We start from the raw sequence: 70,266 nt of genomic DNA on the forward strand, positions 1-70,266 counted from the left end.
TGCTAACACGGTGAAACCCCGTCCCTACTAAAAATACAAAAAATTACCCGGGCATGGTGGTGGGTGTCTGTAGTCCCAGCTACTCCGGAGGCTGAGGCAGGGGAATGGCATGAACCCAGGAGGCGGAGCTTGCAGTGAACCAAGATCGTCCCACCGCACTCCAGCCTGGGCGACAGACTCAGACTCTATCAAAAAAAAAAAAAAAAAATCCCAAGGCTTTGGTGTGTTGCTTTCCATTGTGTGCAGGCAAACAGACCCAGCTCAGGTTGGTGACACATCCTTCTCACAGAGATGTGAGAAATGCAGGATTCCCTCACACAGGGCAGGAGGAATGATGACTGATGGTCTAGGGACTCAAGGAGCCGGGAGAACAGGTCTTGACCTTGAATGTCAGTAAATTCATTGTCTGAGGATGGGAGGAAGGAAGTGAGGCTGGCTCACAAGTTCATGGGTGAGGGCAGGAAATAAAATGTGTTCAGACCCAACAAGTGAAATTTAACCAGAGGAAGCCGAGCTGGTTCTCGGGTATAACTATGAGAGTGATCTAGGCTTTGTATATGGCTGTAAAGGCTGGAATGACTGCTGAGAAAATTGGAACCAGGAACTGACCGAGGAGATATAAACGGATTTCCAGAGGTTGCTGAGGGTCTGTTTGAAGCTGGGCACATGGATTTGTGGAATATGATGAGGTTTTTTGTTTTGTTTTTTTTTTAGATAACCCAATCAATCTTTTATATTTTTTAATTTATAGTACCCCCTCTTTTTTTGCCTTTGTTAAATGCTCAGACATGCCGCAGTACCAAGCATTATCAATACCAGCTCACATTCCTTTCCTTATTAAAAAAAAAATAATAACTTTCTAACTTATTACAAACACCCCTTCCCCTTTCCTCTCCACTTTGTTTTACGTACTCACCTTATCTGAAAAAACACAAATGTTTAGCCAACCAAAATTAGTTTAAATTGTACAACCCAACCCCAGCCAATGGGGAAAGGGTACAGGAGCAAGACTTGCGTCAAAAATAGACTCTTGTGCCCCTTTGTTCAGGTATGCTCTCATGGCAACTGGCCAAAGAGACACGCCTCTGCACAAAAATAAAATTACTTTGCTAAAAATCCTTTGGTCAAGGGTTCAATTTCCTTAAAATTTTAAACGTTATTCCTAACAGATTCCAAGTGGTTCCAGGACGGAAGGACAAGTTGAACCTGTCCCTTCAACTTGGAATGCTCCTCCCACAGCCCACACTCTCACCCAACACCGACCTCTCTTCACCTATCACAGAGCCAAACTCAGGATCCCAGGTCCAAATCCCTAAGTCCAAATCCTGGTTCTGCCACTTACGCGCACATGACCTTGGACAATTCGTTTAACCTCCATGAATCTCTGTTTCCTCATGTAAAAAAATTGAAGCAATTTCTACCAGCTAGGGATGTTAGGAGATACAAATGACTTTAAAAGGTTGTTGCACTGGGCCGGGCGCGGTGGCTCACGCCTGTAATCCCAGCACTTTGGGAAGCTGAGATGGGCAGATCACGAGGTCAGGAGATCAAGACCATCCTGGCTAGCACGGTGAAACCCCGTCTCTACTAAAAATACAAAAAAAATTAGCCAGGCGCGGTGGTGGGCACCTGTAGTCTCAGCTACTCGGGAGGCTGAGGCAGGGGAATGGCGTGAACCCGGGAGGCGGAACTTGCAGTGAGCCGAGATCGCGCCACCGCACTCCAGCCTGGGCGACTGAGCAAGACGCCGTCTCAAAAAAAAAAAAAGGTTGTTGCACTTAAGACCACAGGCTCCAGAGCCTGATACCTGGGTCTGCCCAGCGATTCAGCAGCTTTGTGGCCTGGATAAGTCACTTAACCTCTCTGTGCCTCTGTTTCCTCTTCTGCAATAGGAGAACGGCAGCACCTGCCTCATAGTGTTGTTGAAAGGATAAAAGAGCTAAATGATGTAAAGTGTGAAGTTACATAAACGAATATATGTAAAGCTAATATATGCAAAGAGTAGGACCAGGCTCAGAGCCAAATTCTTCATAAATACTAGCAATTGTCATGACTATTTTCTCCATACGGGGCTCCTGTTCTTTTGGTGACACACCAAAAAATTCCACATGGTATGTGGACAGATATGTTTTATTTTCATTTTGTTACGGTCATCTACATTTAAATGTAATTAGCATATTCGTAGATAATTTTGTGGATGTTATTGTTTAAAAAAAATGAGTGAACTTATTTTAGATGAGTCATTTTAAAGAAAAATATTGAGTAAAGAAAAGTGTAGCCAGAGGCCAGGCACAGTAGCTCACGCCTGTAATCCCAGCACTTCGGGAGGCCGAGGCAGGTGGATCACTTGAGATCATGAGTTCAAGACCAGCCTGGCCAACATGCTGAAACCCTGTCTCTATTAAAAATACAAAAATTATGGTGGTGGGCGCCTGTCATCCCAGCTACTTGGGAGGCTGAGGCAGGAGAATCACTGGAACCCAGGAGGCAGAGGTTGCAATGAGCTGAGATCACGCCACTGCACTCCAGCCTGGGTGACAGAGTGAGACTCTGTCTCAAAAGAAAAAACAAAAAGTGTAGCCAGGTGTAGAGGCTTAGGCCTATAATCCCGGCACTTTGGGAAGCCAAAGCAGGAGGATCACTTGCGCCCAGGAGTTTGAGACCAGCCTGGGCAACATAGGAAGACCCCAACTCTACAAAAAAAATATTTTTAATTAGCCAGCCGTGGTGGTATGTGTCTGTAGTCCCAGCTATTCAGGAGGATGAGGCAGGAAGATCGCTTGAGCTGAGAGGTCAAGGCTGCAGTGAGCTGTGGTCACACCACCGCACTCCAGCCTGGGCTACAGAACGAGACACTGTCTCAAAAACAAAAGAGGAAAAAAAAAGTGTAAGTGATGTGTGCATATGGAAAGAATTACCAATGTGGTATGAGAAACACTGAGGTTTGAGAAATGTTTGCAATAAACAAAGTGGGACATCAGTTAAAGCTATGAAAAAGATCTTATTCAGTAACCACTGGCAGTAGGGGAAAGAGCTGAGCTCCATTCAGATTACTGCAGAGGTGGCTGGGTGTCTAGAAGGCAGAATGAGGGATGGGGAGAGAAGCGCACTGCAAGGAAAAATCATAAAAAGTTGGCTGGCTCATGCCTGCAATCCCAGCACTTTCAGAGGCCAAAGCAGGCAAATCACCTGAGGTTAGGTGTTCGAGACCAGACTTGCCAACATGGTGAAGCCCCGTCTCTACTAAAAACCCCAAAACTAGCTGGGCATGGTGGTGTGCACCTGTAATCCCAGCTACTCAGGAGGCTGAGGCAGGAGAATCTCTTGAACCTGAGAGGCAGAGGTTGCAGTAAATCGAGATCATGTCACTGTACTCCAGCCTGGGCAACAGAGCGAGACTCCATCTTAAAAAAAAAAAAAAAAATTGTACAGTGTCAGTAGGATTAGGCCAGCTGTGTCTGCTAGTTGGCAATTGTCATAGTTAGAATTCTATCCTCCCACAGAGACCGGGAAACGGAGGTCCTCTCCTTCTGATGATTCTATTTCAAAGGAAGGGCTTTCAGATCCTCTACAAACACCCCTAAGTTGTAGGGTATAGACACATATACACACACTTCTGAAAGAGGAAGGATTCACAATTGTAGGCCCTTTTTAGTAAATGCTCTGAAAAGGGAAATTAGGGGTATATTGCCAGATGTTGGCTCGGTCAGACAGTAAATTCTCCTGGCAAGGTAGAGCTTTCTCAGGTGGCATTTTAATGGGGGGGCTGGAGTCATCCTAAGAACATAACCTTATTCTGCTAGACGCCCTGCTAAAGTTTGATCATCTCTCTTTCTTTCCTTTTTTTTTTTTTTTTTTTTTTTTTGACAGAGTCTCCTTCCATTGCCCAGGCTGGAGCACAGTGGCTCAATAATAACTCACTGCGGTCTCACACTCCTGAGCACAGGCAATCCTCCCACCTCAGCCTCCCAAATAGCTAAGACTACAGGCGCATGCATGCCACCATGCCCAGCTAATTTTTTTATTTTTTTGTAGAAATGGGGTCTCGTTATGTTTCCCAGGCTGGTCTCAAACACCTGGCCTCAAGCAGTCCTCCCACCTCGGCCTCCCTAAGGGCTGGGATTTCAGGCATGAGCCACTACAACTGGCCTTGGTCATCTCTTAATGCAGAGGTTTGCATGGAGTTCTGCAGTTCTCAGAAACAGTGACCTGCTAAGTTCTCCTCTTCCCACAGCGGTCAGCTTCACCATCTCCTCCCCAGAGTCTTCCCTTATTCAGCCTGAATCTCAGCTGGAGTAGAGAGTCAGATCCTTTCAAAGCTCTGTTTTCCATTTTTCCTTTCAATCAAAGTGCTTTTTTTTGTTTTGTGTTTTCTTTTTTGTTTTTTGTTTTTTTCTTTGTTTTGAGACCGAGTTTCACTCTTATTGCCCAGGCTGGAGTGCAATGGCCTGATCTTGGCTCACTGCAACTTCCGCCTCCCGGGTTCAAGCGATTCTCCTGCCTCAGCCTCCCGAGTAGCTGGAATTACAGGCATGCACCACCATGCCCAGTTAATTTTGTATTTTTAGTAGAGACGGGGTTTTTCCATGTTGGTCAGTCTGGTCTCGAACTCTCGACCTCAGGTGATCTGCCCACCTTGGCCTCCCAAAGTGCTGGGATTACAGGTGTGAGTCACCGCACCTGGCTTCAATCAAAGTTCTTTTGGGATTTAAAGTAATCCCAAAACAAACTGACTTCAGGGGAAACAATGAGAATACACAGACCAAGGCCGGGCGCGGTGGCTCAAGCCTGTAATCCCAGCACTTTGGGAGGCCGAGGCGGGCGGATCACGAGGTCAGGAGATCGAGACCATCCTGGCTAACATGGTGAAACCCCGTCTCTACTAAAAATACAAAAAACTAGCCGGGCGTGGTGGCGGGCGCCTGTAGTCCCAGCTACTCGGAGGCTGAGGCAGGAGAATGGCCTGAACCTGGGAGGCGGAGCTTGCAGTGAGCCGAGATCGCGCCACTGCACTCCAGCCAGCCTGGGTGACACAGCGCGAGACTCCGTCTCAAAAAAAAAAAAAAAAGAGAATACACAGACCAGCATAGCACATAAGCTGAAGGATCAGCATGGATATCAGGCACAGCTGAATCTAGGTGTTTAAATGATGCCATTAGAAATCTCTCTTTCCGTGCACTGACTATGCTTTCATATGTGTTAGCCCCGTTTTTAGGCAACCTCTCTACTCATGATAGAAAGATGGCCCCCAGCAGCTACACACTGAGATCTCTTCAGCTCAGCAAACCCGGAAGCAAGAAAAAAATGCTTTTAGGCTGGGTGCGGTGTCTCACGCCTATAATCCCACCACTTTGGGAGGCCAAGGCAAGTGGGTCTTTGGAGGCCAGGAGTTCGAGACCAGCCTGGGCAACATAGTGAAAGACTGTCTCTACTAAAAATACAAAAAAAATTACCCAGGCATGGTGGCACATGCCTGTAATCCCAGCTAATCTGGAGGCTGAGGCATGAGAATCTCTTAAACCTGAGAGCTGGAGGTTGCAGTGAGCAGAGATCACGCCACTGCACTCCAACTTGAGCAACAGAGCAAGGCTCTGTCTCTAAATAAATAAATAAAATTTTAGAAATAGAAAAAAAAAATTGCTTTATTCCCCAGAGTTCCAGAAAAATCCCTAAGAGACTGCTTCTCCTTGGCTTGTTTTGGGCGCCATGCCCAGCTCTCCAGAAATCACTGTTGTCGGGGGATGAAGTGCTCTGATTGGTCAGTCCTGGGCCCCTCACCTCCCTGGAGCCATGAGGAGGTTGGTTTCCAAAAGAGAACTCCAGGTGCTGTTACTTGGATAAAAGAGACCGCTGGCTCGGCAGAAACCCTAGATGGTTATTAATTGCATTGCAAATATTTACTTTTTGTCTACAGTGGTCTCCTGACCTAGCTAATCACTCCATCAGAGGACTTCAGACCAACCATAAAAGAAGCACTTTAGCAAATGCTAATAAAGGAATAACTGTGTCACCTGATGACAACTATTATTAGAGACTCATGGGTGAACCTTAGCCCCTGGGTGGAACCTGAACCTCTCTGGGAGGGAAAAGCATGAGCTTCTGCATCAGACAGATCTGAGTTCAAGTCTGAACACTCCCATTTCACTCACTTGCTCTTTATTTATTCACTAAAAAGAAAACATGTAAGCTGGGTAGGTGGTTCATGCCTGTAATCCCAGCACTCTGGGAGGCTGAGACGGGAGGATCACTTGAGCCCAGAAGTTCGAGACCAGCCTGGGTAATATAGTGAGACTCTATCTCTACCAAAAAAAAAAAATTTTTAATTGGCTGGGAATGGTAGCGTGAACCTGTAGTCCCAGCTACTCAGGAGACTGAGGCAGGATTATTGCTTGAATCCAGAAGGTTAAAGCTGCAGTGACCTGTGACCGTGCCAGTGCACTCCAGCCTGGCTGATAGAGTGAGACCCCATCTCAAAAACAAAAACATGTATTGAGGACCTGTTATGTGCAAGGCACTGTTCTAGTCACTAGGGACACAGCCACAAGCCAGACAACATCCCTGCCCTCCTGGATCTGACATTCAAGTTGGAGAGGTGGGACTAAGGAAGGAGAGACAGATAACACAAGTGGACAAAGAAATAAATCATCTAAGATAGCAGTCAATGATGTAAAGAAAACAAAACAGTGTGGCTTGCTAGCAAAGAGCTGGGGAACTGAGTTGCAGCAGGCATTAAGAAAGGCCTTTTTTGACAGGCACGGTGGCTCATGCCTGTAATCCCAACACTCTGGGAGACCGAGGTGGGCGGATCACGAAGTCAGGAGATCGAGACCATCCTAGCTAACATAGTGAAACCCCATCTCTACTAAAAATACAAAAAATTAGCCGAGCGTGGTGGCAGGCACCTGTTGTCCCAGCTACTTGGGAGGCTGAGGCAGGAGAATTGCATGAACCCAGGAGGCGGAGCTGGCAGTGAGCTGAGATCGTGCCACTGCACTCCAGCCTGGGGGACAGAGCGAGACTCTGTCTCAAAAAACAAAACAAAACAAACAAAAAAAAAGGCCTTTTTGAAAGGGTGATATGCGTGAATTAAGCCAAAATAATAAGATACAGTCAGCTTTGAGATTACATGAGTAAGGTTCTAAGGAGAGGGAACGGCTCATGCAAAGGCCCTGTGTTGGTGCCTCCAAAAACTGGCAGAAAGCCCCTGTGAACGACTGTGTGACAGTAGGTGAGTTACTCAGCCCCTGTGCATCATGGGAAAATGGAGATGCCCATATCGACCCCTCGAGGTTGGTATGAGGATTCAATTAGGCAACCGTGTTACAGGGTTAATGCTGTGTCCAGCATGTAGTAGGTGTTCAACAAACACCAGCTATTAGTTTGAGCATGATAATTATTATTCAAGGAGGAAAGAATAGACCCAGGGAGTGAGAAGGGTGAGGAAAAAGGAGCTAGTGTAGCTTATCCTTCTAGAATCTAAAATTCAGGATATAGTCTGAGCGAGGTCCTGATAATGGGATTCTAAACATGCCTCCAGGACATCCTAGACACCAAATTATAATTAGCATTAACTTCATAGTGACTGCCATTCGTTGAATACCTACTACATGGCAAGGCACTACTCCAAGCGCCTCGAGTCCATGGCCCCGTCTGACTCTGGGGCAGGCACTATTATTAACGCCTCCATTTTACAGAGGAGAAAAGGTGTGGTTCAGAGTCCAGGGGAGAAGCCAGGAGGCCAGCAGAAAGCCCCGTCACCTCCTACCAGGTTGACCTTTGGCCATTCCTTAACTTTGACGTGAGTGATAGGAGCGGGCGATTCTGCTTCTCCCTCCATCTCCCCGTGGGGATTGTAGGGTGAGAGAATGAGAGCAAAGCCTCAGAGCCCCCTCCCCAGGGACACTGTCCCAGCCTGGTCCCCACCCACCATCACCACTGACCCGATACTGGAGAAGGATGCGGCTGGAGGTGACTTCCGAGCCAACTTGGTAAGTCATGTGGGGAAGTGGCCAGGGTAGGGCATGGTCATCGTAGGCGGGGTCCTGCAGGGCGGGGCCAGGGCTGCAGACATGACTGTATAGGTCTATAAAGACCCCACATGTGACGAGGAGACCTTCTCTGCACAGTCCTTGGACAGAATACAAGATGAGGAGTCCTCTGAACATCAGCTCCAGCCACACCCCTGCCTGGAGGAAGCTGCTTTTAACAGGTGCGTTGGAGACAGTGGCTTCACCATGGGCTGGGGACAAGGAGGAGAGAGTCTCCTTACAAGTCCAAGTCGCCCCCACTCAGAGCTTCGACCCTGTCAGTTTGAGGCCCATGCAGCTCAGGCACCCAACTCATGGGAATTCTTGAATGTCACTCTGCCACAAGAGATGACCCTATTGGCTTCTTTTAGGAAGAAGGGAAGTGAGGTGCAAAGAGGGGACCAGGTCACCTACCCAAGATGGCAGGGCTGGCAAGGGGCAGGATCAGAATTTGAGACCCCAGCCCAGCCCCCTTCCACCAGAATGCCCTGTCTCACCCCAGCAATCTGCAACCTAGTAATAGTAAATATAAATAATAGCAATCATAAAATAATAACATCAGCCATAATAGAAGGTCACTGTAACTGAATAGGTCTATACACCAGCCTGTTTGGGGCTTTTGTTTTTTTGTTTTGTTTTGTTTTGTTTTGTTTTGAGACAAGGTCTTGCTCTGTTGTCCAGGCCAGAGTGCAGGGGCCTGATAATGGCTCATTGCAGCTTCAACCTGCTGGGCTGAAGCCATTCTCCTGCCTCAGCGTCCTGCATAGCTGGTACCACAGGTATACGCCACCAAACCCAGCTAATTTTTTATTTTTAGTAGAGATGAGGTCTTACTATGTTGCCCAGGCTAGTCTCGAACTCCTGGGCTCAAGAGATCCTCCTGCCTCGGCCTCCCCAGGTGCCGGGATTACAGGCGTGAGCCACTGCACCCAGCCTGTCAGCCCGTTCTAAGTGCTTTTCTGTAGTAACATTTAAGTCTTATCACAACTCTTTGAGATCAGGGATGTATGATCCCTATTTCACAGAAGGGGAAACTGAGGTTCAGAGAGGTCATGTGCCCTCTCCAGGTCGCACACTTGGAAGTGGCAAACTGAAGATTTGAAGCCAGATGGGCTGGCTTCCCAGACCACACTTTCCAGAGACCACACACATCTGCCTCTCAGATAGTGAATGAATTGCTTCCTTATCCAGGTCTTAAAAGTTCAGTTCTGAGCCGGGCGCGGTGGCTCAGGCCTGTAATCCCAGCACTCTGCGAGGCCAAGGTGGGCGGATCATCTGAGGCTGGGAGTTGAAGACCAGCCTGACCAACATGGAGAAACCCCGTCCCTACTAAAATCACAAAATTAGCCGGGCGTGGTGGCGCGTGCCTGTAATCCCAGCTACTTGGTAGGCTGAGGCAAGAGAATTGCTTGAACCCGGGAGGCGGAAGTTGTGGTGAGCTGTGATCGTGCCATTGCACTCCAGCCCGGGCAACAAGAGCGAAACTCCACCTTAAAAAAAAAAAAAAAAAAAAAAGTTCAGTTCCGTGTAATTTTTAAACCCCAAAGTCCACCTAGTTCAAAGCATTGCTCTGTCCCCAGCTCAGGCCTGTGTCTGGAAGGTGGAAAGGAACGCGGTAGGCCTCTTCCCTATTTCATCAGAGCCGTTGTCTTAGGCGTCTCTCAGGGCAGTAGGCAGAGGGGAGGAAGGAAAGAAAAGGAGGCTGGAAAGTTTCTCTTAGGCGGCTGTAGTTTTATGATGCAAACAAGGCATGCTGTGCGTTGCTGGCTCTTCCTGGGGTGGGGGCGGGGAGGGTAGGGTACTTTGGGAATTGGCTGTGCCACTGGATAAAATAGCAACCAGCTTTTAGAAAGTGGTTTACAACATGTTTGCAAAGTGAGGTGGGGGAGCTTACAAAACATTGTTCAAACAAAAACAAAGCAACTGTGTCGCAAACTTCAACTCTGTAAACACAAAATGTTCTCTCGATAACAGCAGGTGCCTGGAGAGTGTACGAGGACAAGCGTAGGGGTGGAGGTCAAGGGAGATTTGGCTTTAGATGGGTCTACATTTTTTCCTAAGGAAAAGCTCTTGTGTGATTAAAAATTAATTTTAAAAATTATGAAAAACCCTCAAAGAAAATATACTCCCCAAAGTGGTTATCTGAGTATCAAGCTTAAGGATTTGTTTTGCTGCTTTTTACTTTACTTTCCAAATTATTCTATAATGAGGAGCAAAGGTTGTTTTCTGTGATGCCTTGTAAGAATTGCTGAATGTAATTCTACTTTTTGTTTAAAAGAAATAGAAACAGCCGGGTGTGGTGGCTCACGCCTGTAATCCCAGCACTTTGGGAGGCCAAGGCAGGTGGATCATGAGGTCAGGAGATCAAGACCATCCTGGCCGACATGGTGAAACCCTGTCTCTACTAAAATACAAAAAAATTAGCCGGGCGTGGTGGCGCGTGCCTGTAGTCCCAGCTACTCGGGAGGCTGAGGCAAGGGAATCGCTTGAACCCAGGACGGGGAGGTTGCAGTGAGCTGAGATTGCGCCACTGCATTCCAGCCTGGCAACACAGCAAGACTCCATCTCAAAAAAGAAAGACAGAAAGAAAGACAGACAGACAGACAGACAGACAGAAAGAAAGAAAGAACGAAAGAAAGAAAGAAAGAGAGAAAGAAAGAAACAATAAGAAACATAAAGCTTAAAAAAAAAAATAGTAAGTTTCCAAAACATGGCCGGGTGCAGTGGCTCACGCCTGTAATCCCAGCACTTTGGGAGGCCAAGGCGGGAGGATCACCTGAGGTCGGGAGTTTGAGACCAGCCTGACTAACATGGAGAAACCCTGTCTTTACTAAAAATACAAAATTGGCCGGGCATGGTGGCACATGCCTATAATCCCAGCTACTGGGGAGGCTGAGGCAGGAGAATCACTTGAACCTGGGAGGCAGAGGTTGCGGTAAGCCGAGATCATGCCATTGCACTCCAGCCTGGGCAACAAGAGTGAAACTCCATCTCAAAAAAAAAAAAAAAAAAAAAAAAAAGGTTCCAAAACATAGTGTTTATCTCTAGGTGTCTAAGTTTTATGGTATAAAAATGGATATATACATATATGAGTATATATGAGTAATACTATATATAGAGAGAGGGAGAGAGAAAAAGAGAGAGAGGGAGAAAGGTCTTGCTCTGTCACCCAGGCTGGAGTGCAGTGGCAGGATCATAGCTCACTGAAACCTCTAAGTCCTGGACTTGAGGAATCTTCCCACCTCAGCCTCCTAAGTAGCTGGGACTACAGGCGCGTGCCACCATGCCCAGCTAAGTTTTTATTTTTGTAGAGACGGGGCCTCACTCTGTTGCCCAGGCTAGTCTTGAACTTCTGGCTCAAGTAATCCTCCAGCCTTGGCCCCCCAAAGTGCTAGGATTACAAGTGTGACCCAACACACCAGCCTACTCTTATATTTAAAAAAAAAAAAAAAAAAAAAAAAAAAATCCCATCAGGAGTGAAAGGATTAGGGTGTGGTGCCCAAGAGACGCAGGGTTTTCCTGGGGGGTGACGAAAATGTTCTACAATTGATTGTGGTGATGGTTGCACAATTCTGTGAGTATGCTAAAAGCTCTTGAATTGTACACTTTGAATGAGTAAATAATTGGCTAAGAAAGTAGATTTTATGTGTTCTCGCCACAAAAAAAATAAGGACATGAGGTAATGCATATGTTAATTAGCTCAATTTAGTCATTCCACAATGTATACATATCTTAAAACACCACATTGTACACCATAAAAATACACAATTTGTATTTGTTAATTTTTAAAAGAAAAAATAGAGGCAAGGTTATAACTTAATCAGTGTCCAGAACAAACATTATGTCACCCTTTAAAAATGTACCATTCACATTGAATTATAACCCACTACTATTTCAAAAGAAGGTGGTGAGAACATGTTGGGTGGGGGTGTTGGGTAGGAGTAAATGGATTGGTATGTGCATTAGCTCATTTTGTGTTGCTATACAGGAATACCTGAGACTGGGTAATTTATTTTTTTTTTAAAAAAAGAAGATGTTGATTTAACTCACAGTTTTGCAAACTGTACAAGACAAGAAATGTGGTGCCAGCATCTGCTTCTAGTGAGGTCCCGGGAAGCTTACAATCATGGCGGACAATGAAGGGGGAGCAGGTGCATCACATGGCGAGAAAGGGAGAAAAGGATGCCAGGCCCTTTTAAACAACCCACTATTGAGTGAACTAACCAGGCTAGAACACTCACTACCATGGAGAGGACACCAAGCCATTCACGAGGGATCTGCCCCCATGACCCAAACACCTCCCGCTAGGCCACAGCGCCAACATTGGGGATCACGTTTCAGTATGAGATTTGGAAGGGACAAATATTCAAACTCTATCAGTATATGAATTACATATCAATAAAGCTGTAAATTACACACACACATACGTGCGTGCGCACACACACACACATACATATATAGGCTCTCAGTTAAAGCCATGTGTAGAAAAGCAGAGGAAGGAAGGCATGTTCTAGAGACAATGCCAGGTAGAGTATAGTTTTCACAATTTCCAGCAGAGGAGAGAGCAGTTAGGTTGCCCCAGAGAACAGGACCTCTTCACTGGGAATGAGAATGAGGATTTCTCACTGGAATGAGAATGAGAAACAGGTTTGGCCTGGGGAGGCCGATGCATTCAAGCTGAGAGTGCTAGTACCTAAGTTAGATTGACCTCAGCTGATATGATTTGGCTGTGCCTTCACCCAAATCTCATCTTGAATTGTAGCTCCCAAAATTCCTGCGTGTTGTGGGAGGGACCTGGTGGGAGATAATTGAATCACGGGCATGGTTTCCCCCATACTGCTCTTGTGGTAGTGAATAAGTCTCACCAGATCTGATGGTTTTATAAGGGGAAATCCCTTTTGCTTGGTTCTCATTCTCTTGCCTGCCCCCACATAAGACTTGCCTCTTGCCTTCTGCCATGATTGTGAGGCCTCCCTAGCCACGTGGAACGGTGAATCCATTAAACCTCTTTTTCTTTATAAATTACCCAGTCTCATGTATGTCTTTATCAGCAAGGTGAAAACAGATGAGTACAGCAGCCCTAAAAATTCATGATCTCATTGCATCTCAGGCACTCCTGTGAAATGGGACTCTCACCCTCCCTCCTTGATGAGTGGAGAAACTAAGGCTCAGAGCCCAGAAATAATAAGTGGTAGAGTCAGGGTTATGAACCCAGGTCTAGCAGCCTAAAAATCTACAGGTAGAGCTATGCTTCCACACCAGATAGAGCAAGGGTGGCTAAGATGTGAGGTCTTCTTCTTAGGATGCTTTGGGGACACTGCCGGAATCACCAGGTACCTGCTGCTGTGTCAGAGTTAGAACGCAATTCCAGAATGCGGACTGCATGGCCTGAGATCTTCCTTTCTGGTCATTTGTTCAACAAACACTCCCCAAGTGTTCCCTCTGTGTCCAGCCTGCATGGGATGGTGGAGGGGACACTACCGCGACCAAGACAGCCTCAGGCCTGTCCTCCCAGGGCTCACAGTCCAGGGGGAAAAACAGAGCCATGTCCAGTAAGCAGTGACCCAGAGTGGGTGGGGAGGGACCATGCAGGGGGAAGAGGGAGACCCAGAAGAGAGGGCTGAGATCAGAAGCTGGGGAGGCAGTGACCAGGCAAGACCTTGAAGCTGTCGAAATCAAAACAAAACCTCAGAAAGGTAGGGCATTGCTGACACAAACCGCATCTCTGTGTGCTTTGTTCCATGATAGTGTATGAATGCAGCATTTTATTCCATCAGAATAGAAAAGCAAAACCTTGAGCAGGTATTTATAAGTTATATTAAAGTTATAAGACTTTATTCCTGTCATTTTGTGGGAAGACCTTCCATCACCCCCATCAAAGTCATTCGAAGTCCCCGTCCAAACACTGTAGTATGTATTAGCAAGCACGCCTAAGGGTCAGGAAGACTAGAAGAGGGAATGCCTGTGCAGAAACTTTCCTTCCTTCCTTCCTTCTTTCCTTCCCTTCTTTCCTTCTTTCCTTCCTTCCTTCTCTTCTTTCCTTCTCTTCTTTCCTTCCTTCCCTTCTTTCCTTCTTTCCTTCCTTCCTTTCTTTCCTTCCTTCCTTTCCTTCCCTTCCTTCCCTTCTTTCCTTCTTTCCTTCCTTCATTCCCTTCTTTCCTCCCCTCCTTCCTTCCTTTCTTCTTCCTTTCCTTCCCTTCTTTCCCTTCCTTCACTTTCTTCCTTCTTTTAAAACTTTTCTTCTTTCTTTCTTCCTTTCTTTCTTTTCTTCTTCTTTCTTTCCTTCGTTCCTTCCTTCCTTCTTTCTTTCTTTCTTTCTTTCCTTGCTCTGTCACCCAGGCTGGAGCAATCTCGGCTCACTGCAACCTCTACCTCACAGGTTCAAGCAATTCTCCTACCTCAGCCTCCCCAGCAGCTGGAATTACAGAAGCCCACCACCACACCCAGCTAATTTTTGTATTTTGAGTAGAGATGGGGTTTTGCCATGTTGGCCAGGCTGGTCTCGAACTCCTGACCTCAAATGATCCACCTGCCTCAGCCTCCCAAAGTGCTGAGATTACAGGTGTGAGCTGCTGCACCCAGCCTATCTATGCAAAAAACTTTAATCACAGGAAGTTAAAGAGTCAAGAGGAATGATATTCTAGGTGGGGAGAATAGCATTGGCAAAGGCCTGAAGGCCAAAACAACTGCAAGGAGTTCAGTCTGGCTGATGCAGAGAATGAGGGGAGAGTGCTGAGAGAAGTAGGGAGCAGTAGTAGGAGAACCAAGAGAAGGAATCTTCACTGTGTCCTAAGGTTACTAGGGAGCCATGGAAGATTTATAAGCAGGGTGGGTAAAAAAGTCACACCAAGGCCGGGTATGGTGGTTCATGCCCAGCACTTTCAGAGTCTGAGGTGAGAGAATCACTTAAGGCCAGGAGAGAATCACTTAAGGCCGGAGAATCACAAAGGCCAGCCTGGGCAACATAGCAAGACCTCCATCTCTACAAAAAATGTTTAAAAATTGGCTGAGCATGGTGGTGTGCACCTACAGTCCCAGAGACTCGAGATGCTGAGGTGGGAGGATTGCTTGAACCCAGAAGTTCAAGGCTGCAATGAGCTATAATCACAGCACTGCACTCTAGCCTTGGCCACAGAGTGAGACCTTGTTTCAAAAAAAGAAAAAGAAAGAAAAAGAAAGAAAAAAGAAAGAGAGAGAGAGAGAGAGAGAGAGGGAGGGAGGGAGGGAGGAAGGAAGGGCAGTTACACCAGCTGTTGACCTGGAGATTAACTCAATGGAGATGGGCAATGAGTGACCCCCCCACAACTCCCAGCTCTCCACTATGACCTTGAATCTGAGACTCAAATTTGCTGTCCCTTAGTTTCCCTGCCTGTAAAACAGACCAGCACCAACTTCAGAGTTGTTCAGGGGGCTCAATGAGGTATCCTGGTCAGGATACCAAGTTGGTAGGGCTTGGCATGGTCCCTGGCACTCAGCCAGCATGCAGTGTCAGCTGATCACCTGAAGCTGCTTCTGAGATTGCACACACCCTTCCAGAGCCCAGCATGTTTGTATCTGGTGATGAGCTCCTGGGAGTGGTTATCTCTAGCCACCACATTTCATTCATTTAACCAGGAAGAGAGCTGACGTTTTAACATTCATCTTGTAAGTGGATACTTCTGATCCTTAAAGGTAGCCATCTATTATATTGCTTTTTCAAGAGATTTTTAAAATAAGTGATTACCGTACACCCAGGACTTGCTGTTGAGGCAAGAATGATAACAATGAAAATAATGATAATTATAATGTCAAGCATTTAGCCACAGTCACCTTGTTAGTATACTGTTCTCAACTCTTCACAAACATTAGAGCAGGGCTTCTCAATATTAACACTCCATTTTCTATCTAGAGTGCTCACTTGCACTTCTGCCATGGAATAACACAGCAAGAAGGCCCTTACAAGATGCCAGTACTATGCACTTGGACTTCCCAGCCTCCAGAACTGTGAGCCAAAATAAATCTTTTTTCTTTGTTAAAAAAGAAAAAAAAAAAAAGAGCAAAAAATACATATGTTAGCACTTAAGGACAGATGGTGCTTTGTTATTGAGGACTGACCTGCACATGGTAGCATCCTTGGCATCTACCCAAAAGATGCCAGTAGGACAGCCTCCCCCAACCCCAGTTGTAACAACCAAAAAGATTTCCAGACATTGCCATTGTCCCCTTGGTGGCAACACTGTCCCCAGTTGAGAATCTTTGTTCCTTAGATAAAAATCCTCACAAAGTCATAAAAAGGAGATATTATTCCCATTTTATAGATAAGGAAACTGAGGCCCAGAGAGGTTGAGTAACTTTCCAAAAGTCACCAGAGTTAGTAAGTTTCAAGACTTGCACCCAGACAGTCCAATTCTGGTAACTGCATTCTGGTGTAAATTTATGTGTACCTACATGCATGTGTGTGAGAGAGGCAAAGAAGAACCTAATTTATATTCTAATTTCTTTAATTCAAGTTTTTTTAATTTAGAGTAGGCTATACAATCTCATGGTTCAATCTCAAAGATATATAGAATACTTTGTCTTTTTATCCTATTCACATTACCCAGTTCCTCATGTCACTCCCCCCACCACACACACAAATTGTCACTGTTTTCTGTTTCTTTATCCATTTACAAACCAATGCAAATATATATATTTTTTTCTCCCTCATTTACACCAACAGTAACATATCATCTAGACTATTTGGCAGCTTGAACTCAGATTTTTGTGTGGGTTTTTGTTGTTGTTGTTATTACTGGTTTTCTTTGAGAAAGGATCTCACTCTGTTGCCCAGGATGGAGCACAGCTGCACAATCATAGCTCACTGCAGCCTCCAGTTCCTGGGCTTAAGTGATCCCCCTGGCTCTGCCTCCCAAGTGGCTGGGACTACAAGCATGCACCACCATGCCTGGCTAATATTTTTCAATTGTTTTGTAGAGATAGGATTTTGTTATGTAGCCCAGGCTGTCATTTGTATCTTAACTGCTTTCCTCAGTGATTTTTTCCCACTCAGTTCATAGAGTTCATGAATTCTTCCTCATTCTTTGGCATAGCTATATTATTCCATTGTGTGGAAATAATGGTTCATTATTTATTTAATCAGTCCTCTATTGTTGAAGAGTTGCGTATTTCCAATCTTTTGCATTGTAAATAAGGTGTGGTTAAAAAAAACACTATGCACTAGTCATTTTGTTCTGTGAAAGTCTATCTATAGAACACATTCCTTGACATTTAATTATGGGGTCAAAGGCTATAGGAACTTATAGTTTTGAAAGACTTTGCCAGATTGCCCTCTGTAGTGGTTGTACGAGCAAAGTGTGGGAGTTCCTATTGCCCTCAGCATCACCATAACAACAAGTCATCAAACTTTTGGATCTTTGCTGGAAGGGTTATTTTGGTTTGTTTTAATTTACATTTCTCTTATGATGAGTAGAATTGAGCATTTTTTCTATGTCAAGAGACAGTTAAATTTTCTTTTCTATGAATTGCCTATTCATATGCTATGTGTATTTTTCTGTTGGGTTGCTGATATTTTTCTTATTGATTTCCAGGAGCTTTTTATATATTAGTGAAATGAGCTCTTCATGACATCAGTTAGAAAGAGTTTCTCCTGGTTGTCATTGTTCTTTTGACTTTGCGAATGATGGGATTTTTTTTTAACCTTTCAGGTGTTTCTTTTCATTTTATATCTTTTTTTTTTTTTTTTTTAGTCTTTTATGGCTAGAGCTTGTATTCCTACCACACCATTCCACTGAGAGAAATAATAGGTTGGGTAACTGCTGGGATCCAGAACCAAACTGCAAGGGTTTGCCTCCAATTTCTAAGCAATATGGAAATTTAATGAGAGGAAGTGACAGAAACTAAGGCAAGAGTTGGGCAGTATAGTTTAGTGGCTGAGAGTTTTGATTGCCTGCTTGTGGATCACAGTACTGCTGTTTACCACCTATGACATCCTGGAAAAATGTTTTAAATGTTCTGAGCCTCTGTTTCTTCATCTGTAAATTTGGCATAACAGTCCTATCAGGGTTGAGGCAAGAAACAGATGGTCTACTCTAAGGGAGTAGAAAGGAGAGTTTAAGACAGGGACTATTTGCAGCAGAGGTGTAGGTGAGGCATAGGAAGAACAACATGGGATAATACAGCACCCAGGGGCTAACAACAGCAGGGAGCTGTCACCTCCCTCAGGCTAGAAGCCATAAGGAGCAAAGCAGATCCCAGAACCAGAAGACAGTAGTAGTATATGGAGAGGGACACTCAACAGGGGCTGTGGGCTGGAACAAAAGGACCCAGCCAACTGTAGGACTAACCCCTTCAAACTTACTCCCCTGCTGCCCTCTCCTCTTCTGCCAATGTGCCCGCTGACAGAAACCAACCAGCAGTAAAAGGTAAGGGGACCCCAACAACACAGCTCAGAGAAGTCAGCCTTTCAGACAGCAGAGTGGAGCAGAGAAGGGTAGAAAACCAATTTTTGCAACATCCAGTATAATATAAGTGTGTGCTTCATGGGATCAAGGAGAGGAATCAATGATTTGATACACATTCAGCACTTCGAACAGAGTCAGGCTTGTGGTGGGTGCTAGTGAATATTCTCTGTTATTTCTACTCTACTTTTATCATTATTGTCACCGTCATCAGCAACTCTTGATGCTCCACGCTCACTTTCAGTGGCCTGGGAACGGTCACTTGCAGGGACAGCATTTCGCCTTTGGTCTCACTTGCTCCCCTCATCTCCTCCTCCTTCCCTGCTCCTCCAAGGCACCCTGCTCACATCCTGCACCTGCTCTGTCTTCTCGGAGCTGCCCTTCTCGGCACAGCTGAACATCTTGACCGAAGGAGCCAGTGTCCACCTTCCTGTCACCAGAAGTCTTGAAGGTATTCTCACCACGTCTTGGTTCCGAGGGTATGACACCCAGCCAGCAGCCATGATATTCTCCCTGGAGGGCCTCCCAGGACCTGCTCACACTGGCCGGGAGATGCTGGGAACCCAAGGCAGCCTGGTCCTTAGAAACGTGACGGCCCAGGACTCGGGCAGCTACACCGTTGTGCTGGAAACCAGCAGGGGACACAGGAGTGCAACAAAGCAGATCCATGTCAAGAGTGAGTGGGGCCCCACAGTGGGAGGGATTGACTTCTCAGAAAGCAGACCCACAGGACCCCAGAAGAGCCCACAGGACACATTCTGTGCTGGTTATCCATTGCTCCCCATTAAACCACCCCAAAACTTAAAACGTCAATCACTTATCCAGCTGGACAGTTCTTGTGGTCAGCTGTTGAGGTGTCTGGGTGTTGGCTGATCGAGAATGACCTCCTTCATGTGCCTGGCCATGGACCAGCTGGTGGCTGGAGTGATGGGGGTGAGAGGGCCGCAGAGCCTCCCAACCTCCAGCAGGCTATCCTGGGTTTGTGCACTGAGCAATGGAAGAGGAATAAGAGGTGAAGTTCCAAAACTCCTTCAGGCCCAGGCTCAAAACTGACCGCCATTGCTTCCGCCACCTTCCATTGGCCAAAGCAAGTCACATGGCCAGCCCAGCTTCAACAGGAGGGAAAGAGGTCCCACCTCTTAAGGAGAGGAGTTGCAATGTGTTGTGGCTATTTTTTGTCATTGTGTTAGGTTGTTCTTGCATTGCTATAAAGACATACCTGAGACTGGGTTATTTATTTTTTAAAAAAAAAGAAGACGACGTTTGACTGGCTCATGGTTCCACAGGTGGAAGCGTGGTGCCAGCATCTGCTCAGCTTCTAGGGAGGCCTCAGGGAGCTTTTAATCATAGCGGAAGGCAAAGGAGGAGCAGGTGTCTCCCACGGTGAGAATAGGAGCAAGAGAGAGAGAGAGTCAGAGAGGAAGTGCCACATTTTACAACAATCAGATCTCATGAGAACTCACTACCATGAGGACAGCACCAAGCCATGAGGGATCCGCCCTATGGCCCAAACAGCTTTACCCAGGCCCCACCACCAACATTGGGGATTGCATTTCAACATGAGGTTTTGGCAGGGATAAATATCCAAATTATACCAGCCAAGCCTTGCAACAGACAATCATGAGATACACATTCATCGTCACTTGGGAAATGTAGAGAAGGTCTCTGGTAGCAGCCTTCAACCTCATCTATATTTTTATCACCTGGACTCAAACTTTCATATCTGAATTAGGAAAACAAAGTCCTGAGAGTAACCAGACCCATCCTCCTTTCCGAAGATAGTCCAGAGACTCTTAGTCAGCTTGGGCAAAATACTCTAGGCTTAATCAACAGAAACTTATTCCCTCAAGTTCTGAAGGATGGATTGCAAGATGAAGGTGTTGGCAGGTTTCATCTCCTCTGAGGCCTCTCTTTTTTGACTTGCAGAAGGGTGCCTTCTCATCCTGTCCTTGCATGGTCTTTCTTCTGTGTGTGCACATCCCTGGTGTCTCTCTGTGTGTCCAAACTTCCTCTTCCTATAAGGACACTGGTCAGGTTGGATTAGGGCCCACCCTAAGAACTTCATTTTAACCTAATCACCTCGTTAAAAAATAAAAAAAATAGTGAAGGGAGCCAGTTCACTGGGCATTCTTGACGTGCCAGACACTGAATGATTTCCCAGCAGCCCAAGAGGCGGCAGCTCTGAGCAGCAACCCATTGCACAGGTGGGGAAACTGAGGCTCAGAGAGGTGACGTCAATGGCCTGTGGTCATGTGATGAGCAAAGGACTGAGCAAAGGTCGTATGACGACTCATTGATCCTGGGGCCTCTCTACTTCCGTGCCGCCTCTCCAGCCCGGCAACATCTCCATGGTACAATGTAAAGGTGGGTATCGCGCTTAGAACCCCGCTTCTGCACAGAGGGGTTTTTACTCCCCTCCCAGAGAATTTATGGACCGCTGAGGTTCATCCATCTGTATTTCTGTGATTTGAAGGCTAATTTTTTTTTTTTTTTTTTTTGAGATGGCTTGCTCTGTCACCGAGGCTGGAGGAGTGAAGTGGTGTGATCTCAGCTCACTACAACCTCTGCTACCCGGGTTCAAGCGAGTCTCCTGCCTCAGCCTCCTGCGTAGCTGGGATTACAGGCACGCGCCAACACGCCCGGCTAATTTTTGTATTTTTAGTAGAGACAGGGTTTCACCATGTTGGCCAGGCTGGTCTCGAATTCCTGACCTCAGGTGATCCACCTGCCTCGGCCTCTCGAAGTGCTGGGATTGCAGGCATGAGCCACCGTGCCTGGCCTGAAGGCTAATTCTTCTAAAGGCCTAGCTCCACACCTTTGCCTATGCCATTTTCAGCCCGAAGCGCCCTTTCTAAAGAGAGAGGTTGCAGGAACTCATGCTCAGTGGTGCAGGCTCTGCAGCCAGAACTCTCTGGATCAAATCCCTCTGCCATCCATTATGCCCCTGAGTCCCTGCAAAAAAGTAACTTTCTGTTTCCCCATCTGTGCAATGAGGTCATAGCAGAACGTACCTCATAGGTTGACTGTGAGGAGTAAGTGAGTTAATCTGTGCTAAATGCCTACAACAACGCCTGACAAACAGCAAGTAAATGTTAGCCCTGGCCAGGTGCTATGGCTCACACCTGTAATCCCAGCAGTTTGGGAGGCTGAAGTGAGAGGATTGCTTGAGCTCAGAAGTTCGAGACCAGCCTGGGCAACATGATGAGACCGCCCCACCCCCCCCATCTCAGCAAAGAATTTAAAAAATAGCCAAGCCTGGTGAGGTGCGCCCATAGTCCCAGGCACACAGGAGGCTGATATGGAAAGATCCCTTGAGCCCGGGAGGTTGAGGCTGCAGTGAGCTGTAACCTTGCCACTGCACTCCAGCCTGGGGGACATAGCAAGACCCTGTCTCAAAAAGAAAAAAATAATAGCCCTGTTTGTTTCAAAGGACTTGATTTCTTTGAGCCTTCCTTTTCTCATCAAAATGGGAATAAGGCCAGGCACAGTGGCTTAGACCTTTAACCCCAGCACTTTGGGAGGACAAGGTGGGTAGATCACTTGAGCCCAGGAGTTCAAGACCAGACTGGGCAACAAGGTGAGACCCCATCTCTACAAAAAATAGCTGGGCGTAGTGGTGCACGTCTATAATCCCAACTACTCTGAAGAAACCTTTGAGCCCAGGAAGTGGAGGTTGCAGTAAGTTATGATTGCACCACTGCACTCCAGCCTGGGTGACAGAACAAGACCCTGTCTCAAAAAAAAGAAAGAAAGAAAGAAAGAAAGAAAGAAAAGAAAGAAAGAAAGAAAGAAAGAAAAGAAAGAAAGAAAGAAAGAAAGAAAGAAAGAAAGAAAGAAAGAAAGAAAGAAAGAAAGAAAGAAAGAAAGAGAGAGAAAGANAGAAAGAAAGAAAGAAAGAAAGAAAGAAAGAAAGAAAGAAAGAAAGAGAAAGAAAGAAAAAAGGAATAATCATAATTACATCATAGGATTGTTGTGAGGATTAAATGAATACATCCAGTGGCTTTCGTAAGAAATGCTTTTCACATCATGCCCAGTATATCCCACAACTAACCAAAAGGAAAGTGTAATGACAGTTATTACTATGAGCAATGCTCTCTGATGTTTTCTATAATATTTCTTTCCATGTTTTAAATGTTGATCACAGTCTACTAAATGATTTAGACACCTGGGCATGGGTCTTGCTTGCAGTATAACAAGCCATGGATTAACATGTGTGCTTGGCTCATGGTAAGAGCCCAATCCATGGCCAGGTGTGGTGGCTCATGCCTGTAATCCCAGCACCTTGGGAGGCTGAGGCGGGTGGATCACCTGAGGTCAGAAGTTCAAGACCAGCCTGGCCAACATGGCGAAACCCCATCCCTACTAAAAACACTAAAATTAGCTGGATGTGGTGGCGGATGCCTATAATCCAGCTATAGGGAGGCAGAGGCAGGAGAATTGCTTAAACCCGGGGGGCGGAGGTTGCAGTGAGCCGAGATCACGCCACTTCACTCCAGCCTGGATGAAAAAGCAAAACTCCGTTTCGAGAAAAAAAAACAAAAAACAAAAAAACCAGACCAATCCAGGTGGCTATTACACTGCCTCTTGTTCGTACACCTAGTGGGCTCTTTCTCCTCCTTCAAGGCTTAACTCAGATACCTCCTCCAGGAAGCCTTCTGTGAGCTCTCTGGTTGTGCTAAAGTTCTTGTCACTTAGAACATAGCATTGAAATCAGAAATCAGCTCTAAGTGGAAGTTCCCAGTACGGTCTGGGAATTCAAATCCCAGATGTGTCCCTACTTAACCACGAACCCTGGCCCTAATGACCCCCAAACCTCAGAGCCTTTCACCTGAAAAATGCGGACAAGAAGTGGGGACCTCTTGGGTCACCTCCTCACTGGGCTGTTTCCACTCCTGCAAACTTAAAGTCAAGTTCTCACATGATAGTCAGAGTGAGCCTGTTCAAACCTAAGCCAACTCACGTCCCTCCTCTGTGCAGTCCTCCCATGGGTCCCACCGCACTCAGAGTCAGAAGCAGAGTCCTCACCCTAGCCCAGGAAACCCCAGCATGATCTGCTCCCATTATCTCTCTGACTTCTTCTCCCAGCCCTCTCTCCCTTTCCCTCCTCTCTATGCCCACCTTGGCTCACACCCACCTCAGGGCCTTTTACTTGCTGTTCCCTCTGCCTGGAACATTTTTTTCTTAGGAATCCACATGGCTCCTTCCTCTGCTTCTTCAGGACTCTGCTCAAACATTACCTCCTCAAAGAGGCCCTCCTTGACCCACCTTACCTGAAATGGGCTTACCCAACACCGCAGCCCTGTGCACTTACAACCACTATATGTATTTGTCTGTTTGTTGACCCTCTCCTCACTCAATCGTAAGTTTAATGAGGGCAGCGACTGCATCTGTTTAATCAATGCTGAGCCCCCAAGTCCTAGAGTCTTAGAGTCCGAGATTTGGTTCACCCAGATCCAGAGGCGAGGATTAAAGGTCAGATAGTCTGTTTGGGAGGTGCAAGAAAATGGAGAGTGAGGAAGTTAGGCAGAGAAGCCAGGAAATAATAAAAGCTGTATTCCCAAGCTGGTTACTATGGGCAACTGGAGCACAGTCCCATTGGGGAACTCAGGGCCCTGGTGTGGAACAACTCTGCAGAGTCATCCCACATGACAGCGAGGGAGCTGGGGAATTTATACACCAACCTGTCCCGGCATTGTGGAGGGCTGCTCTCTGGTTTGCTCATTCCCCAGCACTTCCAGCCTGCTGCCTCCATGGGCAGAGTAGGCTTTGGCCAGCAGTGAAAGTCCTCAGGCAACGGGATGCAGGTGCTGGCCATTGGAAGTGGGAAGAGCAAGGGGTTGGACTGGGGGCACTGGGCACAGACCAGGCTCTTCAAACACATTCATTGGTGAATTAATGAATGAATGAACACACGAAAGAATGGACATCTCTATGGTGGGCAGAAGAAATGCCCAGCTTTTCTGAGTGGTGTCCACTCTTGTGGCCTTGTTCCCTGTTTGCACAGACAGCCTCCAACTAATGCCACTGAAGACATTCCCAGCCGCTATCCGGGGAGTCATCCAGAGTGAGCTCAACTATTCTGTGATCCTGCAGTGGGTGGTGACAATGGACCCTGAGCCCGTGCTGAGCTTGACCTTCAATGGGGTGCCCTGTGGGATGGGAGAGAAGCTGTTCATCCGACGGTTGTCCTGGGAAAAGCTGGGCACCTACATGTGCATAGCCACGAATAGCAAGAAACAGCTGGTCTCCGAGCCTGTGACCATGTCGCTGCCAGGTGAGTCCCCCATCCCATGCCACCCCACCCAAGAGCCTTGCACCCTCTCCAGCCTGTGGCAGCCTCTCTGATTCCATTGAGCCACCTTCTATGACCAGTCCCCGTGACACCCTTTATAGGCAAAATGTCATTCCAATGTTCCATCCACCTGGCGGACTGTGCATTATTAGGCCCTTCTTTCCTTTTTCTTCTTCCTTCTTCTTCTTCTTTTCTTCTTTTCTTCTTCTTCCTCTTCTCCTCCTCCTCCTCCTCCTCCTCCTCCTCCTCCTTCTTCTTCTTCTTCTTCTTCCTCCTCCTCCTTCTTCTTCCTCTTCCTCCTCCTCCTTCTTCTTCTTCTCTTCTTCTTCTTCTTCCTTCTTCTTTTTCCTTCTTCTTCTTCTTCCTTTCTTCTTCCTTTCTTCTTCTTCTCCTCCTTCCTTCTTCTTCTTTCTTCTTCTTCTTTCTTCTCCTTCTTCTTTCTCCTTCTTCTTTCTTCTTCTTCCTTCTTCTTCCTTCTTTCTTCTTCTTCTCTCTTCTTCTTCCTTCTTCTTCTTCCTTCTTCTTCTTTCTTTTTTTCTTCCTCTTCTTCTTCCTTTTCTTCTTCTTCTTCCTCTTCTTCTTCCTCTTCCTCTTTTCTTCTTCTTCTTCTTCTTTTATTCTTTCCTTTTCTTATTTCTTCTTTTTTCTTTTTTCTCCTCCTCCTCCTCCTCTTCCTTCTCCTCCTCTTCTTCTTCTTCGTCTTCTTCTTTATTCTTTCTTTCCTTTTCTTCTTTCTTCTTCTTCCTTCTTTCTTCTCCTCCTCCTCCTTTTCCTTTTCTTCTTCCTCTTCTTCCTCTTCTTCCTCTTCTTCCTCTTCTTCCTCTTCTTCCTCCTCTTCTTCTTCTTCTTCTTCTTCTTCTTCTTCTTCTTCTTCTTCTTCTTCTTCATTCAGTGGGCTGTGATCACACCACTGCACACCAGCCTGAGTGACAGAGGATGACTCTCTCAAAAAAAAAAAAATTCACCATTGTCATCATCTAAGGAGTGGTTCAAAGCAATGGCTTTGGAATTTGAATCCCTGGCTGTGTGACTCTGACCCAGTGCCTTGACTTCTCTGTGCCTCAGTTTCCTCATCTATAGCACTGGGAAGATAATAGTGCCTACCCCAGAGTGTGGTTGTGAGTATTCAATGAGATAAGCAGGTGAATAGCTTAAAACAATAATGTCTAGCACTATTGAACACTAATGAGTGCTCAATAACCATGAGCCAATATCACTGTTGCAATTAGCATTGTCATTATTAATTGTAGCTATTACCATATGCAGTCAGTATGTGGAGCCCTGGGTGGCAATCAAAATAACAGCAAGTTGTCAAGATCAGAGAAGTATTTTGGGACCCAGTCAAAACTCAGTTCAGTCCCTGTTCCCATGCCTTCCTGGCTGGGTAACTTAGGGCAAGCGACTTCCCCTCTCTGAGCCCCAGTTTCCTCATGTGTATAATGGGGGTAATCCTATATACCTCCGCAGGGTTGTTATAAGGAATGAAAACAAGGGGTGACTGAGTTTGGCAGAACAACTGTCAGGCAGCAGGTGCCTTGAATAGCAGCTGTTATGGTGAATATTGTTTTTAGTGTGTTATTCATGGAGGGACACATGGTGATATGGTTTGGCTGTGTCCCCACCCAAATCTCATCCTGAATTGTAGCTCTTATAATCCCCATGTGTCATGAGAGGGACCCAGTAGGAGGTAAGTGAATCATGGGGTCGAGTTTTTCCCATGCTGTTCTCATGATAGTCTATAAGTCTCACGAGTTCTGATTGTTTTACAAAGGGCAGTTCCCCTGCACACATTCTCTTGCCTGTTGCCATGTAAGATATGCCTTTGCTCCTCCTTCACCTTCTGCCATGATTGTGAGGCCTCCCCAGCCATGTGGAACTGGGAGTCCATTAAGCCTCCTTTTTAATAAAGTATCCAGTCTTGGGTATTTCTTCATAGCAGTATGAAAATGGACTACCATGGCTTGGAGTGAACTAGAGGTATGCAGAGGAACTGGCCAGGAGAGAAGAGAGGGAGGGTATTTGGGGTAGCAAAGAATGCATGAGTCAAGGTTCAGAGCTGGGACATGGAAATGGAAGGGGTGATGGGAATCTCAGCTTGGCTGGGTCCCAGAGACCCACCTCACCTCCCTGGCCAGGGTCCAGTGGGAGCTTCAGGACTGATGGACTGGGGGAAAAAATGTAAATCTTATAGCACCTAGTGACCCTGATATTCATTGAGAAGGACAACACTTCCAAGACCTCCTTTGCTCATTCATCAGCTGCCCAGGAAATGTTTATGAGCACTTGCTGTGTGGCCAGCCCATGTTGGGCAGTGCTGGGAATGCTCTGGTGACCAAGACAGCTGCAGCCCTGCCTTCACAAGACTCACAGTCCTGTGTCCACAGACAGTGATCACCAGAGTGGGCAGGGCTGGGATGGGGGAGCCCAGAGAGCTATGGGACTCAGCCTAGGAGTTAAGGAGGGCTTCCTGGAAGAAGGGATATTTGAGCTGGTACCACAATACATAAGAATTATGCAAGCTGACCAGGTACAGTGGTTCATTCCTGTAATCTCAGCACTTTGGGAGGGTGAGGCGAGTGGATCACTTGAGGCTAGGAGTTTGAGACCAGGCTGGACAACATGGTGAAACCCCGAATCTACTAAAAATACCAAAATTAGCTGGGAATGTTGGCACGTGCCTGTAATCCCAGCTACCAGGGGGGCTGAGACACAAGAATTACTGGAACCCAGGAGGTGGAGGTTGCAGTGAGCTAAGATTGTGCCACTGCACTCCAGCCTGGTGACAGAGGGAGACTCTGTCTCAGAAAAAAAAAGGAATTATGCAAGCCAAGAGAGAGAAATGGCATTCCAGAGAGAGAGAGTACAGCGTGGACAGGCCTGGAGGCAAGAGAGAAAGAAAGGGATGAGCTTGGAAAAGTGAGTGGAGTCCAGGGTTACATGTCTATAAAGGCAGGGCAATGAGAGAGATGAGGCTGGCCAGGTGGCAAGGCCTCAAAGGCTAAGGTGAGAAACTGACTTCTGCCCCAGGGTGCTGGGGAGACACAGCAGGGTTCTGAGCAGGGGAGGAACAGTGTCAGGTGCGAGCTTTAGAAAGATCCTCCTGGCTTCCATGTGGTAGGAAGGTGGATGGGCGCTGGACTGGGGCAGGACAGCAGGGAGGAGAGGGGACCAGAGACCTGGAGGATGGAAGAGAAGGTTGGATTGAAGACACACTTGGGAGGGGGAATGGCAGAAGGAGGGGTGCGCAGGGAGGGCGGGCAGATGGCTCCTCCAATCTCACCCCTCCTTGGTCCCCAGAACCCATTGCACAGCCCACAGAAGCAGAGCCCATGGAGCCGGACCCCACTCTGTCCCTGTCAGGAGGCTCTGCCATTGGGCTCCTTGTGGCTGGGATCCTGGGAGCCGGGACACTGATTGCAGGTGTGTGTTTCACCATCATCCAGAGCCTAAGGTACCTCCATCCCTCACCCCCGTCCACTGGGCAACATCCACTCAACCCTCATGAGACACAGAGCTGGCTCAACAAGGAAACAGAGATGAAACCAACACCCCCATCCGGGAGGGTGATAGGGACCCCTGAGGAGCGCATCTGACTCATTGGTTTCCAAAATGGGATCACAGCAACAAAGAGATGGAAGAGGACACTAGAGCTGGGCTGTCTGGCTTCAAGTCCCAGCTCCATAACTTACTAGCAGTGAGGCTGTGGGCAAGCCACTCCCCTTCTCTGTACCTCAGTTTGCCCATCTGCAAAATGGGGATGATAATAACAGCATTTGACCCTCTGGGTTGCTATGAGTGAATTTTTCTTTTGCTTTTTTTTTTGAGACGGAGTCTCACTCTGTCGCCCAGGCTGGAGTGCAGTGAAGCGATCTCAGATCACTGCAACCTCTGCTTGCCAGGTTCAAGCGATTCTCCTGCCTCAGCCTCCTGAGTAGCTGGGATTACAGGTGTGCACCACCACACCCGGCTGATTTTTGTATTTTTAGTAGAGACGGGGTTTTGCCATGTTGGTCAGGCTAGTCTCAAACTCCTGACCTCATGATCTGCCTGCCTCAGCCTCCCAAAGTTCTGGGATTACAGGCATGAGCCACCACACCCGTCCGGTGAGCGAATATTTCTAAGAAACTTAAAGCAGTGCCTGGAATGTAGTAAGTACTATGTTCGTCCTCGCTACACATATCTGCAGAGTGACCGCTCTGTGCCAGGCACTGAGGATACCAAGGGAAGAAACAGCAGAAAGTCCCTGCCCTCAAGAAACTTATATTCTGGTCGGGGATATCATCAAGAAACACAATGAATGAGTGAAATATAGATAGTGTATTGGATGGGCCAGGTGCAGTGGCTCACACCTGTAATCCCAGCACTTTGGGAGGCCAAGGTGGGCGGATCACTTGAGCCCAGGAGTTTGAGACCAGCCTGGGCAACATGACAAGACATCTTGTCATCTCTCTCAAAAATAAAAAAATTAGCCAGGCATGGTGGCATGCACTTATAGTCCCAGCTACTCAGGAGGCTATGATGGGAGGATCACCGGAGCCCAAGGAAGTCAAGACTGCAGTGAGCTAGGATCAAGCCACTGCACTCCACACTGGGCACAGAGTGAGACCCTGTCTCAAAAAAGTAATAATAATAAATTTTTTTAAAAAGATAGTATGTTGGATGAGTGCTAAGGAGAGGAGTGAGACTGGGAAGCAGGACAAAGATTGTGGAGTGGGGTGGCATTTAACGAGTCAGGGAAGGCCTCCCTGGGATGGTAGCATTTGAGCAAAGGAAGGGAGTGGGGAGCCATGTGAGGGTCTGGAAGAATGGCATATCCAGCAGAGGGAACAGCAAGTGCAAAGGCCCTGAGGCAGGATTGCCTGGCATGTTCAAGAAATAGTGAGGAGCCCAGGGTGGCCACAGTAGTGTGAAGAATGGGCAGAGAAGTAGGATGTGGGTCAGAGAGGGAGTGGGGAGGCAGGGGAAGGCAGCTAGACCCTTGTATAAGGCCTTTCTCCCTCTTTTTGTTTTTGTCATCAGTTGTTCATCTGTATGAAATCATAACTGAGCATTTTCAAGTAACTCTGTGGAATGACCATGTATAAAGAATCAGAAATCACATTAATAGGCATATGAAAAGCAGTCAATACCTCAATTACAGCTACAAGCTCCGCTTTCTAAGCTGAAGTATAGGGCATCTGGAAAACTTTACTTTTCTAGCCAAAATAAGAAGCTTTACCATTACTAGACCCATCTGTAAAACAATGAAAACACTTAGCAGGCTGCAGGTTGTTTACTGTAGGAATTGTAAATGCAAACCGTTCACAGTCTTGCTCAGCTAAGGGGATAGTGAAAAAACAGTCTTTTAAATCTATAACTATTAAAGGCCAATTTTAAGTCCTCTAAAGCCTCCAGTTTCTCTTTACTCAGCGGCCATTGTTCTATCCAAATTGGCTTATCTGTTAACCATTTTAAAGGTATAGGTTCTGGAAGCTTAACAATGACCACCATCAAAAATGATATTCTAATCTTTGATGGGAACTTTGTCTTTCCATTTGAAGTGGTTCTTTCAAAACTTGCAAGTTTTTTTCTAGCCCCATACTAGGGACATCCCCCATTTCATACATCATATGTTGATTTTGAGGGATATGTAATTGTTCTGGAATTAGAACTTGTGCTCCCCATTGTTGTAACAAATCTCTCCCCCATAAATTTATAGGTACAGAAGTTATAATTGGTTGAATAGTCCCAAGGTGTCCATTGGGCCCTTCACAATGCAAAATATAGCTACTTTGATATACTTCAGGGGCTTTACCAACTCCAACTATGTTAAATTGAGCAGGTTGAATTGGCCATGCGGACAGCCAGTGCCGTAGAGAAATGACTGAAATGTCTGCTCCTGTATCTGCCAAACCTTACAATTTCTTGCCCTGAATAGTTATTTCACAGGTAGGACGTTTATCAGTAATTTGATTTACCCAATAAGCTGCTTTGCCTTGTTTATTTGTGCTTCCAAATCCTCCTGTTGGTTTCATTTCACTTTTCCCCATTCCCACATATGGCACAATCAGGAGCTGTGCTCTGCGCTCTCCTGGCTCCGCTTTCCAGGGAACAGAAGTAGATATAACAATTTGAATTTCCCCATGGTAATCTAAATCAATGACTCCTGTATGTATTTGTATCCCTTTTAAACTTAAAATAGACCTTCCTAAAAGTAATCCTATCATTCCTGCTGGCAAGGGTCCACAGACTCCTGTTGGGACCTTTTGTGGGGGTTCCCCAGACAGAAGGCTCACAGCTTTTGTGCAGCATAAATCTACTGCGGCACTACCTGCTGTGGCAGGGGACAGACATTGTACAGGGGTGAGGGAATGGCCTGAGCTGGAAATGCCCCAGTTTGGAACGGGGCCCAGGACGGGCCCCTCATGGTGTTTCCTGAAATCGGGTTCCCATCTTTATCAAACTTAGTGTGACATTGATTAGCCCAATGCTTTTCTTTTTTACATTTTGGACATATTTCCGGATCAGCAGTTTTCTTTTTACCCCTATCTAGCGGCCTGACTTGCTGATTATTTCTACATTTTTTTTAGCATTAATAGCTTGTTTAAATTATTTGAGTAATTTAATTACTCAAAAAGGAAAAGGTTCAAATGTAGCTATAATATTTCCCTGTTGGTCTGGGGGATGTATTCTAACAGGGAACTGCCAAGCCTCTAAATCCCCTTCTCTTCTAGCTTGCTGGATTCCTGCCTAAATAGAACTGACAGCAGTTGCTTGAGACGTTGCTTGAACAGTCACTGGGGCAACTACTTTTTGCCAAGTGTCCTCTGGAAAAGAAAGATCCGGAGGGTCAGGCCACTGCTTAGGGGCAGTTTTGGGGCCAGTTTATGGCCAGATTTTGGGGGGCCTTTTACCAACAGAATCGCTTGAACCTGGGAGGCAGAGGTTGCAGTGAGCCGAAATAGTGCCACTGCACTCCAGCTTGGGCAACAGAGTCTGCTCCTGTATCTACCAAACCTTTCCATTTCTTTCCCTGAATAGTTATTTCACAAGTAAGACGTTTATCAGTAATTTGCTTTACGCAATAAGCTGCTTTGCCTTGTTTATTTGTGCTTCCAAATCCTCTAAAAAAAAAAGAAAAAAGGAAAAAAAAAACCCAGGAATATGATTATACTTCCCTCCAAAGACAGGAGTGAAGATTAAGTAAAATGGTGGGAGTCATGAGCTATTAACAGTGCCTGGAATGTGATGAGCCTTCAATAAACCTCAATGATGATGATTGTATTAGTTTGCTCCAGCTGCTGTAACAAAACGCCACAGACTGGGGGGGCTTAAACAACAAAAATTTATTTTCTCACAGTTCTGGAGGCCGGAAGTCCAAGATCAAGGTAGCAGCCAATCTTATGTCCCATAGCGACCCTCTCCATGGCTTGTAGAAGGCCACCTTCTCGCTGTGTCCTCACGTGACCTTTTCTCTATGCTCATCCCTGGTGTCTCTTCCTCTTCTTATAGGGACACCAGTCTTATTGGATCAGGATCCCACTCTTATGATCTCATTTAACCTTATTGTGTCTGAAGACTCTATCTCCAAATATAGTCATATTGGAGTGTTAGGAGTACATATTAATTTGGGGAGCAAATAATAATTCAGTTGATGATTCTCATTCTCTCTCTCTTTGTCTCTCTCTCTCTCTCTCCACTGCAGGACTGACAGGCAGAGAATAGGAATATGCAGCTGAAATGTGGGCAACTCTCCTGTCAGCTTAAGAGGTAATACCAGGAAGGGTGTGAAGGAAATCCTAGGTTTGGGAATAGAATGAGGTTCCTGGGCAGAGTCCATTTGTGGCTTTCTCCCTCCTGGTTCCCTGATCATTTGTCTGTGAGATGTTCCCCTCCTGTGGAGAGCTCCAGGAGCTGCTTTTCTCTCCTTTTGCCAACTGCCAGCACCCCATCTGCCCAGCTCATCAAATTCCTGGAAGCAACCTAAACAAGCACTCTATATTTCATAAACCTCTTGGGCTCCATGCAAAAGAAACTCACTGAAGTAGCTCAGGAAAAACTAAAATGAACAGTTTCATCTAAGGACCTATGAAATTTTTCAGCAATCCATAGGTGTGACAGTCAGCATTTGCTTTGTAACAAACTACCTCCCCAAAATTCAGTGGCTTGAAACAACAGTCATTTATTTAGCTTGCAATTTCATGGGTCATCCATTTGGGCTGGGCTCAGCTGGATAGTTCTTCTGGTCTCTGTAGGGCTCGCTCCTTCATCTGGGGTCAGTTGGCAGATTGCCCAGGGGCTGTGTGGACTAAGATAGCCTCATAGCTGGGACAACTGGCCTCTCCTTCATGTTGTCTCTCATCCTGTAGCAGGGTGACCCAAGCTTGTTCACATGGCAGAGAAAGGATTCCAAGAGTAAGAGTAGAAACTGCAATGCCCCTTAAGTCTCAAGCTCAAAAGGGACATGCCATCACTTCTGCCACAGAAAGGACTTCATTGGCCAAAGTCACATGACTGGCCAAATTCAAGGGATGGGGAAGTTGACTCCACCTCTTACTAGGAAGGGAAAAATCTGTGGCCATTTTTGCAATCTACCAAGAAATGTGGAAGTACACACAGTTCTCTCTGCCAGCCTCCCCGACCCACACACTTCACCGCCACCCCAAGTCCTTACAATTTCTTTCCTCCTGCACGTGGAATTCACAGTTCTCTGTCTCTCTCTGCAGATGGGCACTTTGTACTTCTCTATCCACGTGGGAAAAGACCCCATCCCACAGCTTCCAAGTCTACAACATCCAACATCCCTGTTCAAGGGAACAACCCAACTTAACCAGACTCCCTTTGCCCTGTTTCTGAAACACCTGAAGAAAGCATCTGATGGGTTGACTCGGTGCCATCCTTGGTCCCATCGCTGTGACACGTTGTGCAAGCAAAGCATCAGAGGCTCATCCCTGTCTGTGGGAGCTCAGTGCTCAGCAAACAGGGGGGAGGTTTCACCTTGGAAATTGGCCAGACCCCAAAATATGTCTTTTACACATGTTGCTTTTTTTTCTCTCTTTTTCAAATAGAACCAAAAACTAAATAAAAACACCACTACTTCTGAGTGGTTTCTCATGAAGCCTCTCTTCCTGAGAGTGGGAGAGGCATGTTTGCAAATAAGATCAACCTTTGAGCTTTGCGCTGTTCGAGTTTAATACCTCTCCATATGAGGATCCTGACAGATGGCAGGCACAGGGCACATAAATATGGCTGAAACTCCTCTGGGGGATATATCTCACATTTGAGGAACATTCGGTACTTCTGTGACCAACACAGAACCACCTAATGTGGCATCTGCTTAGCAATAATAGTGGCAGAACTCAGTCTAAGTCTTGTCTGTTGAGGGTTCTCCATGTGCCAGCCACTGACTATTTACCTTACATGATTAATGTGTCATAGCAGGCCAGGCACAGTGGCTCGCACCTGTAATTCTAGCACTTTGGGAGGCCGAGGTGGGTGGATTACCTGAGGTCAGGAGTTCAAGACCAGCCTGGCCAACATGGTGAAGCCTTGTCTGCTAAAAATACAAAAAACTTAGCCAGACGTGGTGGTGCGTGCCTGTAATCTCAGCTAGTTGGGAGACTGCGGCATGAGAATCGCTTGAACGCAGGAGGAAGAGGTTGCAGTGAACCAAGATTGTGCCACTGCGCTTCAACCTGGGCACCAGAGCGACACTTGGCCAAAAATTAAAAAAGTTTAAAAATTGTTTAAACAGCAGCCAGGTGTCCATAGTGATATTTGTCAGGCATTTCACCAAAGAGCTTTAATGCATTATTCTCAGACAGTCCTCCCACCTCAGCCTGCCAAAGTGCTGAGATTTCAGGTCTGAGTCACTATGTCATGCTATGCCATTTTTTGGATGAAGAATCATAAGCCCCAGGAGATACCAATAATAATTGCTGCCATTTGTTAGCAGCTAAATAAATAACTTTTTAAACCATGTAATTTATTTCCTTTTTTTTTTTTTTTTTTGAGACAGGGTCTCACTCTCTCACCCAGACTGGAGTGCAGTGGCACAACCTTGGCTCACCGCAACCTCCACCTCAAGTGATTCGGCCTCCCAAGTAGCTGGGATTCCAGGTGCGCACCACTACCATCCAGCTAATTTTTGTGTTTTTAGTACAGACGGGGTTTCACCATGTTGGCCAGGCTGGTCTTGAACTCCTGACCTCAAATGTGTGGGGGAAAGGAAGAGATCAGACTGTTACTGTGTCTATGCAGGAAAAGGAAGACATAAGAAACTCCATTTTGATCTGTACGAAGAAAAATTCTTCTGCCTTGAGATGCTGTTAATCCGTAACCCTAGCCCCAACCTTGTGCTCACAGAAACATGTGCTGTATTGACTCAAGGTTTAATGGATTTAGTGCTGTGCAGGATGTGCTTTGGTAAAAATGTGTTTGCAGGTGGTATGCTTGGTAAAAGTCGCCACCATTCTCCAGTCTCAAGTACCCAGACACAATGCATTGTGGAAGGCTGCAGGGACCTCTGCCCAAGAAAGCCTGGGTATTGTCCAAGGTTTTCCCCCACGGAGACAGCCTGAGATATGGCCTCGTGGGAAGAGAAAGACCTGACCGTCCCCCAGCCCGATACCCGTAAAGGGTTTGTGCTGAGGAGGATTAATGAAAGAGGAAGGCCTCTTTTTCAGTTGAGATTAGAGGAAGGCATCTGTCTCCTGCTCCTCCCTGGGAATGGAATATCTCGATGTAAAACCAGATAGTACATTCTATTTACTGAGATAGGAGAAAACCACTTTATGACTGGAGGTGAGACATGCTGGCAGCAATACTGCTCTTTACTGCACTGAGATGTTTGTGTAAAGTCACACATAAATCTGGCCTACGTGCACATCCAGGCACAGCACCTTTCCTTAAACTTATTTATGACACAGAGTCCTTTGCTCACATGCTTTCCTGCTGACCCCCTCCCCACCATTACCCTATAGTCCTGCCACATGCCCCTCGCCAAGATAGTAGGGAAAGTTATCAATAAATACTGAGGGAACTCAGAGACCAGTGCCGGTGCAGGTCCTCACTTGCTGAGCGCCGGTCCCCTGGGCCCACTTTTCTTCCTCTATACTTTGTCTCTGTGCCTTATTTCTTTTCTCAGTCTCTCATCTCCACCTTGGGAGAAACACCCACAGGGGTGGAGGGGCAGGCCCCCTTCAAAATGATCCACCCACCTCAGCTTCCCAAAGTGCTGGGATTACAGGCATGAGCCACCACGCCCAGCCACATATAACTTGTTTCTAAATAACTTATTTAACTAACACCACATGTTTTCACGAGCCCGTATTTTGTGGATGAGAAAAAAGAGGCAAGAGAAGCGATACCGGTTGCTTAGGATTCCCAGCTACCAATTGGTGGAAGCAGAATTTGAACCAAGGGAGTCTCTGGAGCCCTCGTTCCCCATCTCCTCTTCTTGCTCTCCATGTCTTTCTCTCTTTCTCCCCCTGCTCCCAGGCCTCCTACATCACACCCTTCTGGACAAAGCTTCACATCTGACATTTTCTTTTTTGGGGTGGACAGTCTCACCCTGTCACCCAGGCTGGAGTGCAGTGGTGCAATCATGGCTCACTGCAGCCTCAAACTCCGGGGCTTGAGCGATCCTCCAGCCTCAGCCTCCCAAGTAGCTGTAGCTGGGACTATGGGCATGTGCCACCACGCCTGGCTAATATTTTTAATTTTTTGTAGAGATACAGGGGGTGGGGGCATATCTGAAATTTTTAAACCTTCCCTGACTGCCGTGAGCATTTCTGGGTAGAAGCCACTCCACGCTCTTATTTTGCTGGCATGGTTGCGGGACAGCAATTTGGCAATATCCTCTAGACCACAAATGTGCATGCCCTTTGGCCCAGGAAATCAGCTTCTGGGAATAAATATGACAGACACTGTCACATACATGGGAAATGCCATGGACATGATGACCCAGGGAAGCACAGTTTGCAAGTACAAAAGGGCTGGAAAAACCCAAAAAAGCCCATCCCCTGAAGATAGTTTCAAAAATGATGGTACATTCATGTAATGGAATACTACACATCTGTGAATGAATGAATGAATGAATGAATGAGGTAGCTCAATATATCTGCCTATGGGAAAATAACAAGATATGTTGCTAAGTGAAAAACAGAAAGAGAACAATGCCACCATTTTATTTTTTAATGGGAGAGGGAAGAATAAGGAAATGGATTCATATTTGCTTAATTACACAAGTTTCTTGATGATCCTTTTGGATCCAGAAGTTTGAAAACCACAGCATCAAGAGGATGCCCATTGGGTGTTGTGGCCCACGCCTGTAATCCCAGCACTTCAGGAGGCTGAGGAGGGTGGATCACCTAAGCTCAGGAGTTCGAGAACAGCCTGGCCAACATGGTGAAACTCCGTCTCTACTAAAAAACACAAAAAAATTAGCTGGGTTTGGTGGTGCAGGTCTGTAATCCCAGCTACTTGGGAGGCTGAGGCGCAAGAATCACTTGACCTGGATGCGGAGGCTGCTGTGAGCTGAGATCACGCCACTGTACTCCAGCCTGGGAGACAGAGCAAGACTCTGTCTCAAAACAAACAAACTAACAAACACACAAAAAATAGGATGCCCATTGGAGATCTCCATTCACTATTTTTTCAGATGATATTTCAGCACTTGAGTGAAGAAAATGTCTGGTCCAAACACTCAAGGAATTTAGACTCTTGACAGAGAAACACAGAAGCAAGCAGATATGCCCCAAACCAAACTTGCTTTTTCTTCAAAGCCTGCTTCTTCAGAGCAGCCTCTGACCCTCCAGGGCCCTGAGAGGAGGCCCTGGAGATAGGAACTGGGGAGCCCAGAGAGGTAGGGGAACCCCAGATGGTGATGGCATCGTCCAGAGAAGGAACATAACAATGGCCACAGATTCCCAATTTGGAAATAACTCAGCAGAACAAGAGTCACAGAAAATTCAGAGATTTCCAAGAGACCAGCCTCCATGTTTCCATTTAGAAATTCACCTACATACATCCAGGGTGAGAGACCCCAAGCATCAGATGTGTCATACACAAGCATCAGATCTAAGTTAGAGAGGGCACCCGGAGAAAGAAAGCTTCAAGCCAGCCAAAAGCCAAAGGAGAGATTTTACAAAAAGATACAGGAATGTGGGACCGGGCACAGTGGCTCATGCCTGTAATCCCAGCACTTTGGGAGGCCAAGGTGGGAGGACCGCTTGAGGCCAGGAATTCAAGATGAGCCTGAGCAACATAGCAAGACCCTGTCTCTACAACAAATTTAAAAACTAGCTGGGCGTGATCGCATATGCCCATGGTCCCAACTACCCAGGAGGCTGAGGGAATTGAGCCCAGGAGGTGGAGGCTGCAATGAGCAATGATGGCGCCACTGCACTCCAGCCTCAGTGAAATAGTGAGACCCTGTCTAAAAAAAAACAAAAATAAAAAGGATATAAGGATGTCAGAGAACAGGGACAAGAGCTGTTAGTCAGCCTCATGGAGACCCTGGCCAGGACAGACACCTCTGGGGACCAGGAAGTCTCTTGGGTTCTCTCTCTTAGGGTTTGACTTTCTGAGTCTCTCTGTCACCTCTCATTTCAATCTCATCTCGCTCTATGCTGTGTCTCTATCTCTTTCAATCTCTCTCTGTCTCTGTCTCCCAGCCCTTATCTCTGAGTGTGTCTCTCTGTTTCTATTTCTCTCTCTCTCTCCCCCTCCCTTCCTCCCACCCTCCTCGCCTCTCCCTACTGCAGGTTGGTCTATAACCCTTATCTCCCCCAGACCTGCTAGAGTTCTGGTATTAATCTGTTTATGGTCTGTTTCCCTCCACCAGAACATGGTCTTCATTAAAGGCAGAGATTTTTGTCTGTCTTATTTTCTGCTGTATCCCCAGCGCCTGGGATACTGACTGGCTCAATAAATATACATTGAGTGAAGAATGAATGAATTACCATTCTCATGAACATTATTATTTGATGGCAACTGTAAAGCAACAATAACAATAATTGTCACTGCCACTGCTGCTATTGTTGGTATATCTGCTTTTTCTTTAGTACACACTATATCCCCGAAATTGAGCTAAGCAGTTCCTTGTTTAAGCTTTACAGACCATGCTGTATGCCCTTTTTTCTTTCTTTCTTTTTTTTTTTTGACAGAGTCTCGCTCTGTCACCCAGGCTGGAGTGCAGAGGCCTGATCTTGGCTCACTGCAACCTCCACCTCCCAGGTTCAAGTGATTTTCCTGTCTCAGACTCCCTAGTGGCTGGGATTATAGGCATGTGCCACCATGCCAGCTAATTTTTGTATTTTTAGTAAAGATGGGTTTGTGTCATGTTGGCCAGGCTGGCCTTGAACTCCTGACCTCAGCTGATCCTCCTGCCTCGGCCTCCCAAAGTGCTGGGATTACAGGGGTCAGCCACTGCGCCTGCGCCCCAGCCCCCAACCTTTTTTTTTTTTTTTTTTTTTTTTTTTTTTTTGAGACAAGTCTGGCTCTGTCACCCAAGCTGTAGTGCGGTGGCGCGAGGGTGGCTCACCGCAGCCTCTAACTCCTGGGCTCACACAGTCCTTCCGCCTCAGCCTCCCAAATTGCTGAGCCACCGCGCCCTACTATGCCCATTTTTCAGATAAAGAATCTGAGGGCCCTCGAGGAGAAACCACTTGCTCAACATGAGCCCAGGTCTTGTCTGACCCCAAAGCCCATGGGTTTAGGCTGGGTGGAAGGACAGACTGGCGGGCTCAGGATCTGTCCCATCACGAGTTGAAACCTCAGCTCTGCCACTCGGCAACCGCGAGTCGTTAGTAAGCTGCTGAATCTCTCCGCGTGCCTCCGTTTCCTCACCTGGGATGTGGGCGTCCTCACACGGGAAGCCGCCTCTTCTAGAGCGCGCTGACTGAGCGAGCGCGCGTCTGTAGCGGGACTGAGCGCACGGAGAGACCTGCGCAGGCGCAGGCGCGCCGGGACGTGGGGGGGCCCAGCCTGGGTGACGCCCCCGCGCCTGAGGGGACTCGCCGCCAACTCCCCTGGGCTCACTGGTCTGGAATTTGAAGAAGTGGGTATTCCCCTTCCCACCCCAGGCACTGACGGAGCGGCCCACCGGGGATTCCAGGACCTAAGCTCCGGGGGCTGGACTCGCAGCGGCCGCGGCAGAGCGAGCGGCGCCGGGAAGCGAGAAGGAGGCGTCCGCCCGAGGCCCAGCTGTCCGGAGCAACTGGCATGGCCCGAACCATGGCCGCCGCATGGCCTCCGCTGCTGCTGGCGCTACTGGCGCTGTCCTGGCCACCCCCGGGAACCGGTGAGTGACCCCCGCGCAGTCCGGCGGCCCCTCTCTCGCTTCCAGCTCCGGATCCAAGCCGGGTACTTGGCCCCCTGGGTCCCCAAAGATGACGGCGCCGCCCGGCGCCACCCACCCCCCATCTCTGCCCCGGGGTTTGAAGGAACACCGGGCGAGGGCAGGACCCTCCTCGTAGCCATCCGGAGAGCGGTCGGAGTTGGGTTTAGAACTTCCTCGAAATTGGCAGCAACACAGGGTGGGCACAAGACCCTCCTCTGGGCCCCTCGGAAAGGGGATGGAGTTGGGTGCGGACATTTCCCAAAAAGGCAAGAGAATCTCGGAAAATCAGCAGATGGTGACTCATGCGGGATTACCTTACCCAGGTTCCTGCTCAGCACACCCAGGCCATAACCCAGCAGCCTGCTGGCGGGCTGGGTCTGGACGGAGAGGATGGTTGAAGTTGGGGAGGCGGACAGTGGGTGACACTTGACACCGTTACCCCTCTGACCCCCAGTGTCTGACTCCAAGGGACTGGCCATTCATTCATTTTTTTTTTTTTTTTTTTTTTTAATTTTGAGACAGTCTCACTCCATCATCCAGGCTGGAGTGCAATGTCCTGATCTTGTCTCACTGCTGCCTCCTCCTCCCGGGTTCAAGCGATTCTCCTGCTTCAGCCTCCCGAGGAGCTCGGATTACAGACATGTGCCACCATGCCTGGCTAATATTTTTGTATTTTTAGCAGAGACAGGATTTCACCATGTTGGCCAGGCTGGTCTCCTGATAAATATATATATTATATATATTTTATATATTTTATATATATATTATATATTATTATTTATATAATACAAATAATATATAATTTTATATATTATGTATTATATAAATAATAATATATCATAATGTACAATATATTTCTTAGTAAATATGAAATATATTATATTTATAACATGTTATCTATATAATAAAATATATTTTATTGTACATTTAATGAGTAAATAAATATATATTTTATGTATTTATATATTTTGTGTGTGTGTATATATATATTTATTGTGTATATGTGTGTATGAGAGAGAGAGACAGGGTCTTGCTCTGTTGCCCAGGCTGGAGTGCAGTGGCACAATCCCGGCTCACTGCAACCTGGACTTCCCAGGCTCAACTGATCCTCTCACTGTGGCTTCTGGAGTAGCTGGGATTATAGGTGCTCACCACCACACCTGGCTAATTTTTTTGTATTTTTGTTAGAGATAGGGTTTCTCTATGCTGCCCAGGCTGATTGCAGCCAAGCACAGTGGCTCATGCCTGTAATCCCAACACTTTGGGAGGCTGAGGTGGGAGGATCACTTGAGCTTAGGAATTCAAAACCAGCCTGGGCAACATGGCAAGACCCCATCACTACAAAAATAATTAGCTAAATAAAAATTTAAAAATAAAAAAGAAACCTCCACTGAGGCCCATGCGAAGCTTGCTACTATGGCTTCCTGTGGGGTCCAGGTGAGCGCTGCTGGCTCGGCTAATGAAACTCCCAAAATACCGGACAATGTGGGAGATTGGCTTTGGGGCGTACACCGCTTTGCCACTGATAGGAATGACTTCTGGAGGAACTTGATACTAAATTTGGGACTCTGCTGCCGGAGTTTGGCTGGCCAGGAACTGGAGTGACATCGACCTCATGGCACCTCAGCCGGGGGTATAGCCAAGTAGACAAATGGAATCCTGTGCTGAACCCGAATCTTCCAAAAAACAGCCTACAATCTGTGACCACCAGAAGATATGCCCTGATAGCAGCTGAAGTTTTATTCAGATGGGCACTTTTCTTCCTTCTCCTGCCTAGTTTCCTTTTGTTCCTTCAGTCCACACAGAATTCCATTCTCTGGTCAGCAGACAGGCTTAAGCTAAAGTATTGCCTTTGTTCTATAAAGTTCTGTACATAGTTCCCAAGCTTCTGCAGGGGGTGATCTTTGCTCTTGTCCTGAGAAATAACAGTGCTGTTTTAACAAACATTTGAAATAAATACCGCACACACACAAAAAAAATAAAAATTAAAAAAATTAAAAAATAAAAAAGAATGCATAAGACTATGTTTATTAGTGTCAATAAGCACTGACACATGTTGAGGACCTACTATGTGCTAGGGCCCTTAGCAGAAAGATTTTTATATAGGACCTGGGGGATTAGAGGTCAGTCTCTGACCACCCGAGTTCAAATCCCACCTCTGCCACTAAACCTCTGTATGACTTGGAGGACGCTATACTCTGTGTCAGTTTCCCTGTCTGTAAAATGATGTTAACAGTAGTGCTGGCCTCAGGGGGCTATTTGAAGATTAAATGCCAAGATATATGTGAAGCACCCAGAATAGCCCCTGATCTGTGTCAGCACCCTGTGAGTGTGCACTGTTCTAAGTCTCATTTTACAAACTAGGAAAAAGAATCAGACAGGTTAAGTAACCGGCCTGAAGCCTCACTATAATTGCCTTCCTCTTGTGCCACGATCCCCCACATTCTTCCAGCCAAGACCTACCCAGAGTAATAATACAGCCTTTCATGGATTTGAAGATCCAGGATTTCTCCCCATTTTCTACATTGGGGGTATTCTAACCCCTAATGGCAATTGTGCTGTAAATAACAACAGTCATGGTGTGTGAAAGCTAAGATACCAGTGTGATGAAAAAGTTCTGGACCAGGTGCGGTGGCTCACACCTGTAATCTCAGCACTTTGGGAGGCCAAGGCAGGAGGATCACTTGAGGCCAGGAGTTCAAGACCAGCCTGGCCAACATGGTGAAACCCCATCTCTGCTAAAAAAAAAAATTAAAAAATTAGCCGAGTGTGGTGATGGGAGTCTGTCATCCAGCTACGCAGAAAGCTGAGGCAGGAGAACTGCTTGAGCCCCGGAGGCAGAGCTTGCAATGAGCAGAGATCGTGCCACTGCACTCCACCTGGGCGACAGAGCGAGACTCCGTCTCAAAAAAAAGAAAAGAAAAAGTTCTGGAGCTGTATAATGGTGACGGTTGCACAACATTGTGAAATGTGCGTAGTGCCACTGAACTGTATGCTTTAAATGGCTTAAATGGTAAATTTAGTTTTTTAACCACAATATTTACCACAATTTTTAAAATCAGTGATGTTGAGATTAAGGGAAATACGGTAATAATAGAAGAAATATAGTAATAAATAGCCAAAGTGAAGGAACACGGCCAAGTTGCAGACCATCCCGGACGCCCTTACCTCCTCGCCTGCCTTGACCCCAACTAGTGCCCCAGTCCCCCCTCCCCCCACACCCCACCGTCCACCAGGGCTCCAGGGCCCCAGCATGTAATTGCACGCCCAGGTGCCCGGGCTCCCGGAGCCCCTCACTATCTAGCCCAGGAACGCCCCGGGTCTGACACCTTCTCTTCGGTTCTCCGCAGGGGACATCGTCGTGCAGGCGCCCACCCAGGTGCCCGGCTTCTTGGGCGACTCCGTGACGCTGCCCTGCTACCTACAGGTGCCCGGCATGGAGGTGACGCACGTGTCACAGCTGACTTGGTCGCGGCATGGTGAATCCGGCAGCATGGCCGTCTTCCACCAAACGCAGGGCCCCAACTATTCGGAGCCCAAACGGCTGGAATTCGTGGCCGCCAGACTGGGCACAGAGCTGCGGGATGCCTCACTGAGGATGTTCGGGTTGCGCGTCGAGGATGAAGGCAACTACACCTGCCTGTTCGTCACGTTCCCACAGGGCAGCAGGAGCGTGGATATCTGGCTCCGAGTGCTTGGTGAGCAGGGGCTTTGGGGAGGCTGAATGAAAGGTGGAGACTTGGTGGGAGGATCAGGGAAGTCAGCAAAGAGTGGGGAGGCCTGGGAGGGAGGGGGATTCCCTCCACAGCAGATTCCCTGGGGACAAAAGGAGGGGCAGCGCAATGATGGGGGTGGAGTGGGGGGAGCACATGGGGGGAGAGGCTGCAGGGCAGGAAGGGAGCAGAGATCTCCTGGAGTAAGGACCCCCAAGCCTCGGGTTAGAAGGCCCTTAGGGAGAGGAAGGTGTGTATTGGAAAGGGAGCTGGGAGGGGACCCAAAAGGAAGGGAGGAGGCCTGGGTGGCCTCTTCTGGGCCCCTCCTTTCCTCATTTGTAAAAGGGTTGGTGACAATAGTATCACCCTTGGAAAGCTGTCCTGAGTGTCCCGGTGCAGCCTTAGAGCTTCACCTCTGGCCCATGTGAGCCCCTTAGAGCTGTCAGTTACTGTTACTTTATTTGGTGAAAAAGGAGAAAGTTGAAACAGACAGACAGGAAAGCAAGGATCCTGATACCCAAAAGAGGAGGGGATCTGCTTTCATTTTCATGAGCTCCATGAGGCCCTCCTCTTAGAACTTGAGCAAGAAGTCTCTGTGCCTCAGTTTCCTCATCTGTGGGATGGGGATCACCATGAGGATTCAAGAAAACTGACCCTGTTTTTTTTGAGCCAGAGTTTAGCTCTGTCGCCCAGGCTGGAGTGCAGTGGTGTGGTCACAGTAGGTCCTCACTGCAGCCTGGAACTCCTGCACTCAAGGGATGCTCCTACCCTCCTGTAGCTGGAATTCCAGGAATGTGCCACCACGCCCAACTTGTTTTTGTTTTGTTTGGTTTGGTTTTTTTAAGCTTATGTGCCAAGAACTATTCCAGGCCTGTGCATGAGAAACTCATGAAATGTCAAGGGCTTGGAACTGTGCCTGGCACACAACACCCGACCACAGGCAGCTCTTGTCGCTCCAACAAGCCTGGGATTCCAGGTATCATGGTTTAGGATGAGGGTAAAACAGAAACAGCGAGTCAAGTTAAGGAGAAATCTTCGGTAAATAATACAGGTAATGATGGGGAAGCAAGTTCCAGGTTTGGAAATCACCAGGATGATGATTAAGAGATGGTCAAGGTAGTTTTGGAGTCAGACAGACCTTATGTGAAAGCCTAGCTCTGCTGCTTACAGCTGTGTCACCGTGGGCAAGTCACTTCCCTTCTCAACTTCAGGGCTCAGGCTTCCTCTCCTCCACTGAGCCCCAGACTAGGATAACCCCCTTTGGGTTTCCCCTTCCCAGCCCTGCCCTCTCCGAGTCATCAGTGCCTAGGAAAGAGTCTGTCTGCCCCCTTGGACTGTACCCATGAGGGCAGAACCAGGGCTATTTTGGTCACTGCTGGGCCCCAGCACTTTCCAGCAAACAGTATTTATGGAGCACTTACTATGTGCCATTCTGAGAGCTTTACCTGCATATTCTCATTGCCTATGGTGCCATCACTACCCCTGTCGACAGACAAGGAAACTGAGGCACAGACTTGCCCAAGACCACCCAGCTGCTCAGGGACACAGCAGGGGTTTAAACCATGCCATCCTGTATCCTTTTTTTTTTTTCTTTTTCTTTTTTTGAGACAGATTCTCGCTCTGTTGCCCAGGCTGGAGAGCAGTGACAATCTCAGCTCACCGCAACCTCCACCTCTCAAGTTCAAGCAGTTCTCCAGCCTCAGCCTCCCAAGTAACTGGGATTACTGGTGTGTGCCACCACACCCTGGCTCATTTTTAGTAGAGACAGTTTCCCCTGGTCAGGCTGGTCTCGAACTCCTGACCTCAAGTGATCCACCAACCTCAGCCTCCCAAAGTTCTGGGATTATAGGCATGAGCCACCCCACCCAGCCACCATGCCATCCTGTACCCTTAATGAATGCCTCCTTCTACCACGGAGGGGTTCATTGAATGACCTGTTGCTTTTGTTCCTCTTCCCAGCCAAGCCCCAGAACACAGCTGAGGTTCAGAAGGTCCAGCTCACTGGAAAGCCGGTGCCCGTGGCCCGCTGCGTCTCCACAGGGGGTCGCCCGCCGGCCCACATCACCTGGCACTCAGACCTGGGCGGGATGCCCAATACCAGCCAGGCGCCAGGGTTCCTGTCTGGCACAGTCACTGTCACCAGCCTCTGGATTTTGGTGCCCTCAAGCCAGGTGGACGGCAAGAGTGTGACCTGCAAGGTGGAGCACGAGAGCTTTGAGAAGCCTCAGCTGCTGACTGTGAACCTCACCATCTACTGTGAGTGTGCCCGAGTCAGTGACGGCAAGATCCCCTGCCAGGCTGCCCCCACCACTGTCTACACTGACTCCCCAAGGCACTGTAGGCATTGCTTCCTTCATCTGCACTGGCTCCCCTGACTCCTGTCTACACGACCCACCTCCATTGTCTGCACCAGCTCGCCTGGGCCATAAACAACACTGTCCCTATTGCCTACACCAATTTACTCGGGCCATAGTCAATGCTGGTACCCAGATTGCCTGCCCTGGCTCCTCTAGCCACTGTCTGCACGGATACCCCACACTCTGCTGACTCCCTTGAGCACAGTCTACACTGCCCCCAAACTGCCTACACCTGCTTCCCCAGGCAACTATCCACAATGACTTTCCCCACATTGCTACACTGGTTCTCCTGGCCACAATCAGCACTGCCGCCCTTCTTGTCTACACCCACTCCCTTGTCCATTTCTTTCTTTCTTTCTTTTTTTTTTTTTTTTTTGAAATAAAGTCTCACTCTGTCACCCAGGCTGGAGTACAGTGGCACAGTCTCGGCTCATTGTAACCTCTGCCTCCCAAGTTCAGGTGGTTCTCCTACCTCAGCCTCCCAAATAGCTGGGATTACAGGTACATGCCACCACACCTGTCTAATTTTTGTATTTCTAATAGAGACAAGGTTTCACCATGTTGGCCAGGCTGTTCTCAAACTCCTGACCTCAGGTGATCTGCCTGCCTCGGCCTCCCAAAGTGTGCTGGAATTACAGGCATGAGCCACCATGCCCGGCCTTTTTTTTTTTTTCCTTTGGACAGGGTCTCACTCTGTCACCCAGGCTGGAGTGTAGGGGCATGAGCATGGCTCCTACAGCCTCAACCTTCCAGGCTCAAGTGATCCTCCCCCCTCAGCCTCCCAAGTAACTGGGACTACAGGTACAGCCACCATGCCCAGCTAATTTTACAATTTTCTGTAGAGAGAGTTTTGCTATGTTGCCCAGGCTGGTCTCAAACTCCTAGGCTCAAGTGATCCTCCCGCCCCAGTCTCCCGAAGTGCTGAGATTATAGGCGTGAGCCACTGCACCTGGCCTCTTGTCCATTTTCTACGCTGCCTTACCATTGTCTACATTGGCTCTTCTGGGCCACAGACAGCACTATCCCCATTGTCTACACCAGCTATTTCAGCCGTCAGCTGTGGGGTGTTTTCACTGTCTCACATGGTGTCTACACTGGCTCCTGTGACCGCTGTCTACATAAACACCCCACTTTTTCTACACTGGTTCTCCTAGGCACTCTCTAAAGTGCCCCTCGACACTGTCTACACTGACTCCCTGGAGAACTGTCTGCATTCACCTCCCACATTGTATCGACCAGTTCCCCTGAGCCACGATCGACCATCTCTGCCGGGTGCTGGCTGCATTGATCTTCCCACGTTGTTTGTGCTGGCTCCCCTCAGCAGTGTCTGCAGAGTCCCCCAGTGTAGTCTCCATGCTCCTCTGCCCAATGTTGTCTACACTGGCTCACTTACAGGCTGTTGAGTCTCGTCCCACATCACCACACTGGCCTCCTTGTGTTCTGTCTGCACGGCCCCTGACAGCATCTGTCCTGGTTCTCCTGCACAGCGTTACCTCCAGCAGCTCCCTCATGGCGTCATCGACATTGACAACCACACATTTATCTCCACTGACAGCCCCAGGGACTCTCTAACCAGTGCTGTCTAACAGAAATAGCACGCAAGCTGCATATAGGATTTTTAATTCTCCAGCAGCCACCCCATTAAAAAGTTAAAAGAAAGAGACCAGGCACGGTGGCTCACGCCAGCACTTTGGGAGGCTGAGGCAGGTGGCTCACCTGAGATCAGGCATTCCAGACCAGCCTGACCTCAAGTGAGCCACCTGCCTCAGCTAATTTTTGTATTTGTAGCAGAGACGGGGTTTCACCATGTTGGCCAGGCTGGTCTCAAAAAATGCAAAAATTAGCCAGGCATGGTGACAGGTGCCTATAATCCCAGCTACTCGGGAGGCTGAGGCAGGAGAATTGCTAGAACCTGGGAGGCCGAGGTTGCAGTGAGCAAGATCGCGCCATTGCACTCCAGCCTGGGCAACAGAGCAAGACTCTGTCTCAAAATCAAAAAAAGAAAAGAAAGAGATGAAATGTATTTGTTTATTTATTTATCTATTTATTTATTTGAGGCGGGGTCTTACTGTGTCACCCAGACTGGAGTGCGGTGGCACAGCTCACTGCAGCCTCAATCTCTTGGTCTTAATTGATCCTCCCACCTCAGCCTCAGTCTCCTCAGTAGCTGGGACTACAGGCATGTGACACCATGCCCAACTAATTTTCGTGTGTGTGTGTGTGTGTGTGTGTGTGTGTGTGACGGAGTCTTGCTCTGTCACCTAGGCTAGAGTGCAGTGGCGTGATCTCGGCTCACTGCAGCCTCCGCCTCTCAGGTTCAAGCGATTCTCCTGCCTGGGCCTCCTGAATAGCTGAGATTACAAGCCCTGGCTACAGTGCCCAGCTAATTTTTGTATTTGTAGCAGAGATGGGGTTTCACCACGTTGGCCAGGCTGGTCTTAAACTCCTGACCTCATGATCCACCCACCTTGGCCTCCCAAAATGCTGGGATTACAGACATGAGTCACCACACCCAGCCTATTTTTATTTTTTATAGAGACAGGATCTCCCTATGTTGCCCAGGTTGGTCTCAAACTCCTAGGCTCAAGCGATCCTCCTGCCTCAACCTCCCAAGGTACTGGGATTATAGGCATGAGCCTGGCCAAAGTTAATTTTAATAATTGCCCCAATATACCCAAAATATTATTTCAACTTGTAATTGTTTTTTTTAATTATTCTTGAGATCTTTCCCATTTATTTTGCCCTAGTAAAGCCTTTGAAATCTGGTGTGTATTTCAGCCTGGCTATATTTCGCGTGCTCAATGGTCACATGTGGCCAGTAGGTGCCACATTGGACAGCGCAGATCTAGACTAAGCTCCCACATTGTCTACACTGGCTCATCCAAATACTGTCTACACACACACACACACAGGGCCTGTCTTAATTTCACCAGCTCCTGGGGTGGGGGTGATCTCACCCCCACCACTACATTTTCAACACTGGCCTGACAATGTAGCATCTACTGTAATATTCCAATATCCTGTCTACACTGAGCCCATCAGTAATATCCACACAAGCTCTTCTAGGCATCATTCATAGTGTTCCTCCCATCATTGTCTATACTGCCTGCTCCCCCACCAGGCAAGTGGTACACAGATTTCCTCAGGTACTGTCTATCCTGGAGTCCCTCAACACTGTCACTGGGTCTGAGCGAGGAGGAGATCTACACTGACTCCTACCCCTCGCCCCCCAAAAAACCCTGTCCCATTGGCCTGCCCCCTGAGGACATTGAAATCACATCTGGGATGGCTGAGCAGCAGCCTAGAGCAGGGTTATCCAGGACTCTTTCCCGCAGGACTTGTCGGAGTCTTGAATACACTGCCGTGTGTTATGAGTGGTCATTGCCTATGAGTGAGAAAAGGAGGAGGCCTTTTCCCGCAGGACACCCAAGACATGCCTGGTCCGGGCCACCCAGGAAAGCTAGTGGAGAAAAGCAGGTCCTCAGAAGCCCTCTCCATGTGCCCAGTGACCACAGACTCCCAGGCTTCTGCTCTCTGCGGCACCCCATCTACCTAGACTCCTCCTAGGCCTCTCCAGCTCCCGCTGTTTTCCAAATATCCCCAGGCCTTTTCCTGCAGTGATGTGAATCCCACATAGCCCTCAGCTCCCCAAAGTCTCCCTGTCTCTGAACCTCTGTGTCCATTTCCTGCAGACCCCCCAGAGGTATCCATCTCTGGCTATGATAACAACTGGTACCTCAGCCAGAATGAGGCCACCCTGACCTGCGACGCTCGCAGCAACCCAGAGCCCACAGGCTACAACTGGAGCACGTGAGTCCTGGGTCTCAGGGAGGAGGGGCTGGGGGTGTGGATTTGTGGGTCTGAGGGAGGAGGGGCTGGAGGCCTGGACTCCTGGGACTGAGGGAGGAGGGGCTGGGCCTGGACCCCTGGGTCTGAGGGAGGAGAGTCTGGGGGCCTGGAATCCTGGTCTAAGAGAGCAGGGGGATTCAGAAAAGAAAAAAAGAGGAGGTTGACTTCGGGGTCCCCCAATGGGGGGGCATCTCTGTTTTGACATCTATGTTTTCCAGTTGAGGCGTTTAGCAGGTGGTTTAATCCTGGCTGGTGGATGCACCTGCTCTTGGGGTGTGCCTGCTCTGTGCCCGGTACTTCCCCGGAATCCCACGTGACCCCATGCTGTGCAGAGTCAGCAGCTGTTGTCATGCCCAGGTTAAAGACCAGCCACGAGAGGGCAGAAGCGGCCCTTGAATCAGCCCTGGCTCCAAAGCTGGTCCTCCGCCTCTTGGCCAAGCTTGTCTAACCTGCAGGCCGCATAATTTCTAAACTTTCTTAAAACATTATGAGATTTTTTTTTTTTTTTTTTGAGACTGAGTCTGACTCTGTCGCCCAGGCTGGAGTGCGGTGGCCGGATCTCAGCTCACTGCAAGCTCCGCCTCCCAGGTTTACGCCATTCTCCTGCCTCAGCCTCCCCAGTAGCTGGGACCACAGGTGCCCGCCACTTCGCCCGGCTAGTTTTTTGTATTTTTTAGTAGAGACGGGGTTTCACCGTGTTAGCCAGGATGGTCTCGATCTCCTGACCTCGTGATCCACCCGTCTCGGCCTCCCAAAGTGCTGGGATTACAGGCTTGAGCCACCGCGCCCGGCCGAGATTTTTTTTTGCAAATTTTTTTTAGCTCATCAGCTATCATTAGTGTTAGTGTATTTTATGTATGGCCCAAGAGAGTTCTTCTTCCAGTGTGGCCCAGGGAAGCCAAAAGATTGGACACCCCCACTCTAGACTGTAACCACCTCACCGTCACCTTGTGTAACCTACTTGGTTATCTCTGGATGGAGCAAGTACTATCCCCATTGTCTAGATGAGAAAGTTGAGGCTCACAGCAATAAGATTTCTCCAGATTCATACTGAAACTGGGGTCAAGAGCAGGATGAGAAAAAGGCAAAGGGATAATACAAAATTTTATAATACATAATTTTACTGAACCGCCTTTTTTTCTTTTTTTTAAGAAGGGGCTCTGTCGCCCAGGCTGGAGTGCAGCGGTGTGATCATAGCTCACTGCAGCCTGGACCTCCCTGGGCTCAGGTGATCCTCCCGCCTCAGCCTCCTGAGTAGCTGGGACTACAGGCACACGCCACCATACTCAGCTAATTTCATTGTATTTTTTTGCAGAGACAGGGTTTCACCACATTACCCAGGCTGGTCTCCAACCCCTGGGCTCAAGCAGTCAACCCACCTCAGCCTCCCAAAGTGCTGGGATTGCAGGTGTGAGCCACCTCGCCCAGCCTTACGTCTTTTTCCTTATTATAAAAGTAACTTGTGTCCACTGTAGAAATATCAACCAAATTAGTTATGAGAAAAAAGAATAAAGAAGCACCTATAGTCAAGTGTACCCAGCCACCTCCAGAAATACCCAGTGACCACTTATTATACATCCTTCTGTCTTTTTTCTCTGTTTCTAAACAAAGACTGGAATTATGCTATACATATAATTTTGAAACTTTTCCGGTATCTTGTGAATACCTTCCCATGTCAAAGCACAGAGATCTACACTCCATTTTCCCCCACGTTGTATTAGGAAGACTGTCAAACATACAGAAAAATCGTAGGAATTTTCCAGTGAACACTTAAGATTCCACCACGTGAATTCCCCCACTAACATTTTACTGTGCTTGCTTTATCATGTTTCTGTGATTCCTTCGGTCCCTGCATTCATCCATCAATCATATTATGCACTTCAGAGCACCCTCAGATCCCCTGTTTTTTGTTTGTTTGTTTGTTTGTTTGTTTTTTGAGACAGGGCCTCACTCTGTTGCTCAGGCTGCAATGCAGTGGCACAATCACAGCTCACTGCAGCCTTGAACTCTTGGGCTCAAGTGATCCTCCAGCTTCAGCCTCCCAGATAGCTGGGACTACAGGCACACACCACCACGCCTGGCTAACCTGGCCCCTTTTTCAATGTTGCTGGAATTCCATCACTTTAATAAAAAAAAAAATTTTTTAAGAATAGAGACAGGATCTCACTATGTTGCCCAGGCTGGTCTTGAACTCCTGTACTCAAGCAGTCCTCTCGCCTGGGCCTCCCAAAGGGCAGGGAAGGGATTCCAACATATGTGGATGACATCAGTTATTTAACCAGTCCCCAGTAGAGGACACAGATGTCATTTTCCATTTTCAACTCTGCATATGCCATGGTCGTGACCATCCCCAGTGGTCACTTGTCAGCAGTTGTCAGTGGAAGGAATTGCTGGTCAAAGGTTTTCGATTGGTATGACGGTGCCTTTACTGTCCTGCCTCAAAGTGCCACAATTCAGGCTCTTGATCCGGATGGCTGCATTTGCATCCCAGCTCTGCAGAGTGCCCAAAGCCCGATGCTTCCATCTCCTCCACCTCTGTTCATTAAACCAGTGTTCCTTGACTACTTACTGTAGTAAGTAAGCCAGGTACAACTAACCAACATATGCGAGTCAATAAAACAGACCAAATTTCCTCCCCATATGGAGCTTCCATTATAATGGTGAAAGAAACAAGAAGCAAGATAAAGTCATAAAGTGTGTAGTGTGTATGCAATGGTGATAAATACCATGGAGAAGATAAAGCAGAGAAGGGAATGGGACTGGGTGTCGTGGCTCATGCCTGTAATCCCAGCACCTTGGGAGGCAGAGATGGGAGGATCACTTGAGGCTAGGAGTTCGAGACCAGCCTGGCCAACATGGCACAACCCCATCTCTACCAAAAAAGATACAAAAATTGGCCAGGTGTGGTGGCACACACCTGTAGTCCCAGCTACTCAGGAGGCTGAGGTGGGGAGATTCTGTACACCCAGGAGGTGGAGGTTGCAGTGAGCCAAGATGGCGCCACTGCACTCCAACCTGGGTGACAGAGTGAGGCCCTGTCTCAAAAAAAAATAATTAAATAAAAGAGAGAAGGGAATGGGAAGGGTGATCGTCACAGTTGAAATAGGGTGGCAGGCCGGGTGCGGTGGCTCAAGCCTGTAATCCCAACACTTTGGGAGGGCGGATCATGAGGTCAGGAGATCAAGACCAGCCTGGCTAACACGGTGAAACCCCGTCTCTACCAAAAAAGACAAAAAACTAGCCGGGCGAGGTGGCGGGCACCTGTAGTCCCAGCTACCCGGTAGGCTGAGGCAGGAGAATGGCGGGAACCTGGGAGGCGGAGCTTGCAGTGAGCTGAGATCCGGCCACTGCACTCCAGCCTTGGCGACAGAGCCAGACTCCGTCTCAAAAAAAAAAAAAAAAAAAAAGAAATAGGGTGGCCAAGTGAGGTGTTACTAAGGTGACATCCCAGCAGAGGCCTGAAGGAGATGAGGGTGAGCTCTGCGGGTACCTGGGGGGAAAGCATTCGGGCAGAGGGAACAGCATGGGCAAACCCATTTCTATCCATCAGTCCCTGCATAAGCAAACACACCGGACACCTAACTGGAGAGTTTGAGGACCAACAAGGAGGCCACTGTGGATGCAGAGGCTGAAGCAAAGGGGAGAGTAATGGAAAACGTGGGCAGAGGTAGCAGGGACCAGATCACGTGGGGCCTGTGACAGGAGAAGACTTCTGTTGAACTCTGAGTCAGGCTGAGCCGCCAGAGGGTACTGAGCTGAGGGATGGGAACTGACTTAGGGTTCACAGGCGACCTCTGGTGGCCATGTGGGGAAAGATGAGGGGGCGAGGGCAGAAACAGAGCCCAGTGTGGAGGCGGCTGCTGGGGGCCCGGATGCACCGCGCCAGAGCAGGGAGGTGGCCCTGGAAGCCCTGAGGAGCGGTGGGATTCTGGGTAGATCTTAAGGCGGGGCCGACAGGATTGGCTGATGGGTTGGGTGTGGGCATGAGAGGAAGGGAAGAGTTGCGGTGCCTCCAGAGTTGCTCTCCGCTTATGCCATAGAGGGTGTGAGGGTTCCTGGCACGCAGTGAGTGCTCAATCACTGTCACTCCGGACCTGCAGCAGAGGCCACCTCCTCACCTTTCTGTCGCTCCCAGGACCATGGGTCCCCTGCCACCCTTCGCTGTGGCCCAGGGCGCCCAGCTCCTGATCCGTCCTGTGGACAAACCAATCAACACAACTTTCATCTGCAACGTCACCAATGCCCTAGGAGCTCGCCAGGCAGAACTGACCGTCCAGGTCAAAGGTGAGGAACTCCCTGGGTCGGGAGAACAGGGACCAAAGGAAGAGGTCAAGGCAGGGTTCCCTCTCCAGTGCTCTCTGGCTCCCATCCTTCTCCTAAGCCTTCTCACAAAAGGACCAGTGGGGCCAGTTGTACTCCCCTGTTAACTCCATACCTATACCACTGGTACTGTTGTTCAGCTGCCTGAATACACTCCCTCCCCACACACAGGTTGGGATAGATGTGGAATCCCTCTCTCTCAGGGACTCAGGCCTTTCCAAATGTATTAGGCAGACCTCTATCAATTGCAATTGACAGAAACACAAAGTAGTCTAAACAAAAAAACAAAACAAGACTGTATTGAAAATTCACCTTCAGTTTATGGTTAGATCCAGGGGCTCCAACCATGTAACCCAGAAACTTTTATTTTGTACATCTCTTGTCTCTTTTTGTTATACTGGCTTTATTCCCAGGCAGGCTTTGAAGCAAGATGGCCCTCAGCAGCGACAGGCTTACATCCTACCACAATAGCCACAGCAGGAGAAAAAAACACACCACTTTCAATAACTGTAGCCAAAGTCCCAGGGCTGGCTCTCATTGGCCCAGCTTAGGCCACAGCCCACCTATGAACCAATCATAGCAGCCAGGGAGAATGGAATATTCTGATTGGCCAGGCCTGTGTCAAAGTCCCATTCTAGGAACCAGAGGTTGGGATCCAGTCCACCTGAATTAAATAGACTGAGGCAGGTGGAGTGGCGGCTCCCCAAGGAAATTTGAGATGCCATTTCAAGAATGAGGGATAAACCCCAAGAGTTTTCTTACCTAAATACCTGTTTCCTTGTCTTTCAGAAGGACCTCCCAGTGAGCACTCAGGCATGTCCAGTAACGTCATCATCTTCCTGATTCTGGGAATCGTGATTCTTCTGACCCTCCTGGGGATCGGGCTTTATTTCTATCGGTCCAGATGTTCCCGTGAGTTCCTTTGGTGCCATCATCTGTCTCCCTCGAGTAAGCATCACCAGAGCTGCCATAATTGAGCACCTACTATGTGCTGGGCTCTGTGCTGAGTCCTTCCCATGTGCTTCTCACTGAATCATCACCCCACTGCCATGAGGTTTCCCCCATTTGACCGATGACGGTGCAGAGCCAGGGAGTCTCGTTCACTGGTTCATTTACAAATCTTATTTACAGAGTGGGAGAAGAGCATATAGGGCCTTAAGGCTGTGGTAGGGACTTTGGAATTTAATTCAGGTGATGTGGGAGTCCCTGCCAGATGGATAGAGGGTGAAATAATGCCTAACCCCTCAGCCTTACTCCATCTGCCTTGTTCAGGAGTGACTCCTAAGAGAAGTTGGCAGGAACTGGCACCTCTGATCCTCAGCTCTAAAAGGGTCTGATGCTGTCACACCTCGAGATTTGCACAGGCTATTCCCCTGCCTGGAGCACCCTCCCATGGCTCCTTCTGGAGAAGTGCGCCAGCTAATTCTGTAATCAAAGGAGCGATACTTTGCTGAGCACCGTCTACGTGCCACTTTGTGTGTGTAACCCCCTCGATTTCAATTTCTAATTTTTTTTATTATTTATATATTTATTTATTTTTGAGATAGGCTCTCTGTCTGTCGCCCAGGCTGGAGTGCAGTGGCACGATCTTGGCTCACTGTAGCCTCTACCTCCCAGGTTCAAGTGATTCTCATGCCTCAGCCTCCCGAGTAGCTGGGATTACAGGCATGCACCACCGTGCCCAGCTAATTTTTGTATTTTTAGGAGAGACAGGGTTTTGCCATGTTGGCCAGGCTGGTCTCGAACTCCTGGCCTCATGTGATCCACCCACCTCAGCCTCCAAAGTGCTGGGATTACAGGCGTGAGCCACCACACCTGGCCTGTACAATCTCATCAAGAAGCACCCAGCAAAGTGGTTTTCCCATGAGCCCCGTTTTACAGAGGAGGAAATATTTGTTTGACAGATGAAGTTACCTGCTAATGGTCAAACAGCTGGAAAGTGGTTGATGGAGAGAAGAAGCCAGATCTTTGACTACCAAGCTTTTCCCTCAATCACTAAACAAAGCTGCTGCCTCACATCCCGGACAGATGCTGCCTCTTACAGGAAGCCCTCCCTGACCCCCAAGCATGGGCCAAGGATCCACTAGGCTCTCCCACCCCAGCCTTGCCCATTCTGGGTCATCACTGTGGGGGACTTGTTTGTCTTCCCCAGTGGACTGTGAGCCCCAAGAGAGCAAACCTGAGGCTGTCACTGTCATGACTATGTCCCCAGGACCACCTACCACTGGGCTGGGCATAAAAGAGGCACTCGAGGAAGTGTTTGCTGCGTGATTCAATGTGTCAACTCCAGAGCCAGACTGCCTGTATCTGGGCACTCAAGCTACTGCTTGATTAGTGATGTCACTGTAGGCAAATAGCTTAATCTGTATGACTCAGTTTCCTCATCTGTAAAATGGGGTGACGGTACCTCATAATGTAGTAAAACACTTAACACAGCAGGTGCCACATTGTAAGCCACATACCGGGTATGGATTAGCTATGATTGTTATTACTATTATTGTTACTATTATTATCTTTTTTTTTTTTTTTTTTTTTTGAGACAGAGTCTCACTCTGTCCCCCGGGCTAGAGTGCAGTGGCACAATCTCGGCTCACTGCAAGCTCCGCCTCCCGGGTTCACGCCACTCTCCTGCCTCAGCCTCCTGAGTAGCTGGGACTACAGGCGCCCGCCGCCGTGCCCGGCTAATTTTTTGTATTTTTAGTAGAGACGGGGTTTCACTGTGGTCTCGATCTCCTGACCTTGTGATCCGCCCGCCTCGGCCTCCCAAAGTGCTGGGATTACAGGCGTGAGCCACTGTGCCCACCCTATTATTGTTATTATTAACATAAACTGCACAAGAGCAGGTTTTTTGTTTTTTGTTTCTTTTTGAGACAAGATCTCACTCTGTTGCCCGGACTGGAGTAGTGCAGTTGTGTGATCTTGGCTCACTGCAGCCTCAACCTCCCATGCTCAGGTGATTCTCCCACCTCAGCCTCTCGAGTAGCTGGGATTACAGGCATGCGCTCCCATGCCTGGCTAATTTTTTATATTTTTAGTAGAGATGGAGTTTCGCTGTGTTGCCCAAGCTGGTCTCAAACTCCTAGACTCCAGCAATCTGCCTACCTCAGCCTCCCAGAGTGCTGGAATTACAGGCGTGAGCCACCACGCCTGGCCAAGAACAGGCATTTTTATCTCTTTTGTTCACAGCTATGTCCCCAGCACTTAGAATGTACCTGGCACAAAATAGACATTTACCATTTGCTGAATAATAACTACTATTTGCTAAATACACCCCTGTTGAATAGTCCAGGAAACTGCAACACAGAGAGGTTAAGTCACTTGTCCAAGTTCACACAGCTCCTAAAGGACAGAGATGGAATTTGAACCCATCCATCTGGTTCTAGAGCCCAGGCTCGATATTTATGGATATTTAATAACCAAGTGAATAACTGGATGACCAGATCCTTACAGAGCACCCCCGCCATTCCTGTCTCACACACGTGTATACCATTAAGGGAAATGGCGCCCGCATGTAATAGCAGAGGCAGAACTTGACATTTTCAGGGCCCTGACACCCAGGCATGTCTTCTTCCCATGCTTCCCAGCATTATGCCTTCCTGACGACTTCCCCTCCTATTTCCCCAGGTAATGAGCATGCCAGCGCCTCGGCTAATGGGGTAAGTGCAGTGCTGGAGCTAAGGAGGGTGTGGGGTCTGCACAGACTACAGACCAGACGTCTCCAGATGCCCGCAAGAGCCTGGATCTTTTCTCCTGGTGCCCCAAGCAGCATTTCCCAACCCTTCCTGCTGGGCAGAATCCGCTGTAGAGTTTGCTAAGACGCAGCCCCAGACAGTCTGGTCTGTGATAGGGCCAGGGAATCTGCATTTTAATATCCACCCTCCCCCGACCCCGCCTCAATTCCACCCGTGGCCACACCTTGAGAAGCACCGCCCTGGCTTCCAGGGAGAGGGGAGGGGATGGACCTGCCATTCTTTGCACATTGGGCTTCGGTGGGAAGGTGTTTGATTTTGTTCAAAAGAGCCCCGAGGCTAAAGTGTGAAAACCCTCTTCTAGTATATCTCCTATTCAGATGTGAGCAGAGAGGCCAGCTCTTCCCAGGATCCACAGACAGAGGGCACAAGGTGACACCGTCGGGACTGAGCAGGGAGAGAGACTGGAGCTGGCAAGGATATGGGCCTCCGGAGTTGGACCCCGCCCCAATGGATGAAGACCCCCTCCAAAGAGACCAGCCTCCCTCCCTGTGCCAGACCTCAAAACGAGGGGGGCAGGTGCAAGTTCAGAGGTCTCCAAGACCACCCTCCATTCATTTGCTAGAAGGACTCACTAGACTCAGGAAAGCTGTTAGGCTCACAGTTACAGCTTGTTACAGTAAAAAGATAGGGATTAAGATCAGCACAGGGAGGAGGTGCACAGCCCACACTCCAGGAGAGATGAGGCGCCGGCTACCAGCTGCTGTCTCCCAGTGGAGCCATAGAGGCAGCACCTGATTCTCACAGCAACGACATGTGACGACGTGCAAGTACTGCCAACCAGAGCAGCTCACTCGAGATCTTTGTGTCCAGAGTTTTTTGTTTGTCTTGAGACAGGGTCTGGCTCTGTTGTCCCACTGGAGTGCAGTGGTGAAATCACAGCTCATTGCAGCCTTGACTTCTCAACTCCAAGTCATCCTCCCACCTCAGCCTCCTGAGTAGCTACGACTACAGGTATGTGCCACCATGTCTGGCTAATCTTTTTATTTTTTGTAGAGATGAGGTCTCCCTGTGTTGCCCAGGCTGGTCTTGAACTCTTGGCTTCAAGTGATACTTCTGCCTTGGCCTCCCAAAGTGCCGAATTAAGCAGCTCACCACCCACATGACTGACCTCATACATCAAGCCAATACCGTGTGGCCCAAGACCCCCACCATAAATCACATCATTTATGATGTGGCCCAGAGTGGCCCAAGACTCTCAGATCAGCTACCAGCAGGATATTCCAAGGGCTTGGAGATGAATGCCCAGGAGCTGAGGATAAAGGGCCTCATCTTTGTTTGGGCAAGGTTAAGCCTCTACTGCATAGCAGACCACACAGAAGGGTGTGGACCACTAGACAATTTTGGTAAAAACTTGGCCTCTGGCCTTGAGCTTCCAATTCTCTGTATCCGTCAGACTTCTGTGGTTACAAGAAATAGCCGCTGACCCTGGTCACCAGAGGCTGCAACTCAGGCCGCAAGCAGCTGCCTGGGGCGTGTCCAAGGAGCAGAGACAACTACTGGACGTGAACTTGAAGAAGGTAGTCAGCTGCCGCCACTTTCGGCCAGCATCTGCAGCCAGCAAGCTGGGACTGGCAGGAAATAACCCACAAAAGAAGCAAATGCTATTTCCAGCTCCAGGGGGAGGGGATGCAGGGGGAGGTGGCACTGCAGTTGCTCAGGACACGCTCCTATAGGACCAAGATGGATGCGACCCAAGACCCAGGAGGCCAAGCTGCTCAGATGCAACTGATAAGTTTACTTTAAAAAGGTCTATGATCTTGAGGGCAGACACCAGAATTCCTCTTATAAAGAAAATTGTTTGGGAAAATACCTTGAGGGAGAAAAGACCTTGGGCCAAGATGCTAAATGAGAATACAAAGTCTGAGCTGGTCTGCAAGAGAAAATAAGCGGGACGGAGGATCTGCTGTGGACAGAGATGGAAGAGTGGGGAACAGAGAAGTGTGGGGAAGAGATACGAACCAGCAGGATGGCAGTGGCAAAGGGTTCAAGGGGTGATGAGGCCAGTGGGACCCCACAGAGTTGGGGAGACAAAGGAACATTGGTTGCTTTGGTGGCACATAAGCTCCTTGTCTTTCTCCAGCGCCCAAAATCTCATTAAAACTTATTTATTGTACCTCCAGTGGCTGTGTGCAATGGGGTCTCTTGTGGAAATGAAGGAGGAGACGGGTTTCATGTGTACCATCACCACATGGGATGGAACCGGAGGCATGAAAGCAAGACGCTAAATGAAGAAGGCTGTGAGGGCTAGGATTCCCAGGCACCTTAGGAACAGCTTGTCTTTTTTTGTTTTTTTTTTCCTCTCCAAAAAAATTTTTTAAGAGACAGTGTCTACTGTCACCCAGGCTGGAGTGCAGTGGCATGATCATAGCTCATTGTAGCCTCTAACTCCGGAGCTCAAGCAATCCTCCCACCTCAGCCTCCCAAGTAGCTGGGACCACAGGTGCCCCTCACCATGCCAAGCTAATTTTTAAAAATTAGATAGGCCGGGCGCGGTGGCTCAAGCCTGTAATCCCAGCACTTTGGGAGGCCGAGACGAGCAGATCACGAGGTCAGGAGATCAAGACCATCCTGGCTAACACGGTGAAACCCCATCTCTACTAAAAAATACAAAAAAAACTAGCCGGGCGAGGTGGCGGGCGCCTGTAGTCCCAGCTACTCGGGAGGCTGAGGCAGGAGAATGGCGTAAACCCGGGAGGCGGAGCTTGCAGTGAGCTGAGATCCGGCCACTGCACTCCAGCCTGGGCAACAGAGCCAGACTCCCTCTCAAAAAAAAAAAAAAAAAAGATAGTACAGAAACTTCCCAAAACTGGAAGTTATAAAAAGACATGAGGGATTCGTTCTAATTTGTGTTTAGAGTGTAATGGTCCAGCTCCATTCTTTTACACGTGGATATCCAGTTTTACACAACACTATGAATGTAATGAATGCCACTGAGTCATACACTCAAAAATAGCTAAAATGGCAAATTTTCTGTTATCTCTTTTTAACCACAATTTTAGAAAATTAATTGCAAAACCATTGAATAGTACATTTTATTTATTTATTATTTGTTTATTTATTTTAGAAACAGAGTCTCACTTTGTTGCCCAGACTGGAGTGCAGTGGCGTGATCATGGCTCATTTCAGCCTAGACCTGCTGGGCTCACACGATCCTTCCATCTCAGCCTCCAGAATAGCTGGGAATATAGGTGGGCACCACCCCACCTGGCTAAATTTTTAAAAAATTTTTGTAGAGATGGGCATCTCACTATGTTGCCTAGGCTGGTCTGGAACTCCTGGGCTCAAGTGCTTCTCCTGCCTTGGCCTCCCAAAGTGCTGGGATTACAGATGTGAGCCACCGTGCCCGCCCTGGACCTTACTTTTGTTGCTCAGTTTCTGGTAATTCAGAGTTGTTGTTCTTACAACCTTAGTTGTTCTACAGCCACCTCATATTCCATGGGAGGGATTTACAGGGCTCTTTTAACGAGGCCCCTAAGGACAGGCGTTTGTATCATTTCCAGCCTTTTACTATTACAATGTTGTACTGAATAACTTTAGACACTGTCATTTATTTTATTTATTTATTTATTTATTTATTTATTTTAGAGACAGGAATCTTGCCATCTTGCCCAGGCTGGTCTCAAACTCCTGGGCTCAAACAGTCCTCCCTCCTCGGCCTCCTAAAATACTGGGATTTATAGGCATAAGCCCCCATGCCTGGCCAATGCACACTGTCATTTAGCTCATGTCGACACCTGAGTGTAGGACACACTCCTGGAGGTGGAATTGCTGGGCCAAAGAGTTTGTTTCTTGTCATTGTGATAGACATTGACAAATGAACCCTCCCAGAAGTTGTGCTGAGTTCTGTTCCCACCAGTGACATAGGTGATGACCTCTTTCTGGAGGAAGGGGGCATCCTTGGGATCCACAGAGCCAGGAATGGAGAGTAGGCCCAGAATTTTGGTATAGATGTTCTATAAACTTATAGTAAGGTTAAGAAAACCGCAACTATCCATATCAGAGTCTTGGTGGGGGGCGGGGTATAACGGAGATCATAAAGGGGCTAAAACACTGGACACCCTCCCTCCGCATTGCTCCTGCATGGGAGTCGGGAATCTTTTCAGGTCAATATGATCTCACCTTGAGGAGCTGTGAGGTCCCAGAAGCCTCTGGGTTACTGATTGCTTGTGGTGAAAATGCCGATGCTACTGAAATCTAACTTTTTAAAAAAAATTATGGGCTGGGCGCAGTTGTTCACGCCTGTAATGGGAGGCTGCAGCGGGTGGATCACTTGAGGTAAGGAGTTCAAGACTAGCCCATAGTGAAACCCTGTCTCTACAAAAAAAATTAGCCAGACGTGTCATGCATGCTTGTAATCTCAGCTACTCAAGAGGCTGAGGTGGGAGAATCCCTTGAACCCGGGAGGTGGAGGGTGCAGTAAGCCATGATCGAGTCACTGCACTCCAACCTGGGTGACAAGAGTCAGACTCCGTCTTCAAAAAAAAAAAAAAAAAGAACTGGATTGTCTGGCTCAACTCCGGGCATGGCATGCAGGGCCCAGTTCTGCTGTTCTGCTGTTTGTTCTGCTTTCCTCCACATATTGGCATCACCCTCTGGTGCCAAGATGGCTGCTGCATTCCAGGCATCACATCCAGACTCAGACCCAGAGAAGCTGCCCATCCCTACCTGGGTGAGCCTTTGTAGGAACGAGAAACCTCACCCAGCAGCGTCTCTTCTGGTCTCATTCACCAGCGCTGCCCGCCGCTTAACCAATCCCTGGCCAAAAGAATAGGACCGTCTGGATGGCTGGACCAATCGCGATCTGCCCTCTGGGCCTGGGGAGAGGCCCGGATGAAGGCTGCAGGACAGGATGGAAGTCTAGACCTCTGTTACCAGCAGTGACTACTTCTGTCTGGGTTGTTGTAACATGTTTAAATTGTATTCTCTTTTAAGTACTGACTAAAAGTTCTGCATTAAACCTTGACTCTTCTTTTAATAATACAAAAGGAATCAAGTCCTTGTTTGAAAGGGTGAAGAGAGAGAGAGAGGGGGAGGGAGGGAGGGACGGAGGGAAGTAGACAGAGGGGGAGTAGAATCCAGCCACCGGAAAATCCAGAATAGCTGGCTTTGCTTAATCCATGCCTGGAAATAACTGCTGGGTTTGCAACAACCTCTCTCCAGGAGACAGACCAAGGAAACTACAAAACTGCAGGAAGGATTGAATGGCCGGGCACGGTGGCTCACACCTGTTACCCCAACACTTTGGGAGGCCGAGGTGGGTGGATCACCTGAGGTCAGGAATTCCAGACCAGCCTGGCCAGCATGGTGAAACCTCGTCTCTACTAGAAATACAAAAATAAGCCGGTCGTGGTGGCGCGTGCCTATAGTCCCAGCTATTAGGGAGGCTGGGGCGGGAGAATTGCTTGAACCCGGGAGGCGGAGGTTGCAGTGAGCTGAGATCGTGCCACTGCACTACAGCCTGGGGGAGAGAGTGAGAATTTGTCTCAAAAAAAAAAAAAAAAGGATTGAAGGTGGATTCTGAGGGTACTCTGACCCCATGAACCCAGCATGAAATCTTCCTGGCATTAAGGAACATTGAGGCTGTGGAGGATTGGAAATCCCTCCAGGGAAAACACACTTCTCTTGAGCAGGGTCACAAGGGGTGGGGGCAATGTGGGAGATGGGGCAAGTCCAAAGACAAGGTCAACAGCAATAATAATAATAACAATGACAGGCATTTGTTGCTTGTTTGCCGGGCCTCTTGCATCCAGTTCTCCCAACATCCCTGTGAGGTGGTGATGCTTATCCCCATTCTCCAGCGGAGGAAGCTGAGGCCCAAAGAGGTGAAGTCATTTGCCACAAAATCCCCCAGCCAAATGCGGGTAGAACCAGGTTTTCAGCCAGACTCACCAGCTCATGGCAGAGCTGCCCTGGAGTCTGCAGCCATTCAGTCTATAGCCGGGCCGCTCCATCCTTCAAGGCAGTTTAACGTCAAGATTCCTGATCTGCCTCAACCTGAGGCCTCTAGAAGATACATCACCCCTGACAAGCTGAAGACGTGTGTCCGGAACACTCAGACACACACAAAGTGCTATGGGTACGCCACACCCCGACCTAGCTGTCTCTTCCTGATGGACCTCACCGGGTAGAAATGCCTGGCACCGCCTGCCTCGGCTCCCAAGGTCAGCTCTCGCTCCCGAACAGAACTTTCTGAGATGATGATGAAAACGTTCTCCATCTGTGCAGTTCAGTGGAGTAGCCACTGATCACATGAGGCTAGTGAGCACTTGAAAGTGGCTAGTTTGAGGAACTGCATTTTTTAATGCAGTTAATTTTAATTACTTTGAATATATATACACACGTATATACATTTATGTATACATATTTATACACATATATACACTTTTACATATATATTTTTTTTTCAATTTTTTTTTTTTTTTTTTGGAGATGGAGTCTTGCTCTGTTGCCCAGGCTGGAGTACAGTGGCACAATCTCAGCTCACTATAACCTCCACCTGTCAGGTTCAAGTGATTCTCCTGCCTCAGCCTCCCAAGTAGCTGGGATTACAGGTGTGCGCCACCACGGCCAGCTAATGTTTGTATTTTTAGTGGAGACAGCGTTTCATCCTGTTGCCCAGACTGGTCTCGAACTCCTGACCTCAAGTGATCTGCCTGCCTCTGCCTCCCAAAGTGCTAGGATTACAGGCATAAGCCACCACACCTGGCCTATTCAGTATTTTTTTTTGAGACAGGGTCTCACTCTGTCACTCAGGCTGAAGTGCAGTGTCATGATCAAAGTTCACTGCAGCCTCGACCTCCCAGGCTCAGCAATCCTCCTGCCTCAGCCTTCTGAGTAACTGGAACTACAGTTGAAAGCCACCAAGCCTACCTAATTTTTTAAATTTCTTTGTCTGTAAAGATGGGGTCCTACTATGTTGCCCAGCCTGGTCTCAAATTCCTGGGCTCAAGCAATCTTGCCACCTCAGCTTCTCAGAGGGGTAGGATTACAAGTGTGAGTCACCTGTGCCTGGCCTAAATTTATATTTAAATATGACTAATAGCTATGATATTAAACAGCATAACACTAGACCCTCCATCACCCAAGCTCTGTTGATCCAACCAACAGAGCATAGTTGATCTCTCCCACCTCCCAGCCTTACACACACATGCCCCACGCCCTCCTTCCTGCCTCCACTCACCCAAGATATTGCAACCTCCTCAATATGCCTTGATGACTATCTCAGCCTCCACATCCTTGCATTGCTGTTTATGCTGCCTGGTGCACCTCACGCTGCCTCACCCCATCATCTACCTCATTTCTACTCTCACTCCAGGTCTCAGCTCAGATGCCCCCTCCCGCAGGAAGCCCTCCCTAGCCCTCAGGTTGAATGAGGTGTGTCTCCTTGGGTTCTCCCAGACTTCTGGGCTCCTCCATCTCAGCCCTGATCACCCTGGATCATAATTGTGTGAGAGGGGTCTGCCCACCACACCCTACAGGACTGTGTGCCCTACTGTGGATGGAGGGCAGAGCAGAGATGGTCTCAATCATCACTGTGTCACCAACATCACCCAGCACCCACGACTGGGCACTGGGAGTGTATGCTGGAATGAACGGAGAATACTTTTTATAAACTAGGCTAAGCCAGGTGTGGTGGGTCACATCTGTAATCCCAGTACTTTGGGAAGCCAAGGTAGGAGGTTCACTTGAGCCCAGGAGTTCAACACCAGCCTGGGGCAACATAGTGAGATCCCATCTCTACAAAACATAAAAAAATTAGCCAGGGATGTTAGTGTACAACTGTGGTCCCAGCTACTCAGGAGGCTGAGATGGAAGGATTGCTTGAGCCCAGGAGTTGGAGGCTACAGTGAGCAATGATCATGCCACTATACTCCAGCCTGGGCAACAGAGTGAGACCCTGTCTTCAAAAAACAAAAAACAAAAAAAAACAAGAATAACACACTTGGAATAAACATGATCCAGAAAAGTACAAAACATACACTCTGGGGCTGGGTGCAGTGGCTCATGCCTATACTCCTAGCACTTTGGGAGGCTGAGGCAGGAGGATCATCTGAGATCAGGAGTCTGAGACCAGCCTGGCCAACATGGCGAAACCCCATCTCTATTAAAAATACAAAAATTAGCCGGGTATAGTAACACATGCCTGTAATCCCAGCTACTCAGAAGGCTGAGGCAGAAGAATCGCTTGAACCTGGGAAGGTTGCAGTAAACTGAGACTGTGCCACTGTACTCCAGCCTGGGTGACACAGCGTCTCAAAAAAAAAACACACACACACTCTTAAAAACTACAAAATAATGTTCGTGAATGGAAAGACAGAGCAAGACCCTGACTCAAGAGAAAAAAAAAAAAAAAAACAGGCCAAGCACGGTGGCTCACACCTGTAATCCCAGCACTTTGGAAGGCCGAGGTGGGCAGATCACCTGAGGTCAGGAGTTCAAGACCAGCCTGATCAACATGGAGAAACCCCGTCTCTACTAAAAATACAAAATTAGCTGGGCGTGGTGGCACATGCCTGTAATCCCAGGTACTCGGGAGGCTGAGTGGGAGGATCACTTGAACCCTGGTGGCAGAGGTTGCAGTGAACCGAGATTACGCCATTGCACTCCAGTCTGGGCAACAAGACGAAACTCCATCTCAAAAAAAATAAATTAATTAAAATAAAAAACCACTAGGCTAACAGCTTTTTTTTTTTTTTTGAGACAAGTCTCGCTCTGTCACCCAGGCTAGCGTGCAGTGGCGCGATCTCGGCTCCCTGCAACCCCTTGCCTCCCAGGTTCAAGTGATTCTCCTGCCTCAGCCTACACAGTTGCTGGGATTACAAGCACCCACCACCATGCCTGACTAATTTTTGTATTTTTAGTAGAGACAGGGTTTCACCATGTTGGCCAGGCTGGTCTCAAACTCCTCACTTCATGATCTACCCACCTTGGCCTCCCAAAGTGCTGGGATTACAGACGTGAGCCACCGCACCCGGCCTGTCTCAGAGCCTTCAAATGAGTCAGTCACAGGTGAAATCCCACCTCTGTCTATTGGCAGACTTGTTTCTTTTCCTGGGCCTCTGTTTCCACATCTGTGCAATGGGAACAGTTATTTATGGTGGCTGCTGAATGAGGTAGTGTGTGTTTGAGCAAACCCAGGGGAATTGCTCAAACAGCAGCTGCTATGACTATTGCTATAGTGACTGCTGTTGTAGTCACGCTGAGTGAGAAAAAGAGGTTGAAGAGGGTCAGGGGAGGAGTCCTGGGAAGTTCCCCAGTCACCCTGAAAAACTGGTTCAACCTCTGTCTGTGCTTCCATCCCAGGGAGTATAGGTGGAGCCTCCAGAGCCCATGGACAGGGCATGCTGGGGCTGGGCCAGCCTCAGCGGTGTCTCTAAGGCACCCCTGGGATCCCCACTGAGCTGGCCTACTTCAGACAGCCAGGGCCCACCCCTCTGGCCCCCTTAGTGTCCAGCTCGTGGCCCCTTGGCATTTCCACAAGACGCCAAGATGGAGATTCCCATGGGGACCCAGGGCTGCTTCTCAAAGAGCCTCCTGCTCTCAGGTAAGGAGGAAATAGACCCTAAAAGCCGAGGGGAAAAATGGGGACTCAGCCCAGAGATTGAAGTTTCCTCTTAGAAGTAGGGAAAGATTACCTGAGAGGATGAAATGAGAGTATGATGGGGGAGGGGCAACAGAATCACAGCCTCATTGCCATTTTATCTATGGAATTTTCTATAATGTTAGGACCATGAAGTCAGGAATTTATGTATGTTTGGTTCCCTGCTATATCTCCAGTGTCTAGAAATTGAAGGAAGTTTAGATGTATTATATATAGTTGGTATTATGGTTTATATATTACATATGCCTATAAGTATTGGTTGAATAAATGAATGAATGAATTCAGAGAGTCTATGTGTTTAGAAGCAGGCTACACAGCATCTCAAAGTAGAAAAACCTCTGGATCAATAGGATGGCAAATCTGTGGTATCTATGCCTATGTTCCCACGCCTGCACCCAGGGCAGACATCACTAATCAATCCCAGCATTGTTTCCAATGAGCAGCACTCAAAGTCCTTGCTCCCGGCTGAAGATCTCTATCTAGAGAGGAGCATGCCATGGTCCCTGGCAACACCCCTGATCTCAGCCCTTCCCTATAACTTCCCACAGCCTCAATCCTGGTCCTCTGGATGCTCCAAGGCTCCCAGGCAGCCCTCCACATCCAGAAGATTCCAGAACAGCCTCAAAAGAATCAGGACCTTCTCCTGTCAGTCCAGGGTGTCCCAGACACCTTCCAGGACTTCAACTGGTACCTGGGGGAGGAGATGTATGGAGGCACGAGGCTATTTACCTACATCCCTGGGATACAACGGCCCCAGAGGGATGGCAGTGCCATGGGACAGCGAGACATCGTGGGCTTCCCCAATGGTTCTATGCTGCTGCGCCGCGCCCAGCCTACAGACAGTGGCACCTACCAAGTAGCCGTTACCATCAACTCTGAATGGACTATGAAGGCCAAGACTGAGGTCCAGGTAGCTGGTAAGTGTTAGGGTCTGGCGATAAGGTGAGGAAGCTAATGAGCCCTGAGCAGCTACCATGCACCAGGTGCTGTGCAAACACCATTTCATTTGGTCCTCTCATTCATTCACTTGACACATATTGAGCGTCTACTGTGTACCAGTCCCCAGAGATAGTCTTTAACCCTCACATGCATTGACTAATAAAATATCTATGAAATGCCTGCCTTGTGCCTGACCCTGGAGAATGTACCATCTCGTTTACCTTTCACATGCACTGACATTAACCACATTTTAATTGAGCACTTACTGTATGCCTGGTTGTGAGGAATGCATCCCTCAATCTTTATGTTCATAAGGCGAGTATTTACTGATGAATCCACTCGGGGCAAAGTGTGAGGAACAGGGTGGTGGACAATAATGACAGCTGGCATTTCTTGGGTGCTTGTGAAGAGCCAGGCACCATCTTAAACCTTTTCCCTAAAGCATAGTTTCTCAGCTTCAGCACTATTGATGTTTTGTATTGGCCAGTTCTTCCCACTAGAGGGTCTGTGCGTTGCAGAGATTTCAGCAGCACCCCTGGCCTCTACTCACTGGGTACCAGTAGCACCTTCCTAGTCATGACAATCAAAAATGTCTTCAGATATTACCAAATGTCTCCAGCCTGGGATAAGAATCACCCCTGGTTGAGAACCACTACCCTATATTTACTCATTTTTACCTTAAAACAACTCCATGAGGTGGGTGCCATTATTGTCTCCATTTTACAGATTGAAAAATAGAGGCACGCAGTGGTTATGACTTGCTGAGTAGAGAACATGAACCAGAATGATGTAACATGGGAAGGGGGGTCATCAGGGAGACCTCACTCAAGAAGTGACCTTAGAGGAGAGACAAGAAGAAGGTGATTGAGGGATGGAGGTGCTGTGGCCCCTTGGCATTTCCACAGGACGCAGATCACCCCAGAATTCGTATGCTGAAATCCTAAACTCCAAGATGATGGTATTAAAAGGTGGGACTTGGGTCCCACCCAAGCACAGTGGCTCATACCTGCAATCCCAGCATTTTGAGAGGCTGAAGTGGGTGGATCACCTGAGGTCAGGAGTTCGAGATCAGCCTGGCCAACATGGTGAAACCCTGGCTCTACTAAAAAATACAAAGATTAGCTGGGCATGGTGGCAAGTGCCTCTAATGCCAGCCACATGGGAGGCTGAGGCAGGAGAATCACTTGAACCCGGGAGGCAGAGGTTGCAGTGAACCAAGATCATGCCACTGAACTCCAGCCTGGGCAACAGAGCAAGACTCCATCTCTTGGCCGGGCGCGGTGGCTCAAGCCTGTAATCCCAGCACTTTGGGAGGCCGAGACGGGCGGATCACGAGGTCAGGAGATCAAGACCATCCTGGCTAACACGGTGAAACCCCGTCTCTACTAAAAAATACAAAAATCTAGCCAGGCGAGGTGGCGGGCGCCTGTAGTCCCAGCTACTCGGGAGGCTGAGGCAGGAGAATGGCGTAACCCTGGGAGGCGGAGCTTGCAGTGAGCTGCACTCCAGCCTGGGCGACAGAGCGAGACTCCGCCTCAAAAAAAAAAAAAAGACTCCATCTCAAAAAATAAAAAAGTGGGGCTTGTGGGAGGTGATTAGATCATGAGGATAGAGCACTTGTAAATAGATTGCATGCCTTTTAAAAAAAAATTGTGGAG

At 48.2% G+C, this 70,266-nt stretch overlaps 3 protein-coding genes and 1 pseudogene across 10 annotated transcripts in view; all 4 read left to right on the forward strand.

Annotated features, from left to right (window-relative positions):
• Positions 1-7,865: 7,865 nt before the first annotated feature.
• On the forward strand, positions 7,866-33,828 carry IGSF23 (immunoglobulin superfamily member 23). Its single transcript, XM_025368922.1, has 5 exons — positions 7,866-7,992; positions 24,468-24,737; positions 28,053-28,206; positions 32,440-32,504; positions 33,461-33,828. Exons 1-4 carry the CDS (start codon positions 7,866-7,868, stop codon positions 32,471-32,473), a joined length of 585 nt encoding a protein of 194 aa, XP_025224707.1. The 3' UTR covers positions 32,474-32,504; positions 33,461-33,828.
• A 5,828-nt stretch (positions 33,829-39,656) lies between these two features.
• PVR (poliovirus receptor) lies at positions 39,657-60,187 on the forward strand. 4 transcript variants are annotated; one of them, XM_025367352.1, is made up of 8 exons: positions 39,657-40,038; positions 43,428-43,775; positions 45,750-46,046; positions 49,840-49,957; positions 54,132-54,280; positions 55,106-55,264; positions 57,941-57,972; positions 58,370-60,187. In XM_025367352.1, the coding sequence occupies exons 1-8, from the start codon at positions 39,960-39,962 to the stop codon at positions 58,439-58,441; spliced, it is 1,254 nt and encodes a 417-aa protein (XP_025223137.1). In that variant the 5' UTR covers positions 39,657-39,959; the 3' UTR covers positions 58,442-60,187. The 4 variants fall into 4 exon arrangements, with proteins under 4 accessions (XP_025223137.1, XP_025223138.1, XP_025223139.1 ...); XM_025367353.1 differs by having other exon boundaries at positions 55,106-55,228; XM_025367354.1 differs by having other exon boundaries at positions 55,106-55,129.
• On the forward strand, positions 41,494-41,716 carry LOC112612615 (annotated as a pseudogene).
• Positions 60,188-67,077: 6,890 nt separating the features above from the next.
• The window catches only part of CEACAM19 (carcinoembryonic antigen related cell adhesion molecule 19), a 13,746-nt gene continuing 10,557 nt past the window's right edge, over positions 67,078-70,266 (forward strand). For 3 of the 5 annotated variants that reach the window (XM_025367617.1, XM_025367618.1, XM_025367619.1), the window contains exons 1-2: positions 67,377-67,612; positions 68,218-68,586. In XM_025367617.1, coding sequence (XP_025223402.1) covers positions 67,558-67,612; positions 68,218-68,586 — 424 coding nt within the window. In that variant the 5' untranslated portion in view covers positions 67,377-67,557. Of the gene's footprint in view, positions 67,613-68,217; positions 68,587-70,266 lie in introns of all 5 variants that reach the window. The other 2 variants (XM_025367614.1, XM_025367616.1) reach the window with 1 other exon arrangement.

Source organism: Theropithecus gelada, chromosome 19, assembly GCF_003255815.1.
Source record: "Theropithecus gelada isolate Dixy chromosome 19, Tgel_1.0, whole genome shotgun sequence".
NCBI lineage: Eukaryota > Metazoa > Chordata > Mammalia > Primates > Cercopithecidae > Theropithecus > Theropithecus gelada.

Bases quoted from the DNA above. Each gene is read 5' to 3' on its own strand.
- IGSF23 (XM_025368922.1), top strand. From the start codon at position 7,866: ATGAGAGCAAAGCCTCAGAGCCCCCTCCCCAGGGACACTGTCCCAGCC. The intron at 24,738-28,052 runs GTGAGTCCCCCA...CTTGGTCCCCAG, and splicing joins TGTGACCATGTCGCTGCCAG to AACCCATTGCACAGCCCACA. The intron at 28,207-32,439 runs GTACCTCCATCC...TCTCCACTGCAG, and splicing joins ACCATCATCCAGAGCCTAAG to GACTGACAGGCAGAGAATAG.
- PVR (XM_025367352.1), top strand. From the start codon at position 39,960: ATGGCCCGAACCATGGCCGCCGCATGGCCTCCGCTGCTGCTGGCGCTA. The intron at 54,281-55,105 runs GTGAGGAACTCC...CTTGTCTTTCAG, and splicing joins ACTGACCGTCCAGGTCAAAG to AAGGACCTCCCAGTGAGCAC. The intron at 55,265-57,940 runs GTAAGCATCACC...CTATTTCCCCAG, and splicing joins CCATCATCTGTCTCCCTCGA to GTAATGAGCATGCCAGCGCC.